Below are 72,089 nucleotides of genomic sequence, written 5' to 3' on the forward strand. Positions count from 1 at the left end.
TTTGTAATTTAAAAGTGAATATAAAATTAAGTGCGTATAGGCCTAAGTGCCATCCGTGTTTAATATCAAGTTGTAAATAGGTTAAGACGATAAGAATATATTATAATGAGGATTATTATTATTATGTAGGATCTCGAGACGAGGGAAAACTTGCCATAAAGGTCGATTGAAGCTCCAGTTGCTCCTACCAGTCAGACCAGACCAGCCTTTCTCAAGGCAAGTGATTCAACTTGACCTTCGTATTTACTATAAATAGTTCATATATATATTGATGCAATTATCCTGAGTCATTTGATATGTTTTGAATCAAGCGTATCTTTCGTTTATCTTTGAATTATATAAAAATGCCATGAACCCTCGAGTATGTATTGCAAGTAGTTCAAAAGCCTTTTCATGATAGTTAAATGCCATGATAAAATGAAGAGTTGATATATTACTTGATTGATCCTCTTGATTAACATGCTGATGATTCCTAAGTATTGATATCTCATCCTGATACTTAAATCCCTATAGAACCTTACCTTGAACCCTGAAAGTCAGAAACTTATCAAAGTGATCCCTCATTGATTGATACCCCTCTTTCTTATCCTAAAGCTTGACAACTCTGATATATCCTGAGCTAAAGAATCATTTCTTCATACCTTAACACCCATAGTATTCATGAAGCTTATCTTCTTGATGATCCAACACCTGTACCTTGACGAGAAATCATTACTTTAAGCCCAGTTTGGCATTACCCCTTTATATTATCCATTAGTCTCACTAAATTTTCCTGTCCAAGTTCTGACATATGAAAACCTTTTGGTTACCCTAATAGAGTAAAATTTTGTAAATCATGGCCCTGAGATTTAGTACCATATTTCCCGTGTTTCGAGTTGATCTATAATCCCTTAATAAAAATGTTTACTGTTAAAAAAGATTTTGTTATAATTCGGCATCAGTTTTTAAAATAAATAAAATATGGGTTTTCAGTCCCAAAGGGGGATAAATGTTTTCCTTGAATAGTGGATCTGGACTGAGACGCGAGTCCTTTCCACACTTATATTAGGCTTAAAAGTTGCCTAGGGATTCCCGTTAATGTTTTAGAACGCAGCGAGGTTCGGGATTACTTCGCGGCTTATCACCGGCTGTAATCTGTAGCGCCATAAAATGATTTTGATTAAGACATGATTTTAAAATTGTTTTGATACAAGAAAAATGATGCCATCTCACATAGTTTTATCTCTCGTTACCATTGGTTATGTCTTTCCATTATCATTCTTTAATGTATATCTCGATTTATGTTTTGTGTCATACTGTTAGCACTTGTTGAGCATTTGGCTCACTCCTTGCATTACCCTGATATTACAGCTAGCAGCTATGGTTAGATTCAAGCAGACTGCCCGTAAGACCTGTGATGCTGATGCTTATGTTCGAGCTCAGGTAGAATAAGTAATAATAGTTTGTGTGAGGACTCGGTACTTTTAATCAAATGTAATAGTTGGTAGTGTTGGGCTGTTCCAAACCCTAAACTGTAAGATCTTGGAGTTGGTTGTGTATTCTTCTTTTAAAATGTTGTAATAGTTATATTTAATTTGCTGTTTAAGTTGGGGGCGTGACAGGTTTTGGTATCAGAGCTACGGTTTAGAGTCCCTGGACAGCCCAAATAGGTTATAGGATATGTGTGTAGGTTATAGATAATATGCGAGAGAGTAGGTTAAGTAAATTATTATTAATACTCCTCTTATTGGTTGTCAGCAAAGGGCGCATTCCTCATCATCCTCTGGGTCAGACGACACTATTGCTTTCACAGTGTATGCTGAGTTGAGGCGCGAGTTCGACATGCTTCAGGGCAAGTACGACCGACTGATAGACCGACTGAAGAATGTGTATCCGGACAGCCGAAACTACGAAGGGAAGCCCAAGGAGCAGATGACTGCGAGACTTGAGACCTTGGTTCGGTACGTCAACACTAAGCTTGAGGAGATGCCAGCGCACTGGGACCGTACCAGCCAGTATGTCATTCCGATGTTGGCGGATGAGCTCCAGAGCATTGTGAAGACGCTTCGAGAGGAAAAGACTACCAAGCCCCGTTCAGATGGAGTAGAGCCTTAGTTCTTTCCATTTACCTTTCATGTTGTTGTACTATCAGACTCTATGGAATCCCTAGTTGTTTCCGTTGTTTCCTTTAAATAAGCCTGTTATTCCTAGAATCAGACTTTGTCCCAATCCTATGTATTGTGACCTTTAAAATTTCAATAATTATGTTCTATTGTCCCATTTTCTCTCAACTGTTATTTTACGTTTTTATATGCATCATCATATCTGCTTAATTTGGAAACTTTACCCCATATGTAAATAAGAATGCCATGCGATACCCTCGAATCATTTTATCATTCATATCTGTTTTGACATAACTCTTATTTCAGGATTATGCCTCCCAAAAAGAAGAACCCAACAACCACATCCACCACAGACCCAAATATTCTTCGACTACTAGAAACTTTGCAACAGCAAACCAATGCTATAGCTCAACAACAACTAACTCTTCAACAACGAATTGAAAACCAAGATAACCGTGAGCCACACCAACCACCTGAACCACCAGTACCACCTAGACAAATTGTCACTTTCAAGGCTTTTCAGAATGTGAATCCACCTGCATTTCATGATACCACTAATCCAGTGATAGCTAACACATGGATCAAGGAGATGGAAAGGGCGTTGAGTTGGTACAGTTAGGAGACGATCAGAAGACGCCGTATGCTACTTACTTCTTGAAGGGAGAAGTCATCTATTGGTGGGAATCAGTAAAAGCTATGAAAGTCACTCAGCAGGTTTCTTGGGAGAGATTTAAGAATTTATTTCTGGACAAGTATTACCCTAAGTACATGCAGAATCAGATGGAGCTAAAATTTCTTGAGTTGAAGCAAGGGAACATGACTATATTGGAGTATGAGAAGAAGTTCACTGAGTTGTCAAGGTTTGTGACAAAGTATACCAGCACTGAGGAGGAAAAAGCAAAGAAATTTTAGCAAGGATTGGAGCCTTGGATCAGAGATAGGGTGGCTATGTTTGAGCTTGAAACTTATGCGGGAGTAGTACAGAAAGCTGCTCTGATTGAGAATAATGGGATGCAGTCAAGGAAAGAGAGGGATAACAAGAAGAGGAAGGTTCCATTTTATGGAGAAAAGTCTGAAGCCGGAAGTTCACAAGATCGAAATGTAAAGAGGATTGGTTTCCAGAAGGGCGGAAATTTTCAAAAGAAAGGAAATTTGGGGAAAAGGCAAGAATCGAAGGGGAACAATCAGGCAAGCCAAGGGCAAGTTGGAGAAAACAGGTTCCAGAGGCCAGAATGCAAGCACTGCGGAAGAAGGCAACCCACAGTGTGTAATAAGCTGAGCATGACATGCTATAGGTGCAATCAGAAGGGACATTTGGCGAATGAGTGCAAGATGCCGAAGCCAGGAGTTACGTGTTACAAGTGTGGGAAGACTGGACACATAGCTAGGGAGTGCAAGGCAACCGGACCAGTCAAAGCTTTGATGAACGTGGCAAGTACCAGTGCAAGCGTGCCAGCTGAGGTATTGGCATTACCTCCACCACCCGCACCAACCCCGCAAGCAACAGCAAGGACATTTGATCTGAAGATGAAGGATGCTGTACAGAATTCGGAGGTGATAGAAGGTACACTTTTACTCAATAATGTCAAAGCTAAAGTATTGATTGATTCAGGAGCAACAAGATCTTTCATATCAGAATCTTATGTTGATAATCTTCAATGTGAGAAAATGATTATGAGTGAGGTAGTAAATGTGGTAATTGCGAACCAAGAGAAGATTCCTGTGAATCAATTTTGTCCAAAGTGTGAGATTGACATTTCAGGATATAAGTTTTCAGCCGACTTGATACTCTTCAAGTTGGGGGAGTTTGATATAATTCTAGGAATGGATTGGTTAGGAGAGAATAACGCTCAGATTAATTGTAAGACCAAGAAAGTGTATTTAAAGACGAAGAGTGGAGAGAAGTTAGTATTTAAGGGGCAGAGGCAAGAGCAACTATTTCTTACAATTGTTCAGGCTAAGAAGCTACTTAGAAAAGGTTGTGAGTCGGTCCTAGCTTATGTAGTAGATTCGGAAAAAGGCAGCCCCAGCATGGAAGATATCCCTGTAGTTAACGAGTTCCCGGATGTGTTTCCCGATGAACTACCAGGCTTACCACCAGATCGACAAATCGAGTTCGAGATCAACCTTGCTCCAGGAATGGAACCAGTTTCAAAGGCCCCATATAGGATGGCACCAACAGAAATGAAAGAGTTGGCGAGCCAGCTACAAGAATTGTTAGATAAAGGAGTGATACGGCCAAGTACGTCGCCATAGGGAGCACCTGTTCTGTTTGTCAAGAAGAAAGATGGGAGTATGCGATTATGCATAGACTATCGGGAGTTGAATAAGGTAACGATCAAGAACCGCTACCCGCTACCAAGGATAGATGACCTTTTTGATCAGTTGAAGGGAGCATAATGCTTTTCAAAGATTGACTTGAGATCGGGATACCATCAATTAAAGATTAAAGAAGAAGATGTTCCCAAGACCGCATTCAGGACCAGATATGGGCATTATGAATTCCTAGTAATGCCGTTTGGACTGACCAACGCTCCGGCCGCATTTATGGATCTGATGAATCCGGTATTTAAGAAGTATTTGTGAGATGCCCTTAGGTCATGTTAGGTCCCAATGTGTTTGTAGAAGGGGGGTTGAATACAAACAGTACCAAATAATCGAATAAATACGGAATAAAAAAAGGTGAAACAAAATTCAAGTTAAATAAAAATATTATTAAACTTGAAAGGTGTTACAATAACTGTATCGATTACAAGGTATTAATCTCAAATCAATTATCACAAATCTAGAATAAATTCGACATGAACTTTTTCTATTTTTGCAATAATTAGAATCAAATGCTAAACGCGATTTGAGATTAAGTTCTAGGGATTTTGATCCGCTAGATTGTTACACAAGAACAAGAGAATGATTTCTAGTTGATTGGATTTAACTTTGCAATCTAGAAATTGATCTTGAATTAAGCAGATAAAAAATTGAATGTTTCAGAGGCGGCTGCTTTTTCTTTCTGTTTGTTCTTGGCTTCTATTTTTTTCTGGATGATTGAGTTGCTGCTGCTCTGCTTCTTTTTAATCAACAACCGAATAGAATTGAACTGGCATGACAATCCTATAGCTGGCAAGACTTTCGGTAGGACAATGGATTGAACTAGCAAGACAATCTGAATGAACTAGCATGACAATCAGAATGAACTATCAAGACAATCCTTCTCCTAATGTAACTTTCGGTGAGACTATTGAAAATGGCCTAGCATGACAATCGGTATGACAATCCTGATTGTCATGCTAGTTCATTTTCAATTGTCTTGCTGATTTAATGCAGATTTTAATCCAATTTAAATTCTGAAAATTCCTAAAATTAATTCAGAATTAATTAATCAATTAATTCAATTAATAAATAAATTATTCTTCGCAGATATAATTTATTTTCTTAATTAAATTAGATGACTTAATTAATTAATAGAGAATTAATTCTAGTCTTCAACAGCACCCATCCTTCTGCAGATCTTCTGAAAATCACTGAAAATTATGAATCAATTCCACCACTTCAATGTTGACACTCGATGTACTGTCTGGTTCATGAGTGACTAACTTCCGTGACGTTTCTTCATGTCTTGACTTTGACACTTTGATTTTCTTCAGATTAAATCCTTGTAATTAATGATACTCTGACGAGATCTTTGTCACTTGATTAAATCCACGATCTTGATTTATATCACTGAGGCATGATCAACTTCTTGAACTTCTTCCAGTGAATTAACTCCTCAAGTCTGTAGATGAACCTTGTTTCTGAATCCTTTGACAGATATTACTTTGCGAGATCTCTCTGACGGTCGATCCACTATTTACTTATTACATTCTTATTTGAGTTGAGTTGAATCCTCGAATATACAAATAGGCCTATGACATATGACTTACAATCTCCCCCTATTTGTTTGTTAGACAATAACACACAAATACCTAGAGGATAACTCAACTAACAAATAAGAAAAAGATATAAACAGAAATGCAAAGTAAATAGTAGAAAAGTTCTGGACTAGATTTAACATTTTCCAGATTCCAAGTAGATGTTCCTCTAGACTGAACATATCTTCAAGTAGTTCCATCTTCATTTGTACAACCACATTTCCTGTTGAGAAGCCCATATCTCTCTTGCTTCTCCCCCTATGAGAATCAACTGATTAAAGAAGATCACCTTCGTTTACCACCTCTCCCGTACAATAGGATCCGCAGATAAAAGCCAATGGTACTCCCCTAACTGCTTCTTCCCTTACCAGGAAATCACCTTGTGTTTACCACCTCTCCCGTACAATAGGATCCGTAGTTACAAACAACAATGGTGTGGTGTAGTGTACATATGATCTTTTTCTTCCTCCCTACTATTTCTCCCCCTTAGTTGAGGAATCCTCCAAACTATTACTTAAGCTTTTATCTCCCCCTTAAAGAAGGAATGTATGCCGTCGTCTGAAGGAGTTCTCATATTTCACTTGGTAGGAAAAGAAATAACAAGTAGTTTCTCTTTCTTCCTCACTGTGAGTGTGTGATTCTGTTTTAGTATACCTCACAGGTGTTTCACTCTTCTCTCCACTCGTGTTTACACTCATTCTCACAAGTGTATCACTCTTCTCTCATAGCTCCAAAAATCAGCTGTACCTGCAAGGAAAATCACCTTAGCCATCCTTAAGGAGGTCACAGGTGGTGCAATGGGAGTTCACAAATCCCCATCCTTGTTAAACTCGTCAGATGAATCTGAGTCACAATTTACAAGTTGCTAGTTTCCCTTTTAGGGTTCCAGATTTGAATTCTGGGAAGGTAAACAATGATCCAACGAATTTAGCATAAAGATCAAAGTTCCCTTCTAATGTCTGTGAAGACATTTCCTTGTGACTTATCAGGTAATATCTGAATCATTGTCAACAAGTTGCCGATCTGCACCTATGTCAGATCCACTATCCGCAGATGCATCCAGGGGATTTAAGCCTGGGGAGGTAGACACTGACCACTGACATATGGCTTTTGGATCAGTATCCTCTCCTAACACCTGTAAAGGCAATTGGTCCATTAACGAACCTTGAACAATCGAATCTGACCTTAAAATGGTCGAAACTCTTGTTTCCGTCAACTCATCCTTTGTGTGTGTAACCTCTTCTTGTGCATCAAGAATTGTTTATGTTTGAAGTGGTGACACTACATCGGATACCTTGGCTGACAGGCAAAATTCAATAGACGCACCCTGTTGAGAGAATGAATCTAGTAACTGTTTTTGTGCCTTTTCAGCCATTACATCTTTTTGAGAAGATGTATGGGGGCTAGCAGTTGTCTCGGTTTAAATACTACTCATCTATGTAGGAGACAGAGCTACTGGGTTGACTACAGAACCTTCCTTATGTGGTACACTAGGCACTATCTCCCTCACGCTCATTCATACTACATTTAGTGGTAAGAGAGTGTTGGTTGGTTCTGTTTTTGTGTTTGTCTTTACAGTCTGGGATAGACGTTGTGGGTTTTCAACCTCATGATTGTTAATGAAAGAAAGTCATTGGAGACTGAACCTGTAACACAGAATATATGGTAATAGAGAGAAAATGATTTACAATAGTGATTTCAAAAGATTTTACATGAAATAAGAAATCACTAATGTAGAAAGAAGTTTGATTTTGTTTTTCAATATGAATGAGTTTTTGATAAAACATTGATCACTTAGGGTAAAGTCTAAGTAATTCTCATTCATGTCAAAAGCTTACAAATATCTGCAACATAATGTTAACAACATATCATTGACCGATACTTGTTAAGTACTTTAGATACTAATTGTTATGTTGCATTAACAATATATCACTGCACATATAAAATAATATGATTGTGCTTAGTGATAAGATAGTTATTAATATGACGACTCTACTTATTCATATAAAATTATAACTTCTGTTAGAGTGCCATACCATGTCCTTGACGATTGCTTGAGCAGTATACTAGTTCATACCAACCTGAAGTGAGATTGTGAAGAAGAAATTGCATAGTCCAATAGATCTGCAGCTGCAAAGTCCATGAACTGTGGTGCACTGACTTCCTCTTTTAATTCACCAATCAGGAGTACACTTGTACACATCTTACTAGAGTTCAATTCCAAGTGTAATGTGCAACAGGTGCCTGATATGTCGTAATATTCTCAAGTCTCGTCACTGGTGCTATATGTTAGATACTGCTTCCTGATAATAACCTAGCACAATATACAAAATTACAATGATAACATTCCCAGCTTGCAAACAGCCATATCCCTCGGATATACCTTTGCTGTTATCTCCAAAGGTAACCATGGGGCCAGCTTTCTCAACCACATTTGATAGCAGGGCTCTATCTCCGGTCATATGTCTTGATGATCCACTGTCAAGAATCCACACTACCGGTTATACTTGTTTAATGCCCTGCACTACAAATGGATTAGACCTTCTTCGGAACCCAAACTTGGTTGGGCCCGGCATACTTGTAGAATTGTCCTTTGTCAGGCAAAACAACATTTTTAATTTTAACGATCTCAACATCCTCAATGACTGAACATTTGACCTTGTAAACAGCCTTAACAAATTTCTGTTTAAGCTTAGGCACAAATGTCTCCTTTCTAGCCTTAGAAGGACTAGCAGTCTTAGACCTATCATGCTTCTTGTTATTCACATGCTGACGAGGAGTAGTCTTATCATTAGACACATGCTTACCATTAAAATAAGCATACATCATATTAAAAGCACAAGACATACAATTAGCAACACCACATGCTTTATGAGAGTGATTAACAGCAGGCAATTTATGCATGGTAGACATGGCATTATTGTTATCCAACTCATGTATGTCTGAGTTAGTCTCAGTTGCTTTCACAACTTTGACTGGAACTTTCGACTCACTTGACTTGGAAACAATCTTCTCATTAGCATGATCCTCAGCACGTATTTCTTCTTGAATAACAGAAGAGGTCGCATCAAATAGTTCATCAATTGATGCTTTATAGAGGGGTTCATCAACACCCTTAAGCACATGTGGTACTTGCCTCCCTTTAGCACAGACATGAGGAGGGGAGTTTATGCCTAATTCTCCAATAGCAGCATTGTAATCATAACCTATTCCAGATGTTTGATTAATAGCTTGCTTACAGTAGAACTCTTTAGCCTTCGAACAAGAATTGAAGTAGGCTCTAACCTTAGTCTCAAGACCGGTGATCTTGTCTTTGAGAATAGTTTCGAGTTTTCTATAACAGTCAACTCTATTCTCTAGAAAAGATACCTGTTCTTTTAATTTGTCTTGATTAATGTGCACAAGTCTTAATTCATTGACCTCTTTCTCAAGGTCTGTGATCTGTAAACTTAACAGTTCATTATCACGACGTGCACAATCTAAGTTACCTCTTAGATGATAAACCATTTCAGCATCAGAAAGTTTTACCTCTATTCTTGACGATGAAGCTTTTCCATTAATAGCCATAAGAGCAAGATTTCCTTCATCTTCATCTTCACTGTCAGTATCATCCCAGCTTCTTCCCTTTGCCAGATAAGCCCTTTCAGAGTTCTTTCTTACTTGCTTTGGCTTCCTACATTCTGTGGCAAAGTGTCCCAACTCATTGCAGTTATAGCATCTAATGGTGCTCCGATCAACCATCCCTGTTTTGTACCCACCACTGCTGGTGTTAGAGGATGAAGATCCACCTTTCTGGAATTTGTTGTAGTTGGACTTGTACTTAAGCTTGGGATTCCTCCTGAATCTGACATGAGAGAATCTCTTGACAATTTGGGCCATTGATTCATCTTCCAATTGCTCCAGCTCTTCCAAGGAATAAAAATCATCACTTAATTGATTTGTAGTAGGAGGATCATATTCTGCTACTAACTCATTTTCCTCATCCTTGGAAAACTGTACCATTCTTTCTAACTGTTGAGATTGTTGTTATTGTTGACCTTCAGCTACAAGTGCATTAGATGTGCTGACCATTCTATCCTTCCCGTAGACTTCCTTCTGTTGAATCTGCTCCAACTCATAAGTTTTTAACACTCCATAGAGCCTGTCCAAAGAAATCTCACTCAGATCTCTAGCTTCTCTAATGGCAGTGATTCTATGTTCAAGATGAGCTGGCAGTGTTAAAAGGAACTTTTTGTTGACCTCCCTGATTGAATAATACTTTCCATTGATGTTCAGGTTGTTGATCAACGCATTGTACCTCTCAAACACTTCAGTAATTCCTTCTCCTGGATTTGATTTTGAAATGTTCATATTCAGAGGTTAGGATTTCCAACTTGTTCTCCCTAACTTCCTCTGTGCCTTCATTAATTACCTCAATAGTTTCCCACATGTGTTTAGAATTTTTACAGTTCATCACATGTCTGTTCATCAAGGGATCAAGGGAATCAATTAATATTAATTGAAGGCTGGCATCCAAGGAGGCTTCTTCCTTCTCAGCAGGAGTAAAATCTTCGGGCTCTTTTGGATAGGTTCTAGCTTTAGTAGTCACCACACCATCTATTATTACCTCCGGTTCAATAACCATCGGAGTTTTTATACCCTTCTTTAACAAGTTTGAATATTTGGGATTTGCAACTTGTAAAAATAATAGCATCTTCTTCTTCCACATGATATAATTCTCTTTATCAAATTGTGGAATTTTAACGGTTCCAACTTTATGTGAAGTCATTATGAATTTTTGAATAAATAAAAATTCAAGGAGTTGAAAAATCACAAAAGTCTAGGATCTTGATTTGTTCGTTAATCAGAAGGCTCTGATACCAATTGTTAGGTCGCAATGTGTTTGTAGAAGGGGGGTTGAATACAAACAGTACCAAATAATCGAATAAATGCGGAATAAAAAAAGGTGAAACAAAATTCAAGTTAAATAAAAATATTATTAAACTTGAAAGGTGTTACAATAACTGTATCGATTACAAGGTATTAATCTCAAATCAATTATCACAAATCTAGAATAAATTCGACATGAACTTTTTCTATTTTTGCAATAATTAGAATCAAATGCTAAACGCGATTTGAGATTAAGTTCTAGGGATTTTGATCCGCTAGATTGTTACACAAGAACAAGAGAATGATTTCTAGTTGATTGGATTTAACTTTGCAATCTAGAAATTGATCTTGAATTAAGCAGATAAAAAATTGAATGTTTCAGAGGCGGCTGCTTTTTCTTTCTGTTTATTCTTGGCTTCTATTTTTTTTCTGGATGATTGAGTTGCTGCTGCTCTGCTTCTTTTTAATCAACAGTCGAATAGAATTGAACTGGCATGACAATCCTATAGCTGGCAAGACTTTCGGTAGGACAATGGATTGAACTAGCAAGACAATCTGAATGAACTAGCATGACAATCAGAATGAACTATCAAGACAATCCTTCTCCTAATGTAACTTTCGGTGAGACTATTGAAAATGGCCTAGCATGACAATCGGTATGACAATCCTGATTGTCATGCTAGTTCATTTTCAATTGTCTTGCTGATTTAATGCAGATTTTAATCCAATTTAAATTCTGAAAATTCCTAAAATTAATTCAGAATTAATTAATCAATTAATTCAATTAATAAATAAATTATTCTTCGCAGATATAATTTATTTTCTTAATTAAATTAGATGACTTAATTAATTAATAGAGAATTAATTCTAGTCTTCAACAGCACCCATCCTTCTGCAGATCTTCTGAAAATCACTGAAAATTATGAATCAATTCCACCACTTCAATGTTGACACTCGATGTACTGTCTGGTTCATGAGTGACTAACTTCCGTGACGTTTCTTCATGTCTTGACTTTGACACTTTGATTTTCTTCAGATTAAATCCTTGTAATTAATGATACTCTGACGAGATCTCTGTCACTTGATTAAATCCACGATCTTGATTTATATCACTGAGGCATGATCAACTTCTTGAACTTCTTCCAGTGAATTAACTCCTCAAGTCTGTAGATGAACCTTGTTTCTGAATCCTTTGACAGATATTACTTTGCGAGATCTCTCTGACGGTCGATCCACTATTTACTTATTACATTCTTATTTGAGTTGAGTTGAATCCTCGAATATACAAATAGGCCTATGACATATGACTTACAGGTCAGGAGAGTCTTGTGTAAAAGTTTTGAAGGAAAACTTGTAATTTAAGAGTGCCTAATGCACTTAAAAAACTATAGTTGTCATTCTGAAATTTGCACCAATGAGCGCTTTCACTTATCACATAGTTTTAGAACACTTAGAAGTGAGTATTAGGTCGACCACCATAGTTGTAAGATGGTATAAGGTCAGTAGAGCTAAAGGCACAAGTGAGGGTCAATAGGTTTTGGATAATTTAGGAAAGGCACATCGAGTTAGGAAGCCAAAATTAGAAGACCTTGTCTAGTTTAGCGACCAAGTGACTTAAGATGTGAGTCGAGATCATCCAAGCCTAGTGTTGCATTATGATATATATGGTGTTATTTGGTGTTAATATATGATATGTGAATATGTGGCTATGTGTGTACTTTTGTAATTTAAAAGTGAATATAAAATTAAGTGCGTATAGGCCTAAGTGCCATCCCTGTTTAATATCAAGTTGTAAATAGGTTAAGACGATAAGAATATATTATAATGAGGATTATTATTATTATGTAGGATCTCGAGACGAGGGAAAACTTGCCATAAAGGTCGAGTGAAGCTCCAGTTACTCCTACCAGTCAGACCAGACCAGCCTTTCTCAAGGCAAGTGATTCAACTTGACCTTCGTATTTACTATAAACCGTTCATATATATATTGATGCAATTATCCTGAGTCATTTGATATGTTTTGAATCAAGCGTATCTTCACTTTGTCCGTTTGTCTGCGGATGATATGCCGTACTCATTTTCAAATTAGTTCCCAAATGATCATGGAATTGTCGCCAAAATCTCGAGTTAAACCTTGGGTCTCTATTGGACACGATAAACACAGGAACTCCATGACGCATCACAATCTCATCCAAATACAATTTGACCAACTTTTCCAACGAAAACGTTTCATTTATCGGCAAGAAATGTGCTGACTTCGTCAATCGATCGATTACCACCCAAATCGCATCATGATTTGACTTGGTTTTAGGTAATACTACCACGAAATCCATCGTTATATGCTCCCATTTCCATTCGGGTATATCCAGTGGCTGAAGCAATCTGCTTGGCCTTTGATGTTCCGCTTTGACTCTTTGGCATGTGTAACATTTACTTATCCATTCCGCAATTTCCTTTTTCATGTTTGGCCACCAATAACTTTCTTTTAAATCCTGGTACATATTCGTACTTCCAGGGTGAATTGAAAATCTAGAGTTATGCACTTCTTGCAAAATCTCGTGCTTTAGTTCCACGACATTAGGTATCCAAATACGTGAGTTAACACAATATATCCCTTTTCCATCCTTTTGAGCTTTAATTTATTCTCCCGTCAACTTATCCTTTTCGCGATTCATCACTTGCTCTTGACAGCATCGAATCTTTTCCAAAATCTCGGGTTGAAATATCATTGCATATATAGCTTCACCTCCACATTCTGGAGTCTGCACCTCTACTTCCATCTTTTCAAAGTCCTTGATTAATTCTTCCGATGACGTTAACATATTCAACCTTTCTTTTTGACTTAAAGCATCAGCTACCATATTTGCCTTTCCAGGATGATAGTTTATCGCACAATCATAATCTTTGATCAATTCCAACCACCTTCTTTGTCGCATATTCAATTCATTCTGAGTAAAGATATACTTTAAACTTTTATGATCCGTGTAAATCTCACACTTTTCCCCGTATAAATAATGCCTCTAAATCTTAAGGGCAAACACAATTGCTGCCAATTCCAAATCTTGCGTTGGATACTTTTGCTCGTGCGGCTTGAGTTGCCTTGACGCGTATGCTATTACCTTCCCGTGTTGCATTAACACGCATCCAAGTCCTTTATATGAAACATCACTGAATATCACAAATTCCCCTTTGTCATCTGGTAATACCAACACTGGGGCGGTTACCAACCTCTTCTTTAACTCTTGAAAACTTTCCTCGCACTTTTCTGTCCAAACGAACTTCTTGTTCTTTCTAGTCAACTTTGTCAACGGAACGACAATCTTAGAGAAATCTTGCAAAAATCTTCTGTAATATCCGGCTAATCCTAGAAAACTTCTGACTTCTGTAGGAGTCTTGGGTCTTTCCCAATTCGTTACAGCTTCTATCTTGGCTAGGTCTACTTTGATTCCTTCTTTATTAAGTACATGACCAAGAAATTGCACTTCCTTTAGCCAAAATTCACACTTTGAAAACTTAGCATATAGCTTCTCTTTTCGCAGAATTTCCAAGGAAATCCTCAAATGCTCCTTATGATCTTCTTCCGTCTTGGAGTAAACCAGTATATCGTCGATAAACACAATAACGAACTTATCCAAATACTGCTTGAACACTCTGTTCATAAGATCCATAAATGCAGCTGGCGCATTTGTCAAGCCAAATGCCATTACCAAAAACTCATAATGTCCGTATCTCGTTCGGAACGCTGTCTTGGGTATATCTTCCGCTTTGATCTTTAACTGATGATACCCAGATCTTAAATCAATCTTGGAGAAACACGGAGCTCCTTTTAACTGGTCAAACAAGTCATCGATCCGTGGTAGAGGGTACTTATTTTTGATCGTCAACTTATTCAGTTCACGGTAATCTATGCAAAACCTCATACTTCCATCCTTTTTCTTTACAAATAACACCGGTGCGCCCCACAGGGATACACTCGGTCGGATCACTCCTTTGTCCAACAATTCTTGCAACTGAGCTGCCAATTCCTTCATCTCGACCGGTGCCATGCGATAAGGAGCTTTTGACACTGGTTCCGTACCAGGAGCCAAATCAATCGTAAACTCGATCTCTCTGTCTGGAGGTAGTCCAGGTAATTCATCGGGAAACACGTCCGAAAAATCTCTTACTACCGGAATATCCTCGATCTTCACAGATTCTTTCTCCACGTCCACGACATGAGCCAAATAAACTTCGCATCCTTGACGTATTAATCTTCTTGCCTCAATAGCCGTTAGAAATTTCTTCTCTTGCCTCTTTCCTTTAAATATCACTTCTTCACCATCCTTGGTTTTTAACTTCACCTTTTTACTTTTACATTCTATTTGCGCTTCATGGTTTGACAACCAATCCATTCCTAGTATGAACTCAAATTCTCCTAACTTAAAAGGAATTAAGTCAGCAGAAAAGTGCCGACCTTCTATAGTCACATCACATTCAGGACAAATCTTACTAGCAATAACTTTCTCTTGATTTGCTACCTCTATAATCAAATTAGGTTCTAGAGGGTACGCAACACAATTTAACTTATCAAGAATACTTTCAGAGATAAAAGATCTAGTTGCTCCAGAATCCATCAAAACTTTTACTTCTACTGAGCTTATAACAAGCATACCTGCTACCACGTCCACATCTTGCACCACATCTTTCATCGTCATGTTAAAGGTCCTAGCTCTAGGTTGAGCTGATGGTGCTGGGAGAGACGGCGGTCCAGCAATCCTGAGAACATTAGCCTTCTGAACAGGCTCCTTGCAATTTCTGGCCATATGGCCCACTTTACCATACTTAAAACAAGACAAATCAGGCTTCCTCGCTCCACTTGGGCATTCTGAAGAGTAATGCCCCTTCTGGTTGCACTTAAAACATGTTATATCCAGCTAATTACACCTTCCCGGGTGTCTCCTTCCATAATTCCTGCATTCTTGAATCTGAGGTCTGCTATCCTTCCCCGGTTGTCCAGTTTTCTGGAAGCAGTTCTTCTGAGCTCCGTTGCCGGGTTTAAACTTCTGGAACTTTTGGTTCTGACCTCCACCATTCTTTCCAAACCTTCCTCTAAACTTTGAGCTTCCTTGCTCTTGCTTAGAGCTTTTAAACTTCCTTTTTCTTCCTTCGTTTTCTCTTCTTGCAGCTTCTCGCTCACCTTCCACTATCATTGCTTTTTGAACCAAAGCAGCATAATTCTTGATCTCCAACATTGCTATTTGACTCCTCATCCACGGCTTAAGTCCCTGTTGGAACCTCTTAGCCTTCTTCGCCTCTGTATTCACGTACTCAGGTACGAATCTAGACAATTCTGAAAACTTTACTTCATATTCCGCTACTAACATATCCTCTTGTCTAAGATCCAGAATTTTCATTTCCAACTGGTCTTGCATATAGCTTGGCAAATACTTCTCCAGAAACATCTCGGTGAACTTCTCCCAAGATAAGTCTTTGCCTTCCAACAACGCCTTTGAAGACTCCCACCAGAAACTTGCTTCATCTTTCAGGTAATAACTTGCATACTGAGCTTTCTTATCGTCCTTAACTTCTGCTAACTCAAAAGCTTTTTCCATTTCTCTCAACCATGACTGAGCTTTAATCGGGTCTGGCAAACCTAAGAACTCTGGGGGATGAACATATTGAAAGTGTTTAAAGTTTCCAACTTTAGGGGCCACAGGTTGTTGCAAAAGCTGAGCAAGTCTGCTCATCATGGTGGTTTCTGGGTTTACTTCTGGGTCTTGGGTGGGAATTTCTTTTTCTTGATGATCTAGTGAGTTGGCCATTTCTTACAAACCTGATTGAGCAATTATCTAGCAATACGATGGCATGGCATATATATAACAACAGTTTCTATGAAATCTCTTTTGTGGGTTTAAAGTTTTACCCAATTTGCACATGCAATCCTATTACTACATAATTCTCATATCAGTGTTGTTTTATCATGGCACAGAATAGGGTTTTATGAGCTTTAAACATGGTTATACGAAAACATTGTTGTATTAAAATATGGTATTGAGAACAGTTTATGAGATATTTAAGGTGCACAATGGAAAGCAAGACAATGGATTTATTTAAACAAAGGGTACATAAAGATAGTTCTGGCTATCACAGGTTCTTAAATAAGGTACAATAATATAGCAGGGTTAAATAGAGGAAAAACTGGAAAATATCCCCCTATCAACCCCTAACTTCCAACAAATACTATTACGATACAGATCTGAAATACAACAAAATAAATGAAAAAGGGATCCTGGCATCTGACCAAGTATCCCAAAGCCTACCGGTGCTGAAAAACAATCTACGGGCTCAACCAACAGTCCCGTCTAGTCATCTAGTATCTCTCTCAACACAACCAACATCCAGCGAATGATCTTATGCAGCCTCCGGGCCTCAGCATCAGCATCACTAGTGGATGGTCCTTCATCCAATCTCCTCCTGGCAACCTGCTTCACCATCTTCACCCGAACTCGCCACTCATCATCCATAACTGAAGCACTCTGCCTAGACTCTCTGGCTAGCCTATCCACCAAAGCTCCCAACTCAGGAATGCGGGAGTATACAAAGTCTCGATCCTGGGCTAACTTGCCACCAACACTGACAGGTACAGTCTTAGGCATCTCGGGCTCTGGCTCAGGGGCAGGGGTCTTTGAATCTGGCCTCAAGGGTGAAATCTGCATAGGGATCTCACTACTCTCAAAAGGGTCCTCCTCTAGGTCTGAACTAACATACACAGGCTCCTCTAGAGAGGGTGGAATGGGGTCCACAGGGGTACCAGTCAAATTAATCTCTGAGTCTGAGTCACTACCACTACTAGGATCCTGAGAGAAAACACAAAACAACAACCAAGAAACAATGTTAGGGTTAAATAAAGCTTCCAGCTAACTCACACCCTAACTCTAGTTTCCACTTTACCAATAAACACTTTCCTTAGACTATACCTAATAGTCTAACTCAACTCTATATGAGTCAAACTCTCTCGCGATATAGATATATTCCCAAAATACCCCTTTTTAATCCTAACTTGTCTCAGGGACTAGATCCTGTAGCTCTGATACCAACTTGTGACGCCCTCAATCTCGGGGTTAGGAAATGAGGACTCACACACCTCTTATCTAGTAATTAAATAAGCATAAACCCCGATTAACTACTAACAGGATCAACAGGATAAAGTATGAGACAAGATTACAACTACCAATCATAAAATATAACTTACAAACCCAAAATATTATTGAATAAATAATATCGATTCCGGCTGGGAACCGACAGATAACCCATTGTATCTTTAAACATTTCCTTATAGGCACGAGCTCACTCACAAATACCACTACCTGCTCTGGCAACCGGAAGCCCTCAACACGGTAGGGACCTCCAGGTACGCTCTTACGAGCAGTGCGCCTAAGCGTGGCCATCTTCTTGCTTAACTGCCATGGTTAGATTAAAACAAAACAAATGAGTATAAAACTCAGCAAGTAACTACATAGCAGTTCTACAATATCAATGCATAATATGGTTTACCAAACTCAGGGCATTCTACTTTATTTGATCTAGGTGGCAGATTTCCAGCTTTTGGGTTAAGGAAAGGTTTTGAAGGATAATGTGGGGCTTTCAAGGAACAAGGCTCAATGCAGGATGAAAGCCGACATTCATCACAATCATTAAAGGATCAGAATAGATCTTTCAATAGAGGAAAGAAACAATATTTCATTATATGGAATCAATCATATGATCAACAAATTCAAGAATCAGGGTTCTCGAGCTTTAAGCTTCACATTGACATAATCAACTCTTTTTAAAACAATATAAACCATTTTCATTTTCAAGAATCAATTTTAATGAACAGATAGTTTCAGTTCCCTTTTTAAATAATCATTTAGAACCCTTGATTGGATCACTTTATCTTTCCATTTCATTATATACGGGTGATCAGCCCGTACCGATCTCCATTCCGGTCTTTAAGGTACCAATCGGCATAATGTCAGCCTTAAGTTGGACTAGCCCCGCTAGCCTCTTACCATGACTGGACTAGTCCCACTAGCCTCTTACGTCCCAATCCATCAGGAATTCATTTGGAAAACCTTGAGTTGGAAAAACAAATAGGTTTTCTAAAATTTATTTTATCATTACCAAGAGTTTGAAATCATTCGGACTCTTTCAAGTCGAAAATCATTCTTAATTCAGATTTTAAGGAAACAAAGTTCAGGGAGTGATTCAAAGATACGCAAGGAACAATTCATAAGGATTCTGTATCAGGGATAATAAAGCACTTAAGTTAGAAGGATCAACAACTGTTTAGGGATCAATAGAGTGATCAGGAGAACAGGGTATCATTAAACAGGGTTAACAAGGATAATCAGAGGGTTCAATATAATCCATGGCTTAATAGATAATTTGAACAGAAATGATAGATTATCAAAGGGTTGAACCATTAAGCTTATCAATAACTGTTTATCAAGAACAAAGGCAGGGTATCAATATCAGGGTTTCATAATTAAACAGTTCAATACTCTACATGGTATTGTTAATATTCTCTTTATAACCATTTACACAAGTAATCAGAGTTACTTGCCTGAATTTACTTTCCTGAAGGTTGAACTACTGCCACCTAGTATATCCTTTCCTTTCCTAGCCTGAATGCCCTCACGCTCCGAATCTACAATTAAAACCAAAACCTTAATCAGTTTCTCAACTCTCGTTCCCGGAACGATCACTCGATTACGATAACTCGATTATACTCTTGACTCAAATGTACGAGTATAGCTTATACACATAAGCACATAGCACATCATATACTATATTATTAACCTTTTCACCTTTATATATTCAACAATCGACTTATAAACATCCATATCTCGACTCGAAATCAAATCGTACTCTATATTGGTACACATAGCTCCTTATACTTGAAATTCTTATACAAATAAACAAACGACAAAACTTATAATGACAACCATAGTTATCACAGATCAATCATTCCCCTTTCTCTTATACTTTAATTTGAACAAACACAGCAAATTAGGCAAAAATCTCACATACAATCCTTAACTAATCTCCATGATCGATTCAAGCACTTAAATTAGAATTTGACCTTTTAAGTACTATAAACCATTCGGCCTTTCTATAAACACCTTCCAAATTCAAGCAAATTTTCATACCAAATCCACATAACATATAATCAATCAAACCTTCACTTAATCTAACTTAATATTTCCAATTAAAACAACCATATCATTCGAATTTTCAAGAACAATGACATGCATTTCAATTTTTGATCTCATACATAGCATGCGAGTATCTTTCCATAGTCTTAATCCTAAATCCTAATGAATCCAAGCAAGAACACCACACCAATTTACTTCTTCTTTCTTATCAATAAAATTCGAACCAAGGCAAGTTACAATCTCATATTTATGTTCGAATTTCCTATCCCTAATTCCATTAAACACTCTATTTAACTTATCATTTTCAAACAACCATCAAACAATCTTTTTTTATCAACTAAAATCAATTCATTCTTGATAAATCAAAGCCCTATGCGGGTTTTACTTCACATAAACACATGCATGGTCAATTTTTGCTTTAAATTCATCCAATCATTCAAATCAAATCATAATTTATAGACTTAAACTTCAACAACTCATTCCTACCAAGTATTTATCAACTTAACTAAAACAATATCAAAACCCTTTTTGAATTTCAAACCAACCAAGCATGCAAACACAAAATAGTCGATTAAATACTAGAGCTCAGTGTTTTACATCATTGCTCACCACCGGTTCACCAGAGTTCATCACCCGTGGCGGTGGCATCTCGGTGGTGCACCCATTCGGGGGTTTCCAACCATCAACCACCAATTTTATCAAGTAATACACACATGCAAACACATATCTTTATTATAAATCATTTAAGAAAAAAAACCCTTTTGTTTCCATGAAAACCGAATTCAAAACCACCAAATCCAACTTTGGTTTTTCTCAAAAACTTAAAGATAGTTACATGCATGTATGTATATAGGTAGATATCACAAAGTCTCACACAATCATGGTTCTTTAACCGAAAAAGAGCAAATAACAAGTGAGAGATCGAAGGGAGAGTGTACCGAGAGAGAGAGAGAGAGAGAGAGAGAGAGAGAGAGAGAGAGAGAGAGAGAGAGAGAGAGAGAGAAATCCTGAGAGGATTGAAGAAAATGAGAGAAAAGAAAGAGAAGAGAGAAGCTCGGGTGAAAAAAGAGAGAAAAGAGAGGGTGGGTGTGATTATATACTACCAAGGGAGGGGTAGTATGGTAATTGGGTTATCTTGTTTCTGATTTGCTTTTTATTCTTGAAAGAAAACAATTTTGATCTGCAAATATCTCTCTCGGAAAAGATGAATTTGATACGAATGATAATTTTAAAACGTAAATTTCGAAATTAGCTTTTTAACCATTACTCAAAATGGATTTTTGAGCGGACGGTTGATTTTATATGAATTTCGCAAGCTCGCTTTAATAATAACATTTTCCACATAAAATCAATTTAAAATGCAAGGACCACCAAATAAATCCACTCATCATTTTTAAAAAGTCTCTAGGACCACTATGAAGATAACAGAACAAATCCCATGTTTTTATCTTACTCGGATGATTTTATAAAAATGCATGAAGATTAAATAAATCCTTACATAATTCTCTTAATTTTATAAAAATGTCACAGAGCACATAGTCATGCACACAGTCAAGCAATCACACATATACAATCACATAACGACTCAGGTCTGATCATAGAATTTATCCCTCTTTAATCTTTTATCCTTTTTACGCGTACCGGGTCACGTTCAGCCTGACAGCCCGACGCTCAGCGTTTCGATTACGCTTCTCATTATCATTATCAATCGATACGTCACTTAGGACGAAATACTTTATTTAAACATTCATTTCATTCAATCACACATAATTCACATTTTATATTCTTTAACTCCTTATTAGGACGGGTTCCGTTCTACCTGACGGCCCGACACCACAGCTTAACTTCTAAGCTAACTCTTTAAATTGGAACGTTTTGATTTACGCTCCTATATTCTAATATACAGAAAAGACAATTAATTAGCACTTAGTCATATAATTATAATCACATCACATAACACATACTTTATTGACTTAATTACGTCGCAAAATTCTCAGTCGTCACACAAATGCGTATACTTGCGTATAATTTTAGCGCGTGTTTTCGCCCTAACAAGTTTTTGGCGCCGCTGCTGGGGACTCGGTGTTAATTTTTATTTTATGTGCTTGACATCAGTGGTCGTTAAAGTTCATTGACTCGGATTCTTTTACTTTTACGGTTTACTTGTTTGGGTTTCAGGTACTCGAGAGAGTGTGTATGCGAACATGCTCTCAATCTCTTAAGGAAACTATTGAAGAAGTGGAAAAAGAAGTTCTTGAAGAAGAAGCAATCATTATAATGGGAGAACCAGCAGTACCAACAAAAGCATTGATAGATTTTTCTCAATCGAAGATCAATTACATTCGATCTAGCATTGTCAGGCCAGCCATCGTGGCTAATACCTTCGAGATCAAGCCTGGCACGATTCAGATGGTGCAGAACTCAGTTCAGTTTGGGGGTTTTCTAATGAAAGATCCCAATATACACATTAGGGATTTCATCGATATACGTGACACCTTCAAGTTCAATAATGCTTCTGAAGACGGTGTGAAATTGAGACTTTTCCCATTCCCTCTGAGGGATAAAGCTAAGAGCTGGTTGTACTCTCTACCACCAGGTTCTATTACAACATGGGAGGATCTTGCTTAGAAATTCCTTACTAAATATTTCCCTATGGCAAAGACAGCTGCAATTAGGAATGCTCTTACTTAATTCATATAACAATCAGGAGAATCTTTGTGTGAGGCTTGGGAGCGCTACAAGGAAATACTTAGGAAGTGTCCTCATCATGGAATGCCTAATTGGATGATCATCAATTGCTTTTATGATGGTTTGGGAGTACAATCAAGATCCATGCTTGATGCAGCATCAGGTGGAGCCTTATGGGCTAAAAGCTATGATGAAGCTTATAATCTAATTGAACTAATGGTTGCTAATGAATATCGGTTGGAAGAGAATGCAATAGGGCAAGGTAGCACGAGTTCTGGAAGTGGATACAACTACGGCTATCACTGCTCAACTAAAGGCATTGTCTATGAAGATCGATTCTCTGGATAACTATGGAGTTCATCAGAGGACAAGTGTTTGTGAGCTTTGTGCAGGTTCGCCTGCGACGGAGCAATGCGCAATATCTAGTGAACCAGCTCACTTTGTGAGCAACTTTCAGAGATCGCAGCAACGAGTTCCAGACACTTATCATCCTGACAACTGGAATCGTCCTAACTTTAGCTGGAGCAACGATCAGAATACAATGCAAAAGCCGTTCCAGCAGTCTGGAAACAAGCAATTCAATCCTCCTGGTTTTCAAGAACAATTTGCACCAAGACAACAACTCCAACTTCAACAACAAACTCATGGAAGTGCAGGTCAATCTTCGAAGGAAAATCGGAATTGGAGGAGTTGAGGCTTATTTGCATAAACCAGGCTCTTATATGCCAAATAGGGCAAATTGCTAACGCCTTATTGAATCGACCACCAGGAACGATTCCTAGTGATACATAACCCAATCCAGGCAAGGCGGGAGTAGAGGAGTAGGAATTTATGGTCTAACAGCTTCAGGTAGAGCAGGTATTGGAAAATTCAAGGAACCCATAATAGCTCCCAAAGAAACATAATTTTATATTTGGAGATGCCTGTGGGAGTCTACTAGGGTCCTGATATCATTTTGTTGATTCTGTACTAGAGTAATGAGAGCTGTGACCTGAGCTGTTATAGAGTCATTTGAGGCTTGAAGAGTTGACACTTGTTGTTGAAGAGACTGAATTTGGAGATTTGTTGAGGTGAAGATTGGTTTTTATGAGCTTATTGAGAGAGAGAAACACCAAATATGGCTTGAATAGATTCCTTGATTCCCTCCATCAAAAGAGCTAAGGGTTCATATCTGGCTTGATGAAGTTAATCCAATTTGACCCTTGTGTCATTGTTATTTGTAATTTAATTTTGGACAACTTCATGCAGAGTCAGAAAGGATTGCTTTAAGTTCTTGATGCTCTGCTCCATGCTAGTGACATTAAACCTAGCCATTTGGTCAGCAAACTTGTTGAACTTATTTTTATTTCTTCTCGAGTTGGCACAAGATCATCCAATTCCTCTTTAACCAATCCCCTGATTCTGTCTTGATGACTATTCACAGTCTGTTGGAGTGCTTTTCCAATAAGATGAAAAGCTTTGAGCCATGCTTTGTAGACTTCTGTAATAACATCATAGACTTCCTGTGGACTGAGAGTCTTGGCATTGCTACTTAGGATAGTGACATATTCTTCTCTAAACCTTTCTAAAACCTCATCCATTGACAATCTTCTACTGTTGTTCTTCAACATCTGTTTATATGACAACAAGATAGCCTGATATTCCTGATTGGACATGTCAGTTGTGAGTAGCTGTTGGGTAATGTTTGCAAGGCCTGAGAGTTGGTCCACAAGAAGATCATTCATGGTAATTTGCTGAGTTTGAGCATCCTACAACCACTGTGAGATGAGGTGTGAAGGTTGTTGAGTAGGGTTGGATGTTGAGGGGATGTCTATTTGGTTTGAGGTGGAGGGTTATGAAGAAGTCGGTAATCCTGTGATTGGAATCACATTTGAACTCACAGTAGAAACCGTGGTTGTGACAGTGTGTTGGTCACCAAGAGTGGGAACCTTTATCTGAATTGGAGGGGATTTGACCAGGTTACTGTCATGTACCATGGCCTCAAACCCTTGTTCTTCCTGAAAAGAACTGGCACTTGAATGTGCTTGACTTGTCTCCCCAATGATTGGATCATTGACAATTGAACTCCTAGCTTCAATTGCTAAAACAATTTCAGCCAGGGTTTTGAGGGGTGTTGTCCCTACATGACGAACCTCCAATTGAATTGGAGAGGATTTAAATAGCTCCCCCTCAGGAGTACTACCCTCAAACCTTTCAATCTGTGAAGATTGATTTGCACATGAAGGTGTATTTGGTACTACCACAGGGTCTTCAGTAAAAACTAATGAAACCCCTGTAATTTTGTTGGTGTTATCAAGGTCTACCCCAACTTGTATCCTCTCACCAAATGAGTGTGGTTCCTGGGTGGTGAGCACAGTTTTTGAACTGTGTCACTTGATTTTGGTGACATTTGAGAATTGGGTTCAAGTGTTTAATTATATGAAGAAGAAATTTTAGAGATAAGATTAGTGATTTGAGAATTAAGTGTTGACAGCTCTCCCTGAAGATAAGGGAGCTTCAAATGATGTGCTCTCATTGTGTGTGCCAACCTTATTCCTTCTTTCATAAAATTGAATATGTTCAAGTTGTGGTGTAGACTCTTTACAAGATGCACTAGGAAGAGTGTTTTATTCAACAGAGACACCCTGTTGAGAGGATACCTCTAGAGTATGTTTTAATCCCTCTTTTATAACTACATCCTTTTTGGAGGATACAAAAGTAGGAAATTATGTGGCAACTCAGTTTGCTTTACCTTCTTTGGCTTCTTGGCCAAGGTAGACTCTGCTTATATTTGATCCTCACCACTGTCATTAATTATTGTTAAGGCTGCCTGCTTTCTCTTCTTTTTACTCACTCCACCCTGTTGAGAGGATGAAGTGGTTGGTTTCCTAGCTTCTAATGGTAAAGAAGGAAGGGTCTCAATTTAGGAAGGCCCCTGTTGGTGTTCCTGTGTTTTTTCTTCCACAGGCACATGAGCCATAATTGTACTAGATGTTACTGTAGATCTCATATCAGGCATTGGATAAGGATAAGTCATGAATCTCTCTAACATAAATGGAGTGAATTTAAGACTTATAGGTACCTTATTCTTTATAATAAGTGAGCCAAATAGAATTTTGGAGACCTGTTTACAATTTCCTATTTTTGTTCTGTCTATACCATTGAGTAAATGAATGTCTTGAACTTAATGATTTAAAGTAAGCATTATAAACCTAGGAAAGAAAATTTCCTTATCTCTTATGGCCAAATGCATTATGAGCCTTGTGCTGAGTTCCTTCAGAATTAAGAGTCCCATATTTAGGTGTCTGTTGTGTGCCATAGAGAACATCGACTTTTGGACCACACTTGAAATGTTTGCATAGCCTGTCTTCCTGAATGTGAAAGCTCTTACAATGTTATCAAATATGAATGACATTTCCCTCCTCAAATGCTTCTTGTTCAAGCTGGTAAGGTTGATTCTTTCACTATAGTTGATGAAGTCCATGAATTCATCTAGTTCTTGTTGAGTAGGAACCTCCACCAAGTTGTTAGTAGGAATGCCCAAAGCCAGGTTGACATCATTCTCAGCAAATTCCACCAGTTGGCTCTGAATTGAGCAGTTAACCACCATGGATACTGGTTTGTTCTCATTTACAACTGTCATAACCACAACCGAGTTCCATATTCATTGAGAACATCCAGATACATAATTGGATTTGCAGTTAGAGCACTTGCAAAGAATGTCTCAGATAGGAACTTGACAAAGCTCTTGAAACTGTCAGGAGCTTGATTTGCATCTGTAAAAGCCAGGTAGTTGGTTCCATCCTTAGGGATAACAGCTCTAATATTGTTTGATGCCATTTTAAGTGTTTGAATTGGAGTGGGTAAGAGATTTAAAGAAGAAAATGTTTGAAATGAGAGAGAACGGTTAAGATTTGCAAAAATTAGGTCACTTGAGATTTCGAAAGCGAAAAGAGGGGTTATTTCGAGATGTCTGGGTATTTAGAGAAAAAGGTAAGTGACTTGTCGAGAAGTAGAAATAAACGGTTGGGATTTGCTTATCGAGAAGTCACATGTGAGAATAGATACATATCGATATGTCATTTTTCTGACTCTTATCCAGAACTAAAAAATGACTTATTAAGATGTCAAATAAATATCTAGTTTGTCCTGAATGGACTGAATTTTTCCAATTTTTATTTGAATAAATCAAAATATAATTAGAATGATTTTATATCAAAAGTATTTTACTAAAATAATTTATTGAATTAAATTATTTCAATTCCGAGTTATCGAGAAGTCTTATAATGGATACTTGTAGAGAACTCTATGAATTAACATATATCAAGATCTCTATAATGACCTATCAAGAAGTCATATTGTGGCTTATCGAGAAGTCCTTCGAGAAGTCAAAAAAAGGACTTATCGAGACCTATATAGAGAAGTCTCAAAATGACTAGTCGAGAAGTGAATTAGACTTATCGAGAACTCAGTTCTCCATATGCTTTTATTGCTTTTGATTCTGTCTTATGCTAATTTTACATATTGAGAATGTAAATTAACAGTTAAACAGTTTTCTTAGAATTTAAAAAATTCCAAGTTGAATTTTGAAAAATAAATATCCAGAGATTTCTGAAATATTTATAGCTCATATTCTAGTTAATTTTCAATTAAATCAAATTAGTTTTGATTTATTAGAAATTAATCTGCTGCAACATATTAGCTGAGTTCTTGCCTTTAGGATGAAGAATTTAACATTCCAATTTTACCAACAATTATAGTGAAAGTTGCTTCATACAAAGGTTTAGTTAAAATGTTAGCTAATTGTTATTCTGTTGGAACAAAAATAAGCCCAATAGTACCATTTGCAGCATGTTCTCTAATAAAATGGTACCTTACATCAATGTGCTTTTTCTATAATGATTTACTGAATTAGCAATAACTGATATAGCACTAGTATTGTCACATATAATTTAAATTTTGTGTAACTTTAGCCATAATCCATTAGCTGATTTCTAATCCAAAGCACTTGAACACAACAACTTCCAGCAACTATGTATTCAGCCTCAGTTGTGGAAGTTGACACATATTGCTATTTCTTACTAAACCAGGCTACATGTCTTTGTCCAAGAAATTGACAGCTTACACTAGTGCTCTTTCTATCAACCATGTATCCAGCAAAATCTGCATCTGTATATCCAACAACTTCAAATCCAGTTCCCTTAGGCTACCATAATCCCAAGTTTGGTGCTCCCTTTAAGTATCTGAAAATTCTCTTCACAGCCATCAAATGTGATTCTTTTAGATTGGCTTGAAATCTTGCACACAGACATGTTATAAATATAATATCTAGTCTACTAGTAGTTAAATATAACAAAGATTCAATCATTCACCTATAACCTGAAATGTCTACACTTTTTCCTTTCTTATCTTCATCCAACTTTGTAGATGTAGACATAAGTGTTGATGCAGGTGAACAATCAACCATTCCAAATTTCTTCAATAAGTCTTTAACATACTTGGTTTGGCTGATGAAGATTCCATCACTTCTTTGATTGACTTAAAGTCCAAGAAAGTAATTTAATTCTCCCATCATGCTCATTTCATATCCACTCTGCATGAGTCTTGAGAATCTTTGATTTAGTTTTTCATTTATAGAATCAAAGTTGATATCATCCACATAGATTTGAATTACGATCATATCACCACCATGCTGCTTGTAAAAGAGAGTCTTGTTAATTGTTCCTCTAGTAAATTCATGTTTGAGCGAACATTCTGACAGTGTGGCATACCAAGCTCTAGGTGCTTGCTTTAATCCATAGAGAGCCTTAAGAAGTTGGTAGAAAAAATCTGCAAATTCTGGATCTTCAAAACCAGGTGGCTGTTGCACATAAACTTCTTCTTCTAACTCAACATTTAGGAATGCACTCTTTACATCCATTTGATACACTTTAAAGTTTGAGTGTGCAACAAATGCAAGAAAGATCCTTATTGCTTCAAGTATTGCAACTGGAGCAAAAGTTTCATTATAATCAATTCCTTCTTCCTGTGAGTAGCCTTTTGCAACCAACCTTGTTTTGTTTCTTGTTACAATTCTATTTTCATCCATTTTGTTCATGTACACCCACTTTGTTCCAATTATACTTCTATTCTTTGGTGCAGGAACCAACTTTCAAACTTTGTTTTTTCAAACTGATTTAGCTCTTCTTGCATAGAACATATCCAGTCAGGATCAAATAGAGCTTCCTCATTTTTCTTAGGCTCAATTTGTGAAAGAAAGCATGCATGTAGACATTTATTTGCAGTTGCACTTCTAGTCCTCACTGTTAGTCCCAAAGTATCGTGGGGGGGTTGAATACGATACCTACAATCTTTTTCGATTCGTTTACAAGTTCTTCTTTATAAGAGCGGAATCAAAATAGACACAAAACAATTCGAGGAATATATTGTTTTAATAATATAATCCTTGAGGTTGCTACAATCTAATCATTGAATTGATTAGCTACAATAAATTCAGCAGAATAACACTATGTTTACAAGCTTAATAATGAGGTTCTTTAATGGAGCTCCCGTAAACACTCTGTTGAAAGCTGAAGAAGATAACTAAAATGAATTGTATTCATTTTGCTGCATTTGTAGACTTTCAATCCTTTGGACAGGTGGCACATCTGAGTCCATAAATATCCTTGAACTGCTGCTGTTTAATTCACTGGACATTCACAAGTACTCTATGGCAACCACAGTGTTAATCCTTGTACAGAGACTTCTAAGGCGACCACTGTGCAGCATTAGTATTGTTGCTCTATGGCGACCACTGTGTCGCCTTAGAGTGGTTGCTCTATAGCGACCACTGTGTTGCCTTAGAGTGTTTCTCTATGGCGACTACTCTGTAGCGACCATAGTGTTTCCCTAGTGAGGGAAGCTCTATGGCGACCAGAGAGTGTAGATCACACTAACTCATCCGTGGCGACCACAGAGGTTACACAGAGGAAATAACTTTGTGGCGACTGAGGATGAGTATTTATTCTAACTCCCCTATGGCGACCACATGGGCTTCTCTAGTAGTCCTTACACCTCTATGGCGACCAGAGTGATGAGTTCTCTGCCTTAGAATGTTTTTGCTTCTGTTTTGCCATTCTTCACTGTATCAACACTGTAATAACCCCAATTTTTGGAAATATTTGAAACCCTGATAAATAGTAACTTCTTGCTGATGATGCTGATTAATGAAAATTATCAGACCACGCTATATAGGAGTACTGTTATTGAAATTCTAAGATCGTATTAGTATTCCATAAAGTAAATGAGTGTATGTAAAGGTCGTTAGAATTCGAATCTGGACACTTTAATTTTTCCCGACAATCCACCAGATACCGAAAAAATTGAGTATAAGGTAACATGATTAAAAGAATTTAAATTCAAGGATTATAAGAGAGGATCATAAAAGGAATATAAAATATTGAGAAAGGTTTAAGGGAACCCAAATAATAAGATCCCGGATATGATCCCCCAAACGACGAACGAGAACGAAAGTTAAGCGAGCCGTAAAATAGATAACGACCATTAGCCAAGTAGCTAAGCACTAATCAGATGGGATTAGTGGGTTGTGACATCATCCAACTATAAGGTTTGGACAAGTGTCTTTGTGATGATGTAATGGAGGTGATGTCATCACTTTATTAAAGTTAAATGCAGATATTTACCAAGGATTAATCCTAGCCAAGTAAATCATTTCACAAAATTTAGCATTCAAGAATCAAGCAAGCTCTCTTCTTCTTACCCACCTAAACTCTCGGCTGGTTTTTTTTCAAAAAGCAAATCTTAGCTTCTCTTGCTCAAAAATCACAAGGTAATTACCATAGCTTCCTTACCTACTAGTGAATGCATGGTAGAAGTTTGGAAGCCAAATTCCATTCTTAACCTAGGCAAACAAATCATCAAAAGTGATGATGAATAGTAACTTTCAAGAACTAATGTTAGTTTTCTTGATTTTTATGAAATGTTAAGGTTATACAAGCAAGGATCAAGTTTAGGCATTCAAAGCTTTTGGGTTGTGTTAGGAAGCTTCAAGGAGGTATAAACAACTCTCACCTTTAACTTATAGTTTGAACTTTGAGTTTTGATGAATTTATGGATGGATTAATGTATATATAGAAATATCCATATATATATAGATGGATCCATGTATGTTAGATGGTTTGGTTGGATTTGTGGTGATTTTGGATATGAATCTTGGTTAATGGTTAATGAATCTGAAGTTATAGATAGTAGATCATGTTTGTGGTTGAATGAGTTGGAAACTTGAGATTATGGACTGACTTTGCCTTGATCTAAGTTGTGTTTGATGTATTTTTGATGGTTGGGTGGTTGTAGTGAATTGGTAAGGAATTGGAGTAGTATAAATATTGGTAATCATGTAAACATAGTCGTCGTAATGCCTGTTTCCATTAAAATGCTTGTACTTAGTGTTTGGGACAGAAAGTTCACTACCAATCTGTAACTTTTCCATGTTTAGCTAGATCGTGTCATAAGTTTCGTTTTGGTATGTGGTTCTCTTAGATCCGATGTACGGTTTAGGAGAAACGGCCATTTGAAGTAACAGCATTTCGCGAGCGAACCATTACCCCTCGCTTAACTTTGAAACCTTGTTTAAGGCCCTTAAAAGACTAACTGGATTACGAAAAGATTATGTAAGATTAATTGATCAGTTGGTAGAGTATTCGCAAAAGATTTGCCTTAAAATTCGTAATGGTTAATTTATTAAAATTATTGGAGCCAAGGGTACGCGAGCGATTAATGCAAATCGCCATGTGTATAAGCAACCATAAGCGACCGTTAGAGTATGAGTGAGTTTTGACTAGTTTCTTGAGCAACCATGGTCTAATTCCGGCTTATGTTATTATTCATAGGTTACTGGACCCACTCTAAGCTTAAGCCTACCCCGGAACGCTCAAGCAAGTTTTCTACCCGTTATACTGTTGTTGTGATGTAAATATATTGGTGCATTAGCTTGAGATAAGTGCATGACTGTTATTAGCAAATTTTGCGATATACTGGAGCATGTTGATATGGTATATATATGCATGTTGTGAAATCTTGATATTCTATTATCAATTCAAATGCTTATAAACTGCATAATACCTATGCTAGAGATAAGCAGTAGTTGCGTATACCCTTAGTATAGGGGACCCAATGGTAATTTTTTTTATAAATATTATCCTTTATGGGAATATTATTTAAATAATAATTTTTAGTTATTTTCTAATATATCAGGACTGATTTATTTTATTAAATCATCATTACTCTAAACATTCTTTTAAATATTTTTGAGTCTTCAAAATGATTTTAAAAGTTAGAGCGGATCCCAAAACTCGTTTCCAAATTTAAGATCTTCCTTTCGAAGGGGACTTGAATACTCGCTGAAAAATCTAAGGGATCCGGCTCTGTGGTGTATTTTATATTCGCAACGAGGTTGTTGTTTTGAGAAAACAATTTGATTACTTGCCCAATGTTCGGGAAGTAAGTCCATCTAATTGAGTCGGCATAAGCGACATGCCGGGGTACGGTCTATGAAGATGTAAGAGGCTGGGTGACAATCCATCCACGCGTGAGTGGCCGGGTAACGGTCTAGCGCGAGGTCCTAATGCGGCCAGGGTGATGACCGGCGAGAAATTTATCCATCTATAGTAGAAAAGGTTACTTAATGGGTATCTTTGCCTGATCAGCAAGATATCGGGTTTATGCCAATGTTTCTTATTTCCAAATTTATTGGCTATTATAACTCTGTTTATATTTTTCATAACAGAGATTTTCAAGGAAAGTATGAGATATATATAAGTGTATATATATCGGGAATTACTAAAGTATCTCGTAAATTCATTTCTTTTGAATGATATTTCAAAGATTGAATCTATGCAAGTCTTATCTTGTAGTCTCATCTACGTAATAAAATTTTGAAACTGATGATAGCTTGAACGGTGGTAATTCGATTAGTATTCGGAAAAGATATAAGTATATTGGAGTATCTTGTAACTTCATCTTTTCAACTTATATCTAGTTAATGATTATCTTATGCACGACTAAGATTTTCAGCAAAATGTTGAGACAAAGTTAGATATATGAGATCACCTTGCAACGATATTTTATACAGCGATAAACTGGAACTCTGTGTATATTATACATGTCAGAGCATTTCAAAGATTTTGAGAAGTATATATGTATATATATACTGAATATTTTATGACTTCGTCACATTAAGATATCAAACTTGGTTCATTTTTGAATTGTTAATTATTATACATGTTATTTTGGTGGGCTTGTTGGTCACCCTAGATTTATTCTTTCATCACACAACAACAGATATACAAGATGAACAGGACCAAGCTCCCAATTCGCGAGCGGATAGGAAATGTTCCGCAGTTTTCTGTAGGCGTTGATGCCACTGTATGTAATGCCCGGGATTTTCGCGATTTGTATTACGTGTTCATTATTATAGTAAAATATATGGTTAGTTGAAAAACATGTGTGGCATGATTCTCGGATATGAAATTATGTGTATATTGGTGATTATATGTTTATGTGGTTATATTCTAGAGAGGTTGTATATTTTATTTTTATCTGTTTGTCGAGCTGTGTTATTAAATCCTATTTATTAGGGGTTGTTGTAGTGATTAATTTCTATTAAATAGTGTATTTTCCGAAATTAGTTTTATCGATTTATAATTTCATTAAATATTTATAAGGATTTATAAATTTCAAAAAATAATATTTTGTCAATTATTTCATTTTAAATGATTTTCTGTGTGAATTAAAGTGGGGATTTTATTTTGTTTCAAAAATGATTCAAAAATTATGAAAAATTTATTTTATATGTAATTAATTATTTTAGGATTTTTAAAATTATTCCAGTATTTTTCCAGTGTATGGTTGCCCGTGCATTTGTTCGTTATTTTGCAAATCAGTCCGGGACCGGGCCCTAAAAAGGGGTACGTGTCCTATTTTCTAAAACGTAGCAGTTTTTAACAATTCAATATATTTTTATTTTTACAAACAAACATCAATCCCTCTCCCCTGTTCTCTTCTCCCTCCCATCTTTCCCTTTCCTTCTTTTCTCTTTTCAGTTTTTATTTCCCCGAACTTTCCCCTCTTACCCGTTCGTGGCTGCTCTGGTTGGGGCAAATTTTTCTGGCCGATCTTGGACGGATTCTGCTTGGCCTCCAGTTGTGTGCGAGTGTATGTATACATGTGTTATGCGGTGTGCGTGTGTGTGTTTATCTGTGCTCTATGTGTGGGTCGAGTATGTGTGTGTGTGAATCGAGTGTGCGCGTGTGTGTGAGTCGCGTGCGTGTGCGTTCGGTTGTTGTGTTGTATTGTATCTAAGTTTTTGAATATAATTTATGCTTCATTAGGTTTATGCATAGAATAATTGATGTTATTGATTTGGTAGTATATGTAATCCGGAGGTTATATGAATATAAGTTTGGCTAATGACGTTGTGAATTGTGTTGTCAAATCCGTTTAGAAATACGCTGAGTTCTTGTAAAAATTGTAGCTTTTAACTAGTTCATCTTATGAAAATGATTTTGTACTCCCTGGAAATATAATGGAATTATCTACAATTTTCATTCTTTGTGTTTTTCCAAATTCGGTCTGCAATTATGATAAAATCTGCCATTTGTAAAATCTGTCCTGTTATTTCAGTTTGATACATCCTGACTTCAAAAATTCGTAGTAAATTCATTATTTGATCTATGATTTTGAACTATACCAATTTTGAAAGCTTAATTCAGGATCTACAGTTTTTACTTATAGTTCATTAACCAATTCTATGATTTAAGAAGTCTCAAATACTAAGTTACTTGCGAAAATAGGGTTGAATCTGCTTATACAACTGTTTATTTTAAAGTTTCTGAATTCGTTACTTGGTCATGTTTAGCGAACCTTACCAATTTGGAAAGGTAACGAAATATCCTACAACTTTTATGTTTTAAACTTTTCTGTTTAATTTCATCTAGGTGTTGTAAAATGTCATTCTTCTGATGCTGGTTAACTTAAATTTTAGGTTCGGTAGTTATGTTGTATGTTATAACTCGACATATGGTTTTGTGCTCATATATGTGATTTCTAGTTATTGTTAAATAGATTAAATATATGAACCTATAGTATAGAAGTGTTGGTTAGTGATTTGATATATGCTTTCTAGTTTATTAAATTATAGATTTAAGTTAGCATACTTGATGACATACTTGACTTGTGCACATGTACATTTTCGTGTTATTTGTATATGTGATAGCAACGATGTGTTTTATGGAAATACATGTTAGTATATGCCTATTTGAGATTGAGTTCTGTTGCTAATTATTAGAGTGTGATTTTAATATGTGTATAGTTACTAATCTACGTGATATATGTGCAAGGTGATTTATTTAAGTGTTTACTCGAGTTGAATTGGTGATATTAAATTATATAACTGTGAGTTAATGTTATTGTTAGTTGGATAATCATGTCAAGAGAGGTTTAATTTTTAGTAGTTAGCTGCATGTCAAGGCATGTTTATTTTGATGGTATAGCTGCAAGTCAAGGCGGAATTATTTTTTTACATGTTAAATGTTAAAGTTTGAGATTGGTAAGAATATTGAAATGACTTATGGATTATGGTGTGGTTATCCAGGGTATTGTCCATATTACGAATAGGTCATGCCGAATTTTTCTTAGAAATATTATCATAAGTAACGCGTTCTCGTGTTAAATAATATTCTGAGTTGGTAGTAAGTTATAAACTATAATGTGTGCTACTTGTTATGTGCTATATAATGTGCCATATATATATATATATATATATCGCGAAAGGGTAGAAATAGGATAGTCATTTCAGAAGGATACTAAAGTAGTATCTTTTTGCTTATAATAGGATTGGGCATTAAGGGCGTGAGACCAAGCAAAGGCAAGAGAAAGGGAGAGTTGCATAGTAGTTCGATAGATACGGATTGTTCGAGATGAACAGAACCAGACGTTGGGATCAAGACTAAAGTTGGATAAGATTTCATATCAGACCGCAGTAACCGCATTAGTGATATATCAAAGAATTAAGAATAGGAAATTGTGACGTCTTGCGAAAGCATCATGAGATATTTGTGTTATTGCGAGTGTGCTTAACTGCTAAAAACCAAAGGCAAGTATCCCTATCATCACTTATTGTTCAAGTGATATTTATTTTGAATCTTATCATGCAAGTATTGCTTTCCCTATTCGCAGTTCAGAATATTTAAATGTTTTACATATCGCTGAATTAAATAATTATGTTCATGCAAGTACTCTTCTGCTATTCTATGTTCAGAATAGCTAAGTGTTTTACTTATCCCACTATCAGGTTTATAAATGTATTGGATTTTGAGAAAGATGACGTTGTTTTGGTTTTCCTGCCCAAGTAAATGGGCGAATAAAGTTTATAAGGGTGTCGAGTATTGACCTCTTTCAATAAAATATTTTAAGATTGGATACTTACTAATTGCGTAAGAGGCCGTGGCGGCGGTCCGGTAGGCAGTGGGGTATTTTGTCAATTATTTCATTTTAAATGATTTTCTGTGTGAATTAAAGTGGGGTATTTTTATTAGTTTCAAAAATGATTCAAAAATTATGAAAATTCTATTTTATATGTAATTAATTATTTTAGGATTTTTAAAATTATTTCAGTATTTTTCCAGTGTATGGTTGCCCATGCATTTGTTCGTTATTTTGCAAATCAGTTTGGGACTGGGCCCTAGAAAGGGGTACGTGTCCTATTTTCTAAAATGTGGCAGTTTTTAATAATTCAATATATTTTATTTTTACAAACAAACATCAATCCCTCTCCCCTGTTCTCTTCTCCCTCCCCTTTTTCCCTTTCCCTCTTTTCTCTTTTCAGTTTTTATTTCCCCGAACTTTCCCCTCTTGCCCGTTCGTGGCTGCTCCGGTTGGGGCGAATTTTTCCGGCCGATCTTGGCCGGATTCTGCTTGGCCTCCAGTTGTGTGTGAGTGTATGTATATATGTGTTATGCGGTGTGCGTGTGTGTGTTTATGTGTGCTCTATGTGTGGGTCATGTATGTGTGTGTGTGAATCGAGTGTGCGCGTGTGTGTGAGTCACGTGTGTGTGCGTTCAGTTGTTGTGTTGTATTGTGATAGGGAATAAAATAAGGCCTGAGTATGTAATTAATGTCGCATTAATTATATCAGAATTGGGCTGAAAGTTAGGCCCATTTGAAAGAGCCCAAAACCCTGAATATTAATTAATTTCGTAATTAATTAATAATGGATAAATCAGCTGTTAAGATGAGTCCTAGTGGGGATATAAATCCTTGTAGATTGGCCTCCAAGAAACCTCGTGGGATAAGGGATCAGCTTCCTACCTCTTAGGACTCCAAAGTCCATCCTAATTCAGAGACTTGTCCACCAAATATCCTAACCCTAGTCCAATTCAAGGACTTCCAACACCTATATAAGGGGTCTCACCCCACAAATCAGAACTACGTTTTTTGACTTGATCCTTGGTAATCAGCAAGGTGCGTAGGCATCTTGTTAAGGCAGATCGAGTCACGAGTCACGAAACACAAGCGCATTCAAATCGAGCCTCGAATCTCACGTACCCTAGTAATATATACAACAATTATTATACCTTAGTTATGATCCATAACATTTGGCGCCATCTATGGGAAGATACAACAACAACCATGGCGAGAACACGGAGAGGAAGCAGCGCCCCTAAAGAAGGAACACCTGCGGGGACGACCCAAACGATTTCGTCAAAGATGGAGATACCTCCGCATTCAACCTATGTCACCACCCAAGGAGGAGCCCAGGTAGGGGCAAAAGAACCTCAGCCTCAAGGGACGATTCTCCCGGCTCGTCAAGGGACGAATTCTCAACTCCAACAACTACATACACCTGTGAATTCTCGACCCGTTGGTATGAGTATTCAACTATTGTGACCACTAACCCCCTTTATGGGATGCCCCTTTACCCCGAGGTTGGAGGAAGTGGACATGCTAATAGGAGTGAAGCACGAGGGCAGACTCCCCAATATACACGTGGTTTTGCTCCTATCCCTGAGGATCAAGAATTTTCCGGTCCTTATACTGAGAGAGACTCTGAATCTTCGGATAATGATTTGGCCCCAAGAAGGAGGCGTGCTGGTAAAGAGCCGAGGCCTGATGGTAACCAGCATCCTAGGAGCACCCGAGTTAATGTTGCTATGATAGCACTACAACAGGGAACAACAGGGAAGAAGGGACGATTTTTTCAAGATGTCGTTGGCCAAACGTCCCCCTGAAAGTATGTTGCAGCTCCAAGATAGGGCCGGGAAATACATCAAAGTGGAGGAGAGCATGAGAAAGACAGTAGTAAGTAACGAGCCCGCTGGAGGCAAGAAGCGAAAAAATGATCTGGAATATATTGCTAAAGACAAGTATCCTAGGACTGAGAAAAACCCTGATTCAACCCCGAAAAAGGGAGGACCCGGGCAAAAGTTCACTGAATATGCTAAGTTGAATGCTCCTAGAAGCCAGATCTTGATGGAAATCGAGAAAGAAAGAGATATTCGTTGGCCTAAACCCCTGAAGGCTGATCCTACCAAGCCAGATAAGAGAAAATATTGCAGATTTCACAAGGATGATGGTCATGATACCGATGAGTGTAGGCAATTGAAAGATGAAATAGAGTTCCTCATTCGAAAAGGAAGATTGAGCAAGTACACTGGGGAAGGAGGATATAGGAATAACAATGGGAGAAGGAACTTTGAAGATCGTAGGAGGGACCAAGACGATCATGGGCGAAATCCCCAGCCTAGGGACCGGTGATAAATGCAATCTTTGGAGGGTCGCGACCCCGAGGGCCTGTGATAAATACAATTTTTGGAGGACCAACTGCTGCTGGATTATCCAGGAACTCCAGGAAAGCGTATACTAGAGAGGTTATGCATATTGTTGGGGAAGCTCCGAAGAGGGCCAGGACAGGAGTAACAATGACATTTGATGATTCTGACTTGGAGGGTGTGAAATTTCATCATGACGACCCGCTGGTCATAACACCAATAATAGGGAATAGCCCGGTGAAGATGGTCCTTATAGATAACCATTCTTCGATGGATATTTTACTCCATGATACCTTTTTAAGGATGGGTTACAATGATTCTCAACTAACCCCGACCGATATGCCAATATATGGATTCGCAGGAGTGGAGTGCCCTGTCGAAGGGATAATTAGGTTGCCAACAACCGTAGGTCAGGAACCAAGACAAGCAACTCAGATGTTAGACGTTGTGGTGGTAAAGTCTAGTTCAACTTACAACGCGATCGTGGGAAGAACATGAATACATGCCTTCAAGGTAGTCCCTTCCTTCTACCATTCAGTAAGTTTCCCACCCGGAATGGGATTGGAGAAGAGAGAGGAGATCAAAAGATGGCAAGGAGTTGTTACGTAACCTCTCTTAGGGCAGATGAAGTTGGGGGGCAAGTTCTTCCTATTAAAGACCTGGATATTTGAGATAATGATGAGAAAAGAGGAAAGCCACCAGAAGACTTGGTTTCGATTCCTTTGGCTCCCGAGGATCCTGAAAAAGTGACTTTCGTTGGAGCAACACTAGAGGAGCCCCTTAGAGGGAATTTGGTGAAATTTTTGTAAGAAAATAGTGATGTGTTTTCATGGTCAGCAGCCGATATGCCAGGCATAAACCCAGAACTGATCACTCATAAGCTGAATGTGGATCCAAATCGAAAGACAGTGAAGCAAAAGAAAAGAAGCTTTGCTCCAGAGAGGCAAGAGGCTATTAAACAAGAAGTAGAGAAGCTCTTAGAGGCTGGTTTCATTGAGGAGATACAATTTCCAGAATGTTTTGCAAACCCTGTGATGGTAAAGAAGGCTAATGAAAAATGGAGGATGTGTGTGAATTTCACCGATTTGAATGACGCATGCCCCAAGGACTGTTTCCCATTGCCAAGGATAGATACATTAATAGATGCTACTGCTGGACATGAGATGTTGAGCTTCATGGGTGGATTCAGTGGATAAAATCATATCAACATGCACAAGGACGACATCCCAAAGGTATTATTCATCACTGACTTTAGTGTTTATTGTTATCTTATTATGGCTTTGGTCTCAAGAATGCAGGAGCGACCTATCAAAGGTTGGTAAATAAGATTTTCAAGAATTTTATTGGCAAGACCATGGAAGTTTATGTTGATGATATGTTAGTTAAGAGCCTAGTAAAGACTGGCCATGTAACCCATTTGAGGGAAGCTTTTGAGGTCCTGAGATACCACAAAATGATGCTAAATCCTGCGAAGTGTGCTTTCGGAGTGGGATCTGGAAAGTTCTTGGGACTGATGGTCTCCAAGAGAGGAATCGAGGCCAACCCCGATAAAATAAAGGAGATCTTGGACATGGAGCCACCAAAGACTATCAAAGATGTTCAAAAGCTCACTGGAAGGGTTGCTGCATTGGGGCGATTCATCTCCAAATCTGGGGACAAGTGCTTGTCATTCTTCAAGTCCTAGAAGAAGGTTAAGGATGTTGAATGGACTGAGGAAAGCCATAAGGCATTCGAAGAATAAAAGAAATATATGGTCCAAGCCCCGTTGTTGGCCAAGCCAGCTCTGAATGAAATCTTATACTTGTACCTGGCCGTTACCATGATCCCTTCCCGAACCAAACATGAATCTTTCCAGAAAATACCTTGAGCGCTGTATTGGTTAAGGAGGAACTTAAAGTCCAGAAACCCGTTTTCTATGTGAGCAAAATTCTGCATGGGGCTGAGTTGAATTATTCAACTATTGAGAAGTTTTCTTTAGCCTTGGTAATGGCTTCAAGAAACTATTGGGAGGCTGATTAAGTGGGCAACAGAGTTGAGAGAATTTGACTTCGTGGTGGAATGTACCATACCCAACCAAGAAGTCTGGGGGCAGAAAGATACTATACCTCAAAACATGGAAGGTGATAAAGGGGGCAAAGGAAAGGATGTTCTGGAGAAGGAATATTGGGTTCTCTATTTTGATGGAGCATCAAAAACAAATTCAAGTGGAGCAGGGCTAGTTTTACAAAGCCCCGATGGGTTCTTGATTGAATATGCTATGAAGTTAGACTTCCCAACCCTAAACAACGAAGCAGAATATGAAGCTCTGATAGCTGGCATCGGCCTAGCAGGGACGCTGAGAGTCAAGAACTTGAAAGTCTGTGCAGACTCGAAGTTGGTCATATCCCAGGTAAAGGGAGAGTTTGAGGCTAGGCATGATACAAAGGCTAAATATGTGCGCCTAGTAAGGGCTGTAATGACTCAATTTGATGAATGCCATGTTGAGCACATCCCAAGGGAGGAAAATGCTAAGGCGGATGCATTGTCAAAGTTTGCTTCTATTGGCTAGAGATGATGGCCAATGCTAAAGAATATGTGAAGAAGTGTGATCGTTGTCAGAAACATGCACCTGTTGTTCGATAACCCCCAAGATGTTGACTTCCATCAACTCTCCCATCCCCTTTGCCATGTGGGGAATGGATATACTTGGGCCTTTCCCCATGGCCACGGCACAAAGGAAGTTCCTGATTGTAGCCATTGATTATTTTACTAAATGGATTGAAGTCAAGCCTTTGGCCAAGATCACAACTAAGCAGGTTGCACAATTCCTGTATGGAAAACATCATCTGTCGATATGGAATTCCCCGTATCCTAGTTACCGATAATGGTACACAGTTCAACAATGAGGAATTCAAGAAGTATTGTGAGGAGAATGAAATTGAGTTGCGATTTACCTTTGTGGCTCACCCTCAAGCCAATGGGCAAGCGGAAGTGGCAAATCGAATAATCCTGGATGAACTAAAGAAGAGGATCGAGAAGTCGAGGAATAACTGGGTGGATGAAATACTCCCAATACTATGGGCCTATAGGACTACCTGTAGAGTCACGACTGGAGCAACTCCCTTCATATTAACAAATGGGGCAGAAGCGGTTGTTCCTGTAGAGATATCACATTCATCTCCCAGGATTCAAGCTTTTAATGCTGAGGAAAATTAAGAGGGGCAAAGATTAGCCTTGGATCTAATGAATGAAGTACGAGATGAGGCACATGCGAAGATAGTGGAATATCAGAAAAAGGCTTCGTTCTACTACACCCTAAGGGTTAAGGAAAGGTTCTTCAAGCAAGGTGACTTGGTTCTGAGGAAGATGGAAGCTTCCGATGTTGGGCAGAAAGGAAAAATTGCCCCAAATTGGGAAGGGCCATACAAGGTCAAAATTTTTCAAGGAAGAGGAACCTACAAGCTGGAGACTATGGATGGTTTTGAAGTCCCAAGGATCTGGCACACGCAGAACCTGAAGATTTACTATGTATAAAATGGTTGAGCATGATTCTCACTTGTCAAGATGACAAGTAGGTTGAAAAGCACCTTTAAGCTTTGCTTGCTTAGGATTACATATTTTAGTTTTATTCTTAAAGTTTGAGGTTTATTAAGACTTGTGTAAGGGGTGAATCCCAATAGTTTATGAAATTTAGAAAGATTTCGAAATATGTTTAACAAATCCCTATGGCATGGCAAGTAAACTAAGTTCATGAGATAAAAGCATAAAGTTCGATAAATAAGACTAGTTTCAATGAGCAATACAAAGTCTGGTAAATAAAGTCTCAAAGATAAAGTAAAATAAATAAGCCACGCAAGGCTAGAAAAGCTCTAAGGGGCAAAGGTGCCCTCGGCATCCATATCATCATCCCCGCCACTCTCGCTGGATGTCTCAGTGGTCCCAGAGGAAGAAGAGCTATGATCGGCTGAGGGCCGAGAAGATGACTCGGGAGGAGGAAGAAGTGGGGACTGAGGAGCACGGTCTGAGGCAACCACTCGGGTACGAAACCTCTGTAGTAAAGCCTCGTCATCAGGGCAGATGTAGTCCACTGGGTTGATGTCAGGACAAGCCTCGTTCACGGTTCCAAGGGTCGTGTCCCAGCCAGTCCTAAAAAACCCAGGAAACACCGAGTCGTCCCTCACTCTCATAGACTGAGTGAACTCCTCCGAGTCCAAATAGTTATCGATCGCCTTTTCCTTCTCAACCCTCAGCACAACCAGCTTAGCATTAGACTCTCCGAGCTCCTCCTCCTTACGCTTCAACTTTCTCTCCAAAAAATCATACTTCCTCTGCTGCTTCTTGAGGGCATTATCAGCCTTTTCCGAGGCCCTCTTCCACGATTCAGCTTGCCTCACAGCGCCTTGAAAGTAGGCGTTAGACTGAAACAAAATAATAAGCAAAGATATAAGGCAAGTGAATGCTACAAGTAAAAAGAGAGTAACATTTTAAGAAAGGGTCGTACCGAGGCCAAGGACTGAGCTCCCATGAGCTTTATCCTCTCCAGATCTGGGGTAGCCACAACATCAGTGAAGTCCTTGGGGGTTACACCGTGGTAAGACCAATCCCAGGCATGCTTTATGGATCCAACCACAGTATCCCCTCGGCGAAATCCCCAAAGAGGCTGAAAAGCACCAGTGGCAGCAGAGACAGGAGCAGCAGCAGAGATATGAGCATTTGGGGTTTCAGTTCCCTCCGAAGGAGCCTCCACCATAGGCTCCTTATGCTTCCTTAAGAAGCTAGGCTCCGTAGCCTTTCCCCGGGTGTCTAGTCCCGCAAGCCGAGCCTTCTTCATCTCGCGGTCTCCTCAACAACAGGCACGTTATCCTCATTAATTTCTTAGCAGCTGCAAAAACAAGAGAAAAACAAAAATAAGTGGTGTCAATAATGCATGGAAGAAAATAAAAACGAGAAGGGAAGAAACATACCTTGAGGAGAAACTGAGGATAACCCCACTTGGATAAGGGAAAACTCCTCTAAAAGAGTCCAGTTAGGAGTGGCACCATCATCTCGAATGAGTTCATTATAAATGATAGTCTTCTTGGGGGTTCGGTAAATGGATTTGAGGCTACCATCGCTAACCTTCCCGAAGGAAGATCTGAAGAGGGTGCCCTAGTCCCCATTCTCTCACCTTAACCCGACAAAACTACTCATCCAATGTGGGTTGTTGTCGGAAATGGAAGCGCTATTAAAAATATGTTTACACTTGGGCCTTTGTTTATTATAGACCTAACCACAAAAACTCTGAGAACTGTTATAACACTGGAAGATTTTCCTAAAAACTGCTACTGATAAAGGAAAACCTCCCCTAAGACAAGAGACCATGAAACATAAAATGTTCCTCCAGGCATTTGGAGGAAGCTGACAGGGGTTGATTTGCAAGTCTGCAAGCAAGTGAGGGATGAAATCGTGGAAAGGAAACCTAAGCCCAACATTAAGGGCATCTGTGTAAATAAAAAGTGTGTCTGGTTTCCAGCGGCAAGTACGATCACCACCACTGACAGGAACTAGCCTAAGAGGGGGACGAACGTTATAAAGTTCGTTCATTTTATCAAAATCTATGGTGTGCCATGTGTTACAATAGTCAAAAGAATCAAGTTGTGCATTAGAGGGGTACTCATCCCCTCTAGTGTTGATCATATCTAGTAAAGACATGTAGGAAGAGCGGATTTTAATATCGTTACCTCGTTTCAAAGCAGAGGCAATCTTAGCAGCTCTCTCAGAATTCTTATCTGCCATTGATGGAGATTGAAGGAAGCTTGAAACCTTGGAAGGAGGCCGGAAAGGGCTAAGAAGGTTGCCGGAAAATTCCTAAGGGGAGGAGTGCTGAGAGAGGAGAGGGGGTTTGGAGAAGTGAAGGAAAGTGAGAGGTGAACTGTGAATGAAATCACACCACCATCCTACTCTTTTATAGCCTCCAAAACCAATAAATGGGCCTAGGAAGACTCCAGAAAAATGAATGGTAAATTCAGGAAGAATCCAGAAATATAGATAATATTTGTTAAAATATGGAAGATTCCAGAAAAAACTTCAGAAATTTTAGAATATTCTGGAATTTGGTTTTTGAAAGAACAACCCAGCCCAAATCTTGCTAGGCTTGAGATAATGAAAGCCCAATAAAAGGGCCCAAGTCTGAAAAAATAGTCAACCCAAAATTTTTAGGCCTGAAGAATGCAACAAGGCCAGCTCAGGGCCCAAACCCAAGGTCTTTAAAAGAAGATAAAAAAAGGAAGGAAGCTCAATTGGTTAAAAAAACCAAAGTTAAGGCCCAGTAGTGGTTAAAGCCCAGTAAAGGGCATATAAGAAACAATGGGGAGAAAGGCCCAAAAAGTAAAAGGCCCAATCGGAAAGGCTGATACAAAATAAGAAGGCCCAAAAAATCCACATAAAATGTATGAATGTTGTTATCCTAAAAAATAATAAAAATCTTGACCCAATTCGATCAAGATTCTTACTGGATCTCTGGTTGAATATTTGAGGTCAAAATTCCCCACGACTAGGATCAACAGAGGGCTAATTCAGTCAGAACAGAGGAACCTTGGAATAAATCCTGACTAAAATTCAGTCAGGAATCCTAGTCGAACACTCTAAATCGAAATAACTGTCGATCAAGGCTAGGTAGAGGCTAATTCGGTCAAGATTTCGGTCAAAAAAAATAATAAATATATATATATGAAAAATCCTGACCGAAATTCGATCAGGATCTTACTCGAAAACTCCTACCCGAAATGGGCTTCGACCAGGGCATACTAAGCCTTAATTCGACCAGGATCCTGGCCGAATAGGATTCCTGGTCGAAAAAGGGGGTATTTTAATAAAAAAGAAAAAGAAAAAGAAATTGCAGAAAATTGCAGAAAATTCAGAGAATTCCAGAAATATCAGAGAATTATGAATATATTTTCTGACAATTGGGAATAAATTCCAGAAATTAAGGAAAAATCCCAGAATTAAGGGAAAATTCCTGAAAAATAAGCAAAATTCCCAGAAAATAAGGAATAAATTCTGGAAATTAAGGAAAAATCCCAGAATTAAGGGAAAATTCCTGAAAATTAGGGAAAATCCCAGAAATTAAGGGAAAAATTCTTGGAAATTAGGGAAAAATCCCATAAATTAAGGAAAAATTCCTAAAAACTAGGGAAAAATCCCAGAAATTAAGGGAAAATTCCTGGAAATTAGGGAAGAATCCTAGAAATAAAGGGAAAATTCCCGGAAATTAAGATAACTCCTAAATAATAGGAATAAAGGAAAATATTTGTAAAAGTCTAGGTCGCTCTACACTTTACGCAAAAACGATACCCTATAAGGGAATAAATGAACTTAACTTCTGTGAAACCTTTTCACGGTTTCCCATAAGTTGGGGGGAAAATGATAGTGAATAAAATAAGGTCTGAGTATGTAATTAATGTCGCATTAATTATATCAGAATTGGGCTGAAAGTTAGGCCCATTTGAAAGAGCCCAAAACCCTGAATATTAATTAATTTCATAATTAATTAATAATGGATAAATCAGCTGTTAAGATGAGTCCTAGTGGGGATATAAATCCTTGTAGATTGGCCTCCAAGGAACCTCGTGGGATAAGGGATCAGCTTCCTACCTCTTAGGACTCCAAAGTCCATTCTAATTCAGAAACTTGTCCACCAAATCTCCTAACCCTAGTCCAATTCAAGGACTTTCAACACCTCTATAAGGGGTCTCACCCCACAAATCAGAACTACGTTTTTTGACTTGATCCTTGGCAATCAGAAAGGTACGAAGGCATCTTGTTAAGGCAGATCGAGTCACGAGTCACGAAACACAAGAGCAGTCAAATCGAGCCTTGAATCTCACGTACCCTAGTAATATATACAACAATTATTATACCTTAGTTATGATCCATAACATATTGTATCTAAGTTTCTGAATATAATTTATGCTTCATTAGGTTTATGTATAGAATAATTGATGTTATTGATTTGGTAGTATATATAATCCAGAGGTTATATGAATATAAGATTTGGCTAATGACATTGTGAATTGTGTTGTCAAATCCGTTTAGAAATACGCTGAGTTCTGGTTAAATTCTTAGCTTTTAACTAGTTCATCGTATGAAAATGATTTTGCACTCTCTGTCAAGATAATGGAATTATCTAAAATTTTCATTCTTTGTGTTTTTCCAAATTCGGCCTGCAATTATGATAAAATCTTCCATTTGTAAAATATGTCTAGTTATTTCAGTTTGATACATCCTGACTTCAAAAATTCGTAGTAAATTCATTATTTTATCTATGACTTTGAACTATACAAATTTGGAAAGCTTAATTCAGGATCTACAATTGTTACTTATAGTTCATTAACCAATTCTATGATTTAAGAAGTCTCAAATACTAAGTTACTTGCGAAAACAGGGCTGAATCTGCTTATGCAGCTGTTTATTTTAAAGTTTCTGAATTCGTTACTTGGTCATTTTTAGCGAGCCTTACCATTTTGGAAAGGTCACGAAATATCCTACAACTTTTATGTTTTAAACCTTTCTGTTTAATTTCATTTAGGTGTTGTAAAATGTCATTCTTCTGAGGCTGGTTAACTTAAATTTTAGGTTCGGTAGTTATGTTGTATGTTATAACTCGACATATGGTTTTGTGCTCATATATGTGATTGCTAGTTATTGTTTAATAGATTAAATATATTAACCTATAGTATAGAAGTGTTGATTAGTGATTTGATATGTGCTTTCGAGTTTATTAAATTATAGATTTAAGTTAGCATACTTGATGACATACTTGACTTGTGCACGTGTACATTGACGTGTTATTTGTATATGTGATAGAAATGATGTGTTTTATGGAAATAAATATTAGTATATGCCTATTTGAGATTGATTTCCGTTGCTAATTATTAGAGTGTGATTTGAATATGTGTATAGTTACTAATCTACATGATATATGTGCAAGGTGATTTATTTAAGTGTTTACTCGAGTTGAATTGGTGATGCTAAATAATATAACTGTGAGTTAATGTTATTGTTAGTTGGATAATCATGTCAAGACAGGTTTAATTTTTAATAGTTAGCTGCATGTCAAGGCAGGTTTATTTTGATGGTATAGCTGCAAGTCAAGGCAGAATTATTTTTTTACATGTTGAATGTGATAGTTTGAGATGGGTAAGAATATTGAAATGATTTGTGGATTATGGTGTGGTTATCCAGGGTATTGTCCCTATTACAAATAGGTCATGCCGATTTTTTCGTAGAAATATTATAATAAGTTACGTGTTCCCGTGTTAAATAATATTCTGAGTTGGTAGTAAGTTATAAACTATAAGGTGTGCTACTTGTTATGTGCTATATAATGTGCCATATATATATATATATATATATATATATCGCGAAAGAGTAGAAATAGGATAGTCATTTCAGAAGGATACTAAAGTAGTATCTTTTTGCTTATAATAGGATGGGGCATTAAGGGCGTGAGACCAAGTAAATGCAAGAGAATGGGAGAGTTGCATAGTAGTTCGGTAGATACGGATTGTTCGAGACGAATAGAAGCAGACGTTGGGGATCAAGACTGAAGTTGGATAAGATTTCATATCAGACCGCAGTAACCGAATTAGCGACATATCAAAGAATTAAGAATAGGAAATGGTGACGTCTTGAGAAAGTATCATGAGATATTTGTGTTATTGCGAGTGTGCTTAACTGCTAAAAACCAAATGAAAGTATCCCTATCATCACTTATTGTTCAAATGATATTTATTTTGAATCTTATCGTGCAAGTATTGCTTTCCCTATTCGCAGTTCAGAATAGATAAATATTTTACATATCGCTGAATTAAATGATTATGTTCATGCAAGTACTCTTCTGCTATTCTATGTTCAAAATAGCTAAGGGTTTTCTTTTCAACTATCAAGTTTATAAATGTATTGGATTTTGAGAAAGATGATGTTGTTTTGGTTTTCTTGCCCAAGTAAATGGGCGAATAAAGTTTATAAGGGTGTCGAGTATTATGACCTCTTTCAATAAAATGTTTTAAGATTGGATACTTACTGATTGCGTAAGAGGCTGTGGCGGTGGTCCGACGGTGGTCCAGCGGTGAGCTAGGTATTATACAGGATATAATACCTTTTTAGGCCGACATGTGCCTTGGGTACCCCTTTGTTTAGTTGGATATGCTTTGACATACCGGTGTTGCTCCGCGGCTGATCACCGGCGGCAACACACCGTCGTTTGAGGATTCCGATCTAAATTATTATATTGTTTTGATAATCATAGAATAAATGATTTATCAACTGTTTTGGTTTTGAATAAAAGATGAGATGCAGTTTTGATTGATTCAGTTTCTGATTTATGCTGATACTTACTTTGTTGTTAAATATCAAAGGTGGTATTAGTATAGATGATTGTTGTTGACTTCAGTATGGGATGTTGTGAGCATCAAAGTTCATATTGATATCTAATTTGATATGACAACAACATGAGTATTAATATCAAGAGTTCGGTTTTGAAGAAAGTCTATGATTCAATCCATAATCATTGCTTCTTGTTATTGTTGTTTACAATATTTCCGTAAACACTGTTTTACGAGTTTTACTCTCGTCAAGATTCAGAGTATTGCTGAAGCATTTCACTCAAAAATACCAAAAGAATTTTGAATACTGAGGAGGAATCAATTCTGGGATTCCTTAACTAAATTTTCTATTTCAGAATTTATGATTTTAAAATGTTCAGCGCTATTGCAGATGTTGGTTTTATATCAAAACGACCATATATATATATATATTACAATGATCTTGCTGAGCATTTCTCTCGCTCATACTTGCTTGTTTTCAAATTTAACCTCCAGTGAGGATTAACTTGCGCTGTTTAGCTGCGTAATTCGAGGAAGCAAAGAAGAAGCTTTTGGAAGGTGATTGGTCCAGGGTTTGCGGGCTAGTGAAAGTTCTATTGTGTAAAGATGTTTATATTATATTGTATTATATTTATGTTATTTTATTTGGGCCTATTATACTTCATTTTGAAGTTATACTAGTTGGTTTAGTTTTGAGTTGGAATTTATTGAAAAGAGTTTTAAAAGAAACTGAAAAATTATTTATGGAATTTGGATATCTTGTTTCTAGAACTGTAACCTTAAAAGATCTTGGAGTAGTTTGGGGTCATAAATAATAATTATCTTCCGCTGGCATTTGTATATTGATTAAACAAGTTAATTGGATTGAGGTTTCATAGTGACGACCAAATCCCCTGACCCCGGATTTGGGGGCGTTACACTGTAGCTGAGGTAGGAACTACCAACAGGCTAGGTTTTCAACTGTTGATGTACCAGACTTATGTATATTTATGAACTATAATAATGGAAAAGAAAATGTAAATTTATTCAGAAACCCTTTTAAGGTGTAATGGTTTATAATTATGGAATAAAATGACTTGTGTTATTTTTGGTATTCACCTCTGAGACTATAACTTGTGGTGTGTGTTTGTGTATTGTGGGGTCACAGTACGCAGTAGTTGGTTGTTTATTAAGATTGAGTGTTATTAAGGAAAATGGAACTCGTGACAACCTGGATCCCCGACCCCGGATTTGGGGGTGTTACAAACACTATCTTCTATAACTGAATTAAAATCCCTTTTTGAATACTAAAGTTTGGTGCACTGGTCTTGTTCATAAACAACTAGCGTTGAGAGAACCTAATTCAATTTGTATTGTGTTTCTCAGTTGTTACAGATTGGTGAAAATCCATTGCTTCTTTCACTGAACCCCTTGATTTGTAACATTTGAAGTCAATTCATGTAACTGATGCTTGAAGTCCTTTGATGTCTTATTCTTCATGGCTGCTTGAACATGTCAATGAACTTCTTTCCATGAAATGTTTGAGGGCTTAAAGAGTCAATTGCATCTTTTGGTTCTTTATGTTTTCATGTCTTCATCTGTAGGGTTTCTGTGCTGCATAATTTTATATATGTTTATCTGTTGTGTTACAAGTTGAGTTATAGTTCCTCGATTATAAATTACATTACATTATGCTTTACAATCTCCCCCTATTTGATTGTTAGAGTTCGACAAGCAAATTCCTAAGGATAACTCAACTGACAATAAGAAAAAGTACAACCTCTAGACAGATAAAGATATTAAATTTATTTTGGATTATATATTCAATTTCAGATTTCTTAAATTACAAATTACAAAGAAGTGTTCCTCTAGCCTGAACATATATATTCTATGTCCTCTTTGTCTTTGTTCTTTTCTGCTTCGTGCCCTTGCTTCCTTCTCCTTGTTGAGTCTAAACAGACTTTCTTTTAGTGACTTTATTCTTAGGATCTAAAGGTTTTGGAGGAGATTCTTTTAGCTCATTCAATCTAGCTTGTACACAATCATGAGCTTCTATTTCAAGTGCATTGACTGGAGGTGGATTGTTTAGCTCATGAAGCATTATCTCAAGATATTTGACTTTGGTGCATTTAGGAACAAGATCAAACAATAGTGATGATTTTTTGGACATTACGAAGACTGTAATAACCCCAATTTTTGGAATTTTTGAAACCCTTATGAATAGTAACTTTTGCTGATGATGCTGATTAAGGAAAATTATCAGACCACGCTATATAGGAGTACTGTTATGGAAATTCTAAGATCGTATTAGTATTCCATAAAGTAAATAAGTGTACGTAAAGATTGTCAGAATCCAAATTCAAACACTTTGATTTTTCCCGAAAATCCACCAGATAACGAAAGAATTGAGTATAAGGTAACACGATTAAAAGGATTTAATTCAAGGATTATAAGAGAGGATCATAAAAGGAATATAAAATATGGAGAAAGGTTTAGGGGAACCCAAGTAATAAGATCCCGGGTATGATCCCTCAAACGATAAACGAGAACGAAAGTTAAGCGAACCGTATAACAGATCAGCGGTCATTAGGCAAGTAATTAGGAGTTAATCAAAGAGGTTAGTGATGATGATGTCATCAAACCAATAAGAAGAGGACAAGCATGGGAAGGTGACATAAGAATGATGACCTAAGCATGACAAAAAGAAGTGTGTTGTTGGTTGATTGTGAACCATACAAAATTTACCATGGTAATAAGCTAATTAACAAACAAAATGGATCAACCAAGCCAAAAACAAATCATAACATCAAAAAACACAAAACACTTCCATTTTCAAGAAGAGCTCTCGGCTTTGTTCATTTCAATGGAAGAAAAAAACTCAAATCCAAGTTCCAAGCTTTGTTAATTAGTGAGGTAATTATCTAAGGATCCTTGTACATAGATATAGATATCCTATAAGTTTAAGCTTCAAATTCCTTCACAATCTCTTCCTAAAATTCATGGAAGAAGAGAGTGAATAGTGTTTTCAAGAAATTTAAATTGTTGATCTTGTGTTTTTGGTTAGATTAAGCTTTGGTAAGGACTTTCAAGGGTGATTCCAAGCTCCTTAGTTACTTTTACTCACCAAGGAAGGTATAATCTCATACCCTAGCCCTACTTTTGTATATTTAGAGTTTTTGTGTTTGGTATAGTTCATGAGGGGCATGATTATTGAATGTTTAGAGATTGGTTAGTTTTGTAATGTTTTTGGAGTTGTAAATCTTGGATTATTGGTTAATGTACTTACGTATAGTTTTAGTTCATGTTTGAGAATAATATAAATTAGAGAACTTGAGGTGTTGGGGCTGTTGTAGTATTGTATGGATGGAGTTTGATTGTATGGTTGATTTGTGGTTGATTTGTGGTTGATTTGGAGTAGGATAAAATTTGGTAATCGCGTAAACATAGCCGTCGTAATGCCCGATTTACTTTAGACTGTTTTTGTTCTTAACATCAGGACCCGAGAACTCACTGTTAGATTTTGACCATTGCCATTATTAGATAGTTCATGTTACGATCTTTGTTTTGATACATGGTTCGCTTGAATCCGATGTACGGTTTAGGAGAAACGACCGTTTTAAGTAACGGCATTTCGCGAACGAACCATTACCCCTTGCCTTACTTTGAATCCTTGTTTAAGGCCCTTAAATGACTAATTGGAGTATGAAAAAATTATGTAAAGTGGATTAGGCAGTTGGTAGGGTACTCGCGAAAGAATCTCCTTAAAACTCTTAATGGTTAAATTATTAAAAAATGGTGGAGCCGAGGGTACTCGAGCGATTTAAGTGAATCGTTAAGCGCAAAAGTGAACGTTAAGGTCTAATGGGTTAAGGTATAGATTCATAAGCGACTTTGGTTTAATTCCAACTTATATGTTGTTTATAGGTTACCAGACTCGTCCCAAGCCATTTATCACCCCCAGTCGCTCAGGCAAGTTTTCTACCCGTTATAGAGTTGTTGTGATGAATATATATATATGCATTATCTTGTGATAAGTGCATGATTGTTATTAGCAAATTTTGCGATATATTGGAGCATGCTGATATGGTATATATGCATGTCTGTTTCGTAATCTTGATATCTAATTGTTGATTTAAATGCTTATAAGTTGCATAATATCTATGCTAGAGATAAGCAGTAGTTGCGTATACCCTTAGTATAGGGGACCCAAAGGTGAACATTTTTCTAAACCGGGAGTCGATGTTCCTGAGTATATTATATATATATATAATATGTAGATATAGTTTTCAAAACTATTAATCGAATAAGGTTTATTCGATAACTTTATTTTAATTAATGAATATTATTTTGAATATTCATTCGAGGACTTATGACTTCGTTTATTTTATTTAATGAATATTATTGTGAATATTCATTCGAGGACTTAAGACTCCGTTTATTTTATTTAATGAATATTATTGTGAATATTCATTCGAGGACTTAAGACTCCGTTTATTTTATTTAATGAATATTATTTTGAATATTCATTTGAGGGCTTATGACTCCGCTTCTTTTATTAAATAATATTCTTTATTTTATTAAAGAATAATGTTTCGATAATCAAACTTAGTTTCGATTATTCAAATAAAGATCGTACTTTCGTATAAGTATATCTTTGGTTATTTATTATTCATTTCAAGTATGAGTTTTAAAACTTCTACTTCAATTATTTTTATAAAGATTATCCTCATGGGAATATTATTTAATTAATAATATTTAGATATTTTCTCATATATCGGGACTGATTTATTTCATTAAATCAGCATTACTCTAAACATTCTTTAAAATGATTTCAAGTCTTCAAAATGATTTTAAAATATTAGAGCGGATCCCAAAACTCATTTTCAAATTTAAGATCTTCCTTTCGAAGGGGATTTAAATACTCGCTCAAAACCTGAGAGATCCGGCTCTGTGGTGTATTTTATATTCACAACGAGGTTGTTGTTTTGATAAATGAATTGATTACTTACCCAACGTTCGGGAAGTAAGTCCATCTATTGAGTCGGCATAAGCAACATGGGCTCAGTGGGCGTCCATGAAAGTGTAAGTGGCTCAGTGGGAGTCCATCAAATGCGTAAGTAGCTGAGTAGCAGTCCAGCATTAGGTCCTATTGTGGCCAGGGTGATGACCAGTGGGGAATTCATCCATCTACTAGTATAAAAGGTTACTTATTGGTATCTTTTCCTGATCAGCAAGATATCAGGTTTATGCCAAGGTTTTCTCCTTTCCAAATTCATTGGATATTGCAACTCTGTTTATAATTTTCATAACAGAGGTTTTCAAGGAGTGTATGAAATGTATATATATCCGGACTTAATGAAGTATCTCGTAACTTCATTATTTATAATGATATTTCAAAGATTGAATCTATACAAGTCTTTTCTTGTAGTCTCATCTATGTGATGAACTTTTGAAACTGATTATAACTTGAACGGTGGTAGTTCAAGTAGTATTCAGAAAAGATATAAGTATATTGGAGTATCTTGTAACTTCGTCTTTTAAACTTATATCTAGTAAATGATTATCTTATGCATATCAAAGATTTTCAGAAAAATGTTGAGACAAGGTTAGATATATGAGATCACCTTGCAACGATATTTTTATACAGTTATAAACTGGAACTCTGTGTATATTATACATGTCAGAGGATTTCAAAGATTGTGAAAAGTATATATGTATATATATACTGAATATTTTGCGACTTGGTCGCGTTAAGATAACAAACTTGGTTCATTTCTTTTGACCAAGACTTTCATGAGTACTATGAGAATGCTCATATATTGTTAATTATTATATATATTATTTTGGTGGGCTTGTTGCTCATCCTTGCTTTCTTCTCTCATCACACAACAACAGATAGACAAGATGAACAGGATCAAGCTCCCAATTCGTGTGCGGTTAGGAAATGTTCCGCAGTTTCCTGTAGGCGTTGATGCCGTTGTAGCTGAGGTAGGAGCTACCAGTAGGCTAGGCTTTCAACTTTTGTTGTGCCAGACTTATGTATATTTATGAATTGTAATAATGTCAAATAATATGTAAATTATTCAGAATCCCTTTTTATGGTGAAATGGGTTATAATTGTGGAATAAAATGACTTGTGTTATTTTTGGTATTCATCTCTGAGACTATAACTTTTGGTGTGTGTGTGTATATTGTGGGGTCACAGTACGCAGTAGTTGGTTGACTGTTAATTGATAACGGAAATGGAACTCGTGACAACCCGAATCCCTGACCCCGGATTTGGGGGTGTTACAAAGACTGTTATCCTTTTTGGATGTTCTCTTACTCTTTTAGTGTCATTGATTGATTCTTCTTCCATCACTTCATCAAGTATCTTAATGATAAGAATCAAAGCAACCTTATCCTCCTTACATGTAGATAGTTTGACATCCATCAAGGCTTACTGTATTGAGTCTGATTCACTTGTTCTGATGTCTTTGATCCTGATCTTGCTCTTGTTGATTTTGAAGACTAGTTCCCCTTCACTGTCAGTGCTAATTATGGGTTTATTGTCTTTCAGAAGATTAATTTCTGGTTCTCCATTAATAAACACCATCTCATGATATGCTCTTATAACCTTCTTCATATCCTTCTCTGTATCTCTGATCATTTTATCATTGAGCCAATAAGCATATAGAACTTCATCAGCTTTATAATCTGCTTCTGATCTTTTAACACCTGGAGCTTCCAGTTTAGCTCTTTTTCCCCTGAGTTGACTTTCCAGGAAAGAAAGTTATAGAAAACGAATGGTTCCTATGTGTTGGTCAGACATGGTGATGTTTTGCATCCTACCTCCCGCAAATACTTTGATCATGGATGGATACATAAAGGCTTGAGGAGATACATCCATCATCATTCTCCAAAGTTTGTCTCCGAAATATTCATTCTCATTTGATTTCAACCATGGGATTTTGAGGCTAAGACAAACAGTTCAACAATGTTCAACTTCTTCAGCATACTAGTAGACACCTTCATCTGTAGACCATCTCTGTGATTGATAGTGATCTTCCATCCATTCTTCAGAATGTTCATATTGGTTCTAGTAATTATACTACTGAACTGATCATAGAAATCATGGATGTTTTCATGGTTCTTTCTGTAATACTCCACAGTTCTCAACAGATTAGAGTTACCAGGGTCTGAATAGTGATATGTTTCTGGTTTGTCCATTTTCTTCTTTATTTCTTCCCATTTTCTTCCTTTCCTATTAGCTCGAAGATATGCTTCTCTTGCTTCTCTGTTCTCCCTTCTTTGAATGGCTCGATGAATTCTTGTTATTAATCTTTCTATCTCTTCTAGAATCTCTATATAAGAGAGATTGATTTTCTCTAGCAGTCCATAGAATAAACAGTCGTCTGAGAAAACATCTTCATCTTCAAACTCTTTGTCCTCAGTAATGATCTTTCTTTCTTCCGTAGCCACTTCTTCAAATCTTGGCTCACACCCCTTCGGAACATCACTTTCATCTATTTCACCTTCCTCCAGTTCCTCTTCAAAGAATAAGGGTCTTGGAGCATATATCTGAGATTACAGATTTTTCTGAGTTGTAATGATTTGGCTCAGATGTCCTGATTGCTCCCCCTGAGATGTTAATTTCTCCTTAGTGAATCTTGACTTGAGGAGCACTCTTTCATCAATTCTCTCTTCTACCTCTTCCTATATCTCATCTCCAAACTCATCATAGGCAGCTCCAGTAGTCTGAAAGGAATCTTGAAGTAGATCAACAACAATGGCTACTTTTTCTTGTTCTTCTACTCTTTTCTCCCCCTCAGTTCGGTTATCCTTCAGAGCTGGTGTTGATTGAGCATGTAAGGTCGAGAAAGGGATCTCAAGAGAAACAGGTAGTTGCTTGCTGACTGAGGTCATTGGCCCAGTACTGGCAAGAGCTACTTCAGGAGAGATCGGAATCGGCGCTTGCTTGCTAACTGAGAGTTTTGGCTCAGTATTGGCAATTGCCTTTCCTTATCCTATGTGAGATAGAGATCACTCAACGAATTCCCGTAAACTGGTGAATGTTACTTGCTGATGTTCAAGTTGATCGAAAAGATTGGTGATTTGATGATCCCTGAGAGATAATTTTTCCTCGAAATGTCGGTCTTTAAGAGCCAGCTGTTCTTTGAGATAACTATCTTTGAAGGCCAACTGCTCTTTAAGATAAGATTTAGTGACATAATTTGATAGATCTATAGGTAAATTTTGGATGGTGGGTGTCTCACAGGCTTCTCGTAGTGTATCACTCATCAGTCTAGCACTCAGTATGGGGTGATGTGTGTCTCTCGTTCTCACATGTGCACTCCGCTCAGAACTCCGAGTTCCAATTGTACCTGCAAAAGACACTAGAGCCATCCTTAAGGAGGTCAGCAGTGGTGCAATGGGAGTTCGTAATTCCCGATCCTTATCTGAGACAAGTTGTCTGTCATCACTAGATGACTCATCCAGAGTTAGAATCTCTGGGAGGGGCACTGGGGCCGTCATATTTGGCATATGATCCCCATCTTCCCCTTGTATCTGTGAAGATACATTCCCCTTAGGCTCACTAGTTAAATCTAGTTCATTGCCAATGGGTTGCCAATCCGCGCCTATGTCGGATCCACTATCCGTAGATGCATCCAGGGTTATCAGTCCTGGGGAGATAAGTGTTGTTCTAGATTTGGCAGCGATTACAACACTCTCTCCTAACACCTATGAAGGCATATGGTCCGTTGAGGGACCTTAAACATGATATTCTAACCGTAATATGGTCGAATGTCCTGTAACCGTTAATTCATCCTCACCAAATAGTGATCTTCTAATATACGCATTTAAAGCTTGTAGAGCTTGGATAGTTGAGGGTGTGTTTGACTCATTACAGGATGTCGTGGCTGACGGGCGAATTTCAATAGATCTACCTTGTTGAGAAGATAGATCTAGTAACTGGGTAGTTGCCTTTTTAGCCAGAGAATCCTGTTGAGAAGATACCTGGAGGTTTACAGTTGTCTCAGGAGATAGACTGCTTTGCTTCAATGGAGACAGATCTGCGGGTTCTCTTAAAGTACCTTCCTTATTTGCTGCATCTAGTGCAGTTTCTCCCTCTATATGCATTGGGTCCTTGTACGCCAGAATTTGGGCTAAGAGAGTTGAAGGTGTTTGATTTGGCTCTAGAGGGTGGTTATGAATTTGTGGTATACCAAACTCACTACCTCTCCTACCTACTTATTCAATAAGTAGTTGTGTGTGATGAGTGTCAAGATGTAATTGATCTATACTAATGAAATCAGAGCATGCTTCATAAGTATTACTCGTAGTAGATGCACCCATACCTGAGAAAGCTGGTCTGTAGACAGATGTATTAGAGTGGGTAGACTCAGCAGCTTCCGGAGGTTATCCAGCAGCTTCAGGTTGAGGTTGTTGAGCATTGTATGGTACAGCTTCTTGCCGTGGTTCAACTTCAACCTCTGCTTGATTAAAATCCTCAGGCTCAAGTTGATCTGCTTCTTCATTTGCATTCTCTTCAGGTTCATGATCATTGTTCTCCTGTTGTGCATTATCAGCTTGAGGCTCACCTTCATTGTCTTCATCTTCATGTTGAGCACTGATAATAGAAAAGACATCTATCATGTATTCCGTTAGGAAAGCAATATTTGCATTTGGATAGTTTCCTTTTCTGAGCAGTTTAGAAACTGTCAATGGGGACATGATAGGGGAATCTTCCAGGATGTGACTGTGAGTTGATGCCTTTTGTGCTTCTGACAGTTTTCCATTGAGCACAATCTGGAGAAATCTTATATATAAGATAAAGTTTTGATGTTGAGTTTGGTTCTCCAGAATGTGCTTCATGAATAAACGCCCAAAGTTGAAGCGAAGATTATTTGCAACAACAACACAACCACTTGATTAAAATGAGTCTGCCCATGGAATCCAGCAGTCTTGGGAGCCAAGCAGCGAGATAATATATTGAAGAACAAATTCCATTCTTTGGGAAGATGACTCTTGTTGAAGTGTTTAGGAAAATCGTCAAGCCCTATTAATGCGCTTCTTATACATCGGAAGAAACTGAATATTTTCCAGTCAGGTGGAATGGCATGAAAGTTATCACGAGGTAGCTGAAGGTGTTCATTTAAGTCGTCTTCTGTGATTCTGATGGTCTCATTGCCAATAATAAAAGAAAAAGCTAGTTGTTCATCATCAGAGGAATTTGTTGATGTTTTGTGCACAAGCCTGAGAAGCTCAACATTTAATTTGACATTAGTAGTTAACGCGAAGTGCACAATGGAGTGTTCGTTTAGAAAACGGATCCACGATTCAAAATGGGCCATCTTAATGGATCACGTTCAATAATTAAAACAAAATTTGTTTTTAGAATCTGAATATTATCCGCCATTTAATTAAAAATGAGAATAAAATTTGGATTTAAAACAAATAAAATTGTGCCCTTCGAATTAAAAAATAAAACCAATTGAAATAAACTTTTTACACACACACTTGATAATTTAACCAAACAACGCCTTAGATTAGAGAAATATTAACTAAAATCGATTATCATTACTTGACCAAACAAAGCCTTAATACCCACGAACTAGATCAAACTCGATCTCTGTAAACCACCGGTTAAATTTGGAGATTTTAGTATCAAAATGATCCTTCTGAGCTGGGCAAAGTAAATCTGTAAAAATTAAAAATTTTGACAACACTTTGGTAAGGTGATGTTCGAAAGTGAAAAATTTCTACTCTCTCGCGACTGTTCTTCACGTTTGTGTGTATACATCTGAAAAGACTTGAATAGTGTATATACTCACAAACACAGTTATTAAAGTCTTAAAGTGTTGTGTGGCGGCCAGTTATAGAAGGAGCTCTCCTGTGGGGACCATATGAGGATTTCACTTAGAATTCTTCTAAGTTATTTCCTCTATGGCGACCACAGGAGGAGAATACTTAGAAATTTTCTAAGTTATCTTCTCTGTGGCGACCACAAGCACTCTATTATTTTTGATTTTCATAGAGTTCATTTTTTCCAAGAATTGAATTTTTGTGCTGCTATTATTATAATTATAACTAATTCTTTTAAACATTTGTAAATTTAAAAGATATATTAAAATTGATAATTCACAATTATTTTTCACCACTATACAATTATTATCATTAAATTGACAATACCATATTTTTGTGAAAAATGATTATGCTGCAATTTAAATTAATATTGATGGACTCCTTTAACTATTAATTATTTAAAGTCCACTGAAATTAAATTTCATAGCTTTATCCACATGAATGTACCAAAACATATATCTTATTAGATGCAAGCACATAAATATTTGAATTACGAGAAATAAGTAATGGCATGTAAATTCAGATGTCCTCAAAATATTAAAATTTAATAACAAGTGAATTTAATCAAGACAAATTGCAGTTTCTGACTTCTAATTTATTAATTAGAAAGATTTAACATCCCAAGTTTACTAACCAACTTAGAGAAAGTGTTTTCATCAAGTGGTTTTGTGAAGATGTCTGCAATTTGATCCTTTGTGGGTACAAAATGTAACTCCACAGTGCCATTTGTGACATGCTCTTGGATAAAGTGATACCTGATATCAATGTGCTTTATTCTTGAGTGCTGAACTGGGTTGTTTGAGATTTCTATTGCACTTGTATTATCACATAATATTGGAATCTTAGATACCAACAGACCATAATCCCGGAGTTGGTTCCTCATCCAAAAGATTTGGGCACAACAACTTCCAGCAGCTATGTATTCAGCTTCAGCAGTTGATGTGGATACTGAGTGTTGCTTCTTGCTATGCCATGATACCAATCTCCTCCCAAGAAACTGACAGCTTCCTGAGGTACTTTTCCGGTCAATCTTACAACCTGCAAAATCTGAATCTGTATAACCAACTAGGTCAAAACCCGTACCTTTAGGGTACCAAATACCAAGTTTTGGAGTTGCCTTAAAATACCTAAATATTCTTTTAACAGCTATAAGATGAGATTCTTTTGGGTCAGCTTGAAATCTAGCACATAAGCATGTTGCAAACATAATATCTGGCTACTTGCTGTGAGATAAAGTAATGAGCCTATCATACCTCTATAGCTTGTGATGTCAACTTTCTTACCAGTTTTGTCCTGATAAAGCTTAGAGGCTATTGGTATGGGAGTCTTTGATGGAGTTGAATCTTCTAGATTATACTTCTTGAGAAGTTCTCTGATATACTTAGATTGACAAATGAATATACCATCTTTTTTTTGACTCACTTATAATCCAAGAAAGTAATTCAACGCACCCATCATGCTCATTTCATACTTATTCTGCATTAGCTTAGAAAATCTCTTGCAAAGATCATCATTAGTAGAACCAAATATAATGTCGTCAACATATACTTGAACTAATATCATATCAGATTTGTGCATTTTATGAAACAGAGTTTTATCTATAACACCTCTAGTAAAACCATTATCAAGTAAAAATTCAGAGAGAGTGTCATACCATGTCCTTGGAGCTTGCTTGAGACCATAGAGAGCCTTAAATAGGAAGTATACAAAATCAGCCAAATTTGGATCTTCAAAACCTGGAGGTTGTTCCACATATACTTCTTCTTCTAGCTCTCCATTCATGTGGCTCCCTCCAAACCCGGGTCAGAAGTTTGGGGTCGACAACATATACACAATATATAAACCTGTATAAGAAATATTAATTGCAATGACCCTGCTTTACATAACCACGGATCGCAACAGGTTAAAGTATGAAACAAGCCACAACCTTAACTTTTATTACAACGTACCAAATCCCAACTAATTTAACTTACAACTGATAATGAAATTATTCTTACAATCTTGCTATCTCACTACCATGTAAAGCTCCTGCTAGCTCGATCCAACTCAATCTGGAATCCTAGCTCGAACACTGGGCTGAGGAAACCTCACTATCAACCATATCCTTTTTAATTGTAGAATACATAAAAAGATTCGCAAGAGTGAGCTAACTAGCTCAGCAAGTCACAATAACGATAACTGAGGTTAAACAATATTCAAATGGGATGATTCAGAGGAATCAAGTTTCTTGTTAAACAATCATTAGAATTGGATATTCATTTTTAAATTTTAAAACCAAGGTTAGGCTGCTGATCAGTCACGCACTAACCCCGAGCAAGGCACACGGCTCTGCTCTATAAACTGGATCTAAGGCACACACTGGCCTAATTCCACCACGAATCTGGTCTGACCACGAATCTGGTCCACATAAAGAAAACTATCCAATTCTAAAGCAGTTCAGTATGATAAACAATATAACTCAATAAAATAAGATTATAATCAACAGCGATAAACATTTGTATAAAAGCATGATGCGATTCATGAGTATCACGCGGGTATATCAAGGTATGTATAAGAAATGGCCTCCAGCCTGTAAGAGAATCAGGTATTAGATGAACAATGATGAATTTTTTAAGGTTTAGTTCTTTGATGTTACAAATAATTGTTAGGGTATAAAAGTTTCTGTATGTTCAAACAATTCTGTTCCAGTGTTTAGTGTTTGGTGGTTATATATTTGGAGAGTAGTATCATATTTGTGTGGTTTAGTATCTGGAAATCAACAAGGGATGGTTTACAAAGAATAAGGCTTACAGCTCAAAGATCAAATGATATGATCCGGGTTCAAGACTGTATGATTCAAAGTACTCACAATATAAAACAGAGCTATTTTGAATATTGGCAATACATCCCAAGAGAATTTAAAAATATTTGCAATATGTCTTGAGAAAGTTTTAGAAGTACTTGCCTTATCTCAATTGATTCCAACTTCACTTATACTCGTCTAATGATTCTACTCAACAGCCACTTGTCTACTTTTCCTATGCCTCGCTTCTATGCACTGATCACTTGCTTTATTTTCTACACGTCGATTCCATTTTCTGATCACCTGCTTCCTTTTTCTACGCCTCGCTTACTCTGCTAGGTATCATAAGTATCTATAAATATTCATCTCACATTATTCTAATCGTCATATAGACGTCATAAGGTTTTATCTACCCTTCGTTTCACCCAAATCCGATTTACGGATTGAAAGCTATGGCTAAAACAGTCTAACAGTAAACACATAGGCATATAACACATCAATCAGATAGCACGTAGCACATAACATGCAAGATATTTAATTTAAATAATTTTTCAAAGAAGATTCGGTGTCAAAATGATTTTCCAAGTATTTAATACAAATTTTTAAACATTTTTCAGAATTAAAACGGGACTTCGAATCATTTATAATTAAATAATAGGGTTCGAATACCCGAATTTGACTTTTAAAATAATTTTATAATAATTATCGAGCCTTGAAAAATAATTTAAAATAATATTTTAAAGCTCAAAACTATTTTTCAAAATTTTTAAATCAAAAGAAATAATAAAATCTAATTAAATAATCAATTAAAATTAATTAATAACTAATTAAATTAATTAATCAATTAATATTTAAATTAATTGACCAACTAAATAATTAATTATTAACTAAAATTAATTAATTTAAATAATTTAGATTTATTTTTGAATTAAAAATATTTTTTAGAATTAAAAATATTGATTTTTGAAATTTTTAAAGAATTATAAAACAATTTTCTGAAAATAAATTAAAAGGAAATACGATTTTTTGCAAATTTTCGAAACATAAATCCAAGATTTGCAAGGTCGGCAAAAGTACAGGGGCTTAACTGCACTTTTGCCCCTTCTTCGTCTTCTCCGTCGCCGTTCGCCGGCCGGTCGCCATTAACGGTGACCGCCGAGCTTTCCGGCGACCTGCAACATACCCAGATCATCACCAAACTAACAGGAAATGATATACTGGCCTCCAGAAACAGATTCATGTAAATAATTCGTGCAATCAATCAATGAATCGGCCAAAAATTACGACGGAAGTTTACGCCGCCGTCGAGTTTCAAACTCCGACGAGGCCCTTTCTGGAATCCTCCGTTCATGAAACCTACCTCAATCGATTTCTTGTTAAACGATCTATTTAATGGTATCAACTAATTGGACTAATAACCACTGGGTTAAAAATGCCCAAATTTCATTCAAGAACAATCAAGAACATTCAAACCCTAATTTTAATAATTCGAGAATCAAACTCAATTTTGAGCATGTTATTGATATCCAAGTCAGTCATATAATATATCAAAATTATCAGGAAGAAAAGCTCTACAAAATGCAATCATCAAATCGTACAAACAATCTCTCGAACAAAAATTCATATTTTAAATCAAACGGATTCCGATACCAGTTCTGGAATCTGATAGTATGATTTAAGAGCTTCGTTTTGAGTACTCGAGCTTCCCAAACGGATTCCGATAACACCCCCAAAAGCTTATTTGATTCTTGAAAGTTTATACGAATATATAGATTTTCTCTGTAAAATTATATAATTACTGTCTGCAAATGATTTTCTGTGCGAATTAAAATATGGTAAGGGCTATATATAATTACGGAATAGTGGTACCCCGTTGGATCATACCGGATATAAGATATTACGTTTATTTGAGAAAACAGATCGAAAACGGTACCGGTTTCGGGATAATTATCCAAACCTGTACATTTTGTACTGCGGTCTTGGTCTCAGCGCTTTGGTTACACGTATTACGAGATGATAATTAAAATAGTTTAATAAAAAGATCCTGTTTATCGAAAATACGGGTTTTATCGATTTACCGAAACAAATTTTGTATCGAAAATATTGCGCCGGGACCCGCACGGGGAAAACTGTACGCCGGATCGAAAAAGTCAAAACATGGAAAATGCTCGAAATATTGCAATTAGGTTAGGAAGGAGTTTTCGGAAGAGTTTCGGGTTGTAAAAAATGTAAAACTGGTTGAAGTTGGTTGGTTCCCGATTATACAAAAAAGTTTATAATTACTCGGAAAAATAATTTATTAAATCCATAAATCATTTATAAAATCATAAATCAACATAAAAATTAATAGAAAAATATTAAAATTATCTATATTTTATTTTGGCCATATAAAAATTAAAATACTCAAATTATATCATATTTACATATCCAAACACAGATACCGCTTCACAGATAATTCACCAAAAATTCATGTAATACTCACATAATATTTATTTATTAACAAAAATAATTACACGTCATATCCCGGATATTACAATTCACGAATGCAGTCTTCACATCCATTTGATAAACTTTGAAATCTGAATGTGCTGCGAATTCCAGAAACATCCTGATTGCCTCAAGTCTAGCCACTGGTGCATAGGTTTCATCATAATATATACCCTCTTCTTGAGAGTAACCTTTAGCTACCAATCTGGCCTTGTTTCTCATTACAATGCCATCTTCATCTAACTTGTTCCTAAATACCCATTTAGTTGCTATAACTGACTTGTTCTTTGGTCGGGGTACCAGCTTCCATACCTTCTGCCTCTCAAACTGATTGAGTTCTTCTTGCATAACAATAACCCAATCTGGATCTTCAAGTGCCTCATCCACTTTTTTAGGTTCCGTTTCTGAAAGAAACCCTGAAAAATGACATTCATTCTGAGTGGCATGTCTAGTTCTCACTCCTATGTCAGGATCACCAATGATCAACTCAAAGGGATGGTCTCTGTTCAAAACTTTTTATCGAGGCAGATAAGATCTTGATGTCTCCCCTTGTTCAGCATGATGTTGAGCGTGAACTGTAGATCCTCTTCTTGCTCCCCCTGAGTTGCTACCACCATGACTAGATGATTCTAATCTTTGTATAGTATTTCTTGAAGGTGTTCCTGCATGATTATCATAATCATTGTTTCCACCATTACCACCACTTGATCCTGAATCAGCATTGCCATGTACTGTAGGTATAGCTCTAGCAATCTCAGGTTCTATTAAATCCAAAGGATCATCTGATAGATTTTCAAATTCCAGAGGTTCAGAATCCTTTTCTCTTTGCAGGCTTGCCAACTTGGTGTCATCGAATGTTACATTAAGGCTTTTAGTCACTTTCTGATCAGTAATCATATAAGCCCTGTAAGCTTTAGATTCCATAGAATAGCCGAGAAATATGTCTTCTTCAGTTTTAGCATCAAACTTTCCTAAATGCTCAATTCCTTCCTTCAGCACAAAGCATTTAGCACCAAACACATGAAAGTATTTCACTGTTGGTTTCTTGTCATCCATTATCTCATAAGGAGTCTTGTCATGATCTTTATTAATCAGGGTACGATTTTGAGTGTAACATGATGTGTTGACAGCTTCAGCCCAGAAGTACGTAGGATGTCTTGGTTCACTTAGCATAGTCCTTGCTGCTTCAACCAAGGTATAATTCTTCCTTTCTACTACTCCATTTTATTATGGAGTTCTTGGGGTTGAATACTGTCTCGAAATACCTTTCTCTGTATAGAATTCATTTAGAAATGCATTATTGAATTCTGTCCCATTATCTGATCTAATCTTCCTGACAGGTAATTTCGCTTCCATCTCAATCTTCTTTATATGATCCACTATCAGCGGAGGTGCTTCATCCTTGGATTGCAAAAACAACACCCATGTGTATTTGGAGTAGTCATCGACCATCACTAAAACATATCTTTTCCTTGATAGTGACAACACATTCACTGGACTAAATAAGTCCATGTAAATTAACTGAAGAGGTTCAGTTATGCTTTTCATTTCCTTGCTTCTGTGTGATGCTTTCTTTGATTTCCTTTTTTCACATGCTTCACAGAGTCCTTCTTGACAGAATTCCATCTGTGGTAGTCCTCTCACTAATTCTCTCTTAACCAGAGAGTTCATTATCTTGAAGTTCAAGTGTGAGAGCTTCTTGTGTCATAGCCAACTTTGTTCTGATGAAGCTTTGCTATAGAAACATCTAATTACTCCATCACAGGTAGACTTCAAGTCAGCTACGTACAAATTACCTTTCCTCACTCCCTGTAAAGCAAGCTTCTTGTTAGGTCACACAATACTGTAGAAGGGGGTTCAATACAGTGTTTAATACAATCAAATCAATTTTGAACATAAGTAATAGTAAACAGATATATTCCATATGATAAACTCTATTACAATGGAACTGTTCTCTCTCAGTGATGAACAAATATCACTAAGAGCTGCTAGGTTACAATGTATGATCTTCTCGATAATGATAACACATATAGTGTAAACCTATGTCTGTGTTTATATAGTACACAATTATAAGATAACTTCTAATTGATATGGAATATAATTATGTCTCCTAAAATATATCAATCAGATATGTTATACAAGTCTTCTTATCTTCTAACTCTTTCCATGCATATCTTCTTTTGTTTTAGTCTCGATCTTCTATCCTATAAATCAGCTTCCTTCCTTAACTGTAAGTCCTCCCGCACTTAAGTTATGACATAACCTTAAGTTTTGATATGCCCTCAAGTTCTGACTTCCAGTAAGTACTGATTCCAGTAAGTACTAATATTTCCTATTTGTTAATATCTGAAAACTAAACATGAAACATATTAGACATGACATCTCAAATATACCTAACAATCTCCCCCAACTTGTAAATTATGCAAAAATATACAAGTTAATAGATTTGATGATGTCAAAAACATTTAAGTTCAAATGCAATGAGAGTTTAATAAGACTATTAACTACAACTTATAGAACATGCAACTTTACCATCATCACTGGATCAATCTGAATCCATAATGATTCTTAACAAAATATTTTACCAGCTTATCTTCAGCTTTTCTCAGAACTTCAACTAACTGTGCTTTGACCTGCATCAGTTCTTCATCTTTACTGTTACCAATTTGATAAATGGTTGTTCTGAGAGCTTGAATTGATGTTCTTTCAAGTCCATCACCAAGTCTGATAACTCTAGGATGTGAAGAGTCTTCATTATAACATAAGCATCTTCCTTTCAGAATAACTTCCACCTTAGCAGAGTTCTTCAGCATAGGAATTTCTCTTCCATCATCTTCAGTAATCATTGGAATGTACTGAGAAGCCTTTGTACCAAAGATTCTGAGAAGATCTCTTATAGCCTTCAAAATGTATTTTGACCATCTTCTTGTAATATCAGATTTTACTTCCAGAAGATAGTGAATATGTTGAAGCTTTCTGACAGAATTCTTTAGCACATCAGTATCAGCTAGTCTGTAAGTTCTTCCATCATTGAGAAATAAGATCAGTTTCTCTTTTAGATCATCTTTATCATGAGCATCTATCATAATTTGAGCAAACAATACTTTGTCAAGGTGCTTTTGTTTGATTTTTTCATATGGTTTGTCTGTCAACATGAAAGGATCTGTTAGAGTAACTTCTACTCCTATTTGTATCTTTTCTTCATCAGAACCTAATCCAGCTATATCTCTATGTTGCTTGGCTCTCAACCCAAATGTTGCGAGTTGATTAATCATAAGATTAGATTTTGGTTCAATTGGAGTAGCTTTCTTCCATAACAGCTTCTTCTCATCAGCAATTGTCATCCTTTCCAAATCAACTTGATCATTGTCAGTGGTTGATGTCTTGATAGCTTGATCATAATTTGTTGTTTCTTCTGTAGCTTGCTGTTCTTCATTCTGAACAACTTGAGCAGTGTCAGAGGTTGTTTTAGATTCTTCAATTAACTTTCTTCTTTTCAGAATTTGAACAGTTTCATCTTCTATCAAATCATCATCATGCATTGTAGCTTGATAGAAAGGAACAGAAGAACTTATCTTTTTCTGAATCATTAAAGGTTCACCAACCTTTTATTTTCCTTTTAACTTAGGATCAATCTCAGTTTGTGATCTAGTCTTGGACTTTGAAGCCTCAGAATTTGAATTTTCCTTGATCACGATGCCTTTTTCCTTAGGCCTAGGAGGTTTCTTTGCATCAGAAGCTTTAGACTTTAGATTTGTCTTCTCAGCTGCAAATCTAGCTTCTTCCTTCTTGAGAGTTTCCAAATCCGTTCCTGGATTTTGTTTCAGAAATAATCTTCTAGCTATCTTCTCATCAAGTGTCTGGATTTTAGGATCTTTGTAATAAATAATAGTCTGCTTCCCCTTTAGCTTCAGAGTTTGTAAAAACTTCTGAGAGTCTTTAGATTCTGACTGAATCAGGATATCAGAACTTGACATCAGACTTTGCTTATCAGAACTTGACTTCAGACTTTTAACATTCACATCATCAGAACTTGACTTGTTCTGTGTAGAAGATTTGCTAACATCAGAAATTATTTTTTGTGAAGATTTTCCTTGATCTTTTCCTTGACCTCTGTTCTTATCAGAGTTTCCCTGATCATCCCCTTTGTCATCCTTCTTCTTCAGTATTTGAGTAGGTGAGCATTTGGACTTAACTACCTTCTCCCCCTTTTTGGCATCATCAGGAAGTAAGAGAGAGAGAGAGAAGAAGTTCAACTGAAGATTGGATCTCATCCAATTGAGCTTTCTGAGAAGCTTAATTTTGTAGGACCTCAGTAATTTGGGCATGTTGCTTCACTTGAATCTTCTCAATGGCTTCAACTTTCTCAAGAGTAGGTCTGATATATCTATTCTTGTCAAGCTTTATATGTAGATCTAGCTTATCAGCATTTTCTTTTAGTGTATCAACCTTAGCATGAGTAATAGAGTGTAGACCATGAAAGCTTCTTGTACTCATAGCTGTAACCTTGAGTTGAGTCTTGAAATCAGAATTTGACAATAACTCATCAGCTTTTGACACATGCTCTGTCAGAATTTTGGTGCTTGGAATAAAATCTGATTCATTCCACTTCTTGGTCCACTCCACACCTCTGTGAGTATCCTCCCAAGGAATAGGTGCATCATGTTCAACAAATTTCTTTACCAATGATTCCTTGCCCAGAATGGGAGCTGGAGTCTCAATAGAAACACTGTCTTCAGAACTTGAGGATGACTCATTATGTTCTGACAGCACTACAGTGTGTGAAGCAACTGGAGATTCAGGAATAACACCATCTAAATTCTGAGCATCAGAATTTATCTCCAGAACTGGTGTAGATGGTATCTCAGCATCTAAGATTGGAGAGTTGACTATAGATGGCTGAGCTATTATAGGAGCTTCCAAATAAAGAACAGTTGGAATGTGCAGCCTAGTGATATCAATTTCAGGACTTAATCCTGAACCTTCACCTGTTGTCTCTCTTACCGGAGAAAGAGTAGGAGTGATCACTGTATTAGGAACAGTGACTTGAGCTTTAGCTGGAAGGGCTTCAATGATAATTGGCTCTTTTGAGATCAGAGATTCCTGATCCCCTTCCTCAGCTTCTGCAAAATTTTCAGATGGAGATTTAGCATTATACCTTTTTGCCCTCATTTTCTTTAGTCTCCTTGCCAATGAAGGAGTTGCCTTTTCAGCAGAGTTTACAGTTCTTTTCCTCTTCAAAGTATCAGAACTTTGAGCTTCATTATTTACCTGAGGGATTGACCCTTCAGCTTCTATTTCTTTTTGAAAATTGACATTCTCAGCTTCAACTATCACAGGTTCCGAAGCATGAACCTGTGCTTCAATTTTCTCTTCACTATCAGATTCATCTCTGAGAATCATCTTCCTTCGCTTTTATAGAGATTGAGGAACAGACTTTGCCCTCTTAGAAGGTTTGGAAGATGAAGGCCTGATGGTATGTGCTGGTGGTTGAGATGATTATGTTGGTTTGAAATATGTCCTGATGGTTGGTTGTTGTTGTTGTTGAGAAGTTTGAGGTGTTAGTGTGGTGGTGGTAGGAGTTGAAGGTTGAGGTTTAGAAGGTTGAACATCAGGATATAGTGCAGTGTATGTAACTGGATCATAATTTATTAAGGCTTGTTTGACGGATATAGGAATTTGGAGGGGTCTCAACACAGCCTTCTTATTATCAGTAGATAATAAGTCGTTAAAAGCTCTTTTAGCTAGTCTAAATGGTGGAATTAATTCACTAGCTAATTGAGGCTTATCAGCACAATAAAAACTATAATAAGCTGACATAATCTAGCAAAATAGCCAGTATTCCTATCTTCTGTCATCCTATCCCCAATAAAGCCTAAAACAACACTTGCATAATCAAAATAAGTTTGATTAATGAGAGCATACCCGATTTGTTGACTGAGTATAGGGATTGCATCAAAATTAGAACATTTGTTGGCAAAGGCATTTGTAATGCAGTCAAAGAAGAAACTCCATTCCCTCCGTATGTAAGGTCTCTTCAATTGACCCAGCTTTGCCAATGTCTTTTCATACCCCAGACTGGCCATCATCTATTGAAGAACTGGCTCCTCAACAGTGGAATAAATGCAATTCTCAGGTAGTTGCAATGCTTGGTGAACTGTAGCCAAAGTCACGACATGCTCATCCTCCCCTGTTGTAAAGATGATACTTGGGGACCCTTGAGCACCACCATCATCATAGATTCCACTTCTCCAAAACTCCAGCACTTGGGTTCCATAGATTGCTTCAGGTTGGGTCAAAGGATACCCAATATCAAAATTAGCAAGAAAATCCTGAATAAAGTGAAGTTCCGATGGAGCTTCATCCTTGCTAAGAATAGACGAGTAGTTGTTAGGAACAAACTTAGATCCATTTAAAATCAAGTCTTTTGGTGCCATCTCTGTAAGAAATTAAGTGAGAAAGAGAGTGTTGGAAAGGTGTTTGATAAAAGTCCTGTAATAAAATGCTTTAGAGAATATTAGAGAGAGAGAGAGAATAAGAGAGATTAAGAATAGAAAAATAAGTAAAAGATTAAAAAATCTTGTAACTCCTATATATATATATACTCTCTCCACTCAAAGTTATATTTTTGAAGCATGGCGGACAATTTACACCTGGCAACGTGTGAACAGTCAGTAAAAAGTTAAAGCAGAAGTTAATGGGCACAGGAAATAAGCAATAATTACCGTGCACATGCAGTTTTTCAGGACAGACACGTTTACCACTAACCCTTAATAATTATGACTATTTTTATCTCACCTAATTATATTCTGATTAAATATGACCGTTCAGTATTTACCAAAAAAAAATCAAGTAAATAAATAATGCCACGTAAGCATCAGAGTTTCCATCAGGATTTACATCAGAACTTGACTATTATCATAACTTAATGGTCATCATAATATGGCTTATGTACTCAAAAAGTGAATGTTTATTTCTGTAATTCTTCATACAAATACTGACTTGTTTTCTTTAGAGTTTAATCATCAGAACTTCCATCAGAACTTGTCCTCAGAATTTATGCATATGACACTTAACTGTTTGTCAGAAATAACTTAATCACCACAGTAA

At 36.9% G+C, this 72,089-nt stretch overlaps 1 non-coding gene across 1 annotated transcript; it reads right to left on the bottom strand.

Annotated features, from left to right (window-relative positions):
- Window positions 1-22,719: 22,719 nt before the first annotated feature.
- On the bottom strand, window positions 22,720-22,826 carry LOC141710218 (small nucleolar RNA R71). The gene has a single exon (XR_012570750.1). It is a non-coding gene; the product is annotated as a small nucleolar RNA R71 (small nucleolar RNA).
- Window positions 22,827-72,089: the final 49,263 nt, after the last annotated feature.

Source organism: Apium graveolens, chromosome 2 (assembly GCF_009905375.1).
Source record: "Apium graveolens cultivar Ventura chromosome 2, ASM990537v1, whole genome shotgun sequence".
NCBI classification, from domain to species: Eukaryota; Viridiplantae; Streptophyta; class Magnoliopsida; order Apiales; family Apiaceae; genus Apium; species Apium graveolens.